General features: G+C 43.9%; 3 protein-coding genes and 2 long non-coding RNA genes across 6 annotated transcripts in view; 3 read left to right on the forward strand and 2 right to left on the reverse strand.

Annotated features, from left to right (window-relative positions):
• Positions 1-632: 632 nt before the first annotated feature.
• ago2 (argonaute RISC catalytic component 2) lies at positions 633-16,718 on the reverse strand. 2 transcript variants are annotated; one of them, XM_078290141.1, is made up of 19 exons: positions 16,667-16,718; positions 15,751-15,931; positions 15,503-15,623; positions 15,195-15,376; positions 14,714-14,850; positions 14,497-14,631; positions 14,090-14,177; positions 13,565-13,712; positions 13,330-13,449; positions 12,688-12,810; positions 12,396-12,529; positions 11,896-12,080; positions 8,533-8,692; positions 8,271-8,361; positions 7,606-7,800; positions 7,131-7,265; positions 6,788-6,889; positions 5,382-5,581; positions 633-4,982 (listed from the first exon to the last, which is right to left on the reverse strand). In XM_078290141.1, exons 1-19 carry the CDS (start codon positions 16,704-16,706, stop codon positions 4,874-4,876), a joined length of 2,586 nt encoding a protein of 861 aa, XP_078146267.1. In that variant the 5' UTR covers positions 16,707-16,718; the 3' UTR covers positions 633-4,873. The 2 variants fall into 2 exon arrangements, with proteins under 2 accessions (XP_078146267.1, XP_078146266.1); XM_078290140.1 differs by lacking the exon at positions 16,667-16,718 and having other exon boundaries at positions 15,751-15,926.
• Positions 16,719-20,888: 4,170 nt separating this feature from the next.
• dlx5a (distal-less homeobox 5a) lies at positions 20,889-22,895 on the forward strand. The gene is made up of 3 exons (XM_071910775.2): positions 20,889-21,458; positions 21,949-22,133; positions 22,397-22,895. Exons 1-3 carry the CDS (start codon positions 21,101-21,103, stop codon positions 22,712-22,714), a joined length of 861 nt encoding a protein of 286 aa, XP_071766876.1. The 5' UTR covers positions 20,889-21,100; the 3' UTR covers positions 22,715-22,895.
• Positions 22,896-27,169: 4,274 nt separating this feature from the next.
• On the reverse strand, positions 27,170-29,596 carry dlx6a (distal-less homeobox 6a). The gene is made up of 3 exons (XM_078290388.1): positions 29,052-29,596; positions 28,178-28,371; positions 27,170-27,893 (listed from the first exon to the last, which is right to left on the reverse strand). The coding sequence occupies exons 1-3, from the start codon at positions 29,356-29,358 to the stop codon at positions 27,654-27,656; spliced, it is 741 nt and encodes a 246-aa protein (XP_078146514.1). The 5' UTR covers positions 29,359-29,596; the 3' UTR covers positions 27,170-27,653.
• Positions 29,597-31,249: 1,653 nt separating this feature from the next.
• On the forward strand, positions 31,250-40,765 carry LOC139920714 (uncharacterized). Its single transcript, XR_011785057.2, has 4 exons — positions 31,250-31,424; positions 32,528-32,701; positions 33,212-33,330; positions 39,975-40,765. It is a non-coding gene; the product is annotated as an uncharacterized LOC139920714 (long non-coding RNA).
• Positions 40,766-69,156: 28,391 nt separating this feature from the next.
• The window catches only part of LOC139920723 (uncharacterized), a 3,162-nt gene continuing 918 nt past the window's right edge, over positions 69,157-71,400 (forward strand). Inside the window, exons 1-2 of the long non-coding RNA XR_011785059.2 lie at positions 69,157-69,291; positions 69,779-69,872. This is a non-coding gene — a long non-coding RNA (uncharacterized LOC139920723). The remainder of the gene's footprint in view (positions 69,292-69,778; positions 69,873-71,400) is intronic.

Consider the following 71,400-nt stretch of genomic DNA (forward strand, 5'->3'; position numbering starts at 1 on the left):
ATCAGTTGAATTAGCCAATGATATGCTATTTAGTTTGACTAGCCAGCCATCTTCAGTTTTTCCTAGCTTCACTCAAAACGATACGGGGAAACGGCCAAAGTGAGGTGAATATATTCATTTAAAAAGTGACTTGGGGAGGGAAAAAGTATACCGCAATTTCATTAGGGTTCCAACTACAGATGTTTGCGTGGTTCTTAATGCTATTATGCCACTCAACTCCTTGTGAAGCAGTGTCACATTCATCCCGGCTGGTGTGTCCATTTACAGATGAGCTCCCGATGGCCACAGTTCATCTGTCCCATACACATTCTTGATTTGGCTCACAATAACTCAGATCGATTTAAAAAAGGAAAAGCTTCTTCTAGATCTTGATATGTAGCTAGTTCTACCCGACACATAATGAGGCCCTATTTAAGCATGACTCTTCTATGCACATTGCAGTCTCGAGCAAGGACTGTGACAATGTAATATTACACACATTAACGTCCAGCACACTTCCCCCTCACACACTACTTTGGCATCGCGTCTAAAACAAGCAGTGCGATAACAGACATCTGAACGTCCACAGCTAATCAGTTCTTTACAATACCGGTCAGTATATTCATTTTGCATAAAGCACCTTTCTACCACTGGAAATTTCACACTTTCGTTAACATTTAAAGGCATTAGGCTATTTCTGAAAAGTCATGCGCTGTATGCTGGTTGGCTGGGGAGAATTCCCTCTGGATCGAGCTGTGGCCATCTGAATGGGCAGTGCACATACTGAGGCTCTCAGGCCCGTTTGGCTGTGCAATGTTAATTAGCCGTGCGTTTTTTTCATTTTGAAAAGCCACCAACCCAGATTGTTCCTCTCTAAAAAAAAAAAAAGGAAGCTGCCAGTCTGCCACCTGATAAATACTAAACTCACAATGCTGCAACAGCTTAAAAAGTCCATTTTAGTTTAGTGCAAAAATAACATTATCAAAGGTTTGACTTTTTTTTTTTTCCAGGAAAAGCAATGCCATTCAGGTCTGGTATTCTAAGGTGCTGGTATAGGTAATGTAAAACACAAAGAAGCAGTAACAACAAGTATAAACTATATCTCTTACAAAGCAAACCTTGATGATTTGAATTTTAGCAGGTTATTTTTCTTGGGACGCTCACATTGTGTGGAAGCTAGCGGTGTCCTTTGGTTTCAAGGAGGAACGCTAACAATGCTGACAAGCCATTCTGGGGAACCTGAATGACAAAAATAGGAACTTTCCCCCGACAATATGACAGGCATCTAGTGAACAACCTCCAACTAAAATCCAAAGTGTCGAGGTATCCCTTTTTAGCGACTATTTGAAGACTGAACAAACGGATGAGTGAAGAATGTGGCAGCATTAAAAAGACCTGCGTTCACTCAGAGACGAGGACATTCACGTTTCAAAGCGCAGAGCCACTGGCAGGCTTCACCTGGCACAAGTCTCCATGAAACCACCATCAACACAACATGTGATTGAGTAAGCTTGACCCGTTTCTAATCATATCATTCTCGTGAGTGAGTGGGGGAATTAGAACGCACGATTAGAATACACCAATACATATAGACGCAGTAAATGCTTCATGGCAAAACTTAACTGATCAGAGGTCTTGCTGTACACACTACGCACACTGCATCTATTCACGCCGATTTCAATACATGTTCGATATTTTTCAGGCTGATCCTTTGAAGGGGGATGTAGTCTACGTTTTGTTAGCCTGCAAGCAACTTTTATTAACAGTCTACCCAACAGCACGACTAGGATGCATCAACGTTTTGTCCAGATCAAGGATATGCAATGACCTTACTGTGATTACCCTGATGTGGGCTTTGCATTTGTTGTTAAACTTCTCAAGCGGGAAAAACAAGGTGTTAAAAAAAAAAAAAAAGACTGCTGTTCCATTGGCGCACAGAGTAAAAGGAAAGAGAGGAGGGAAAGCTACGTATAAATATACACATTTCAAGAATTTGGTCGTACAGCTCAACGCTCAAAATCCCTCAAAGGAAAAAAAAAACGAATAAAATAAACCACTTTCTCTCTTGAAATTAGCATTTTGAGCAAACCTATGAATGTCACACAACGACTACATAAATCGAGAAAGCACGTTCACCATCATGCATACCAAGCATTTAAAACCTTGAATGTCAATGCAAGGCTCAAACGATGCCAATTAGATAGATAGTAGGGGTAATTATAAGGAAATGGCCAGCGGTGTGATGTTACCATAACACTTTAACAGGTAACAAGAGGTAGAACACACGGCCATTTCCATACAATTACACCAGTGTCACACAATATGGCCGAGCCTCCTGCTTCGATTGAGAAACAAAAATCTATAGAATTCATATCATACCAACTTTCTGCTATCAAAAGTGCATCCAAATTTACATGTTGTGAGACCAGCACCGATAAGAACAATATTGACATCATAACAGTAAATATCAAGTACATGATTTTCAGAATGCCCCACAAACACAGTCAGTCGGATTTCGAGTTACTTTACAGGTAATGAGTAATGAGGGTAACACAGAGGTCATCGAGGGAGAAAAAGATCCTCAAAATGGTTAAGCATCTTTTAGCATACGTCTAACAAGTTCAAAGCCTCTTGGACCAGTCCAGTGAGGATTTAAGGTGGCTTTACAGTGAAAACTTCTAGCACCTAGAATCAAGATGTCCTTTTGTGCTTCCATTTCTTTTGAATAGTAATCATGTAAAAGTTTGTAATCTTGTTTGGCTAAGAAAGATTGTGTGTTACAAAGGATATACCCAATTTTTGTGCTATAAAATCTACAACAATACAAATGAGGACATAAATCCTTCACACCATTACAAAGGCATGAAGATACTGATAAGCACTAAGAAACGCTACTAAATGCAACATGCTAAAAAAACAACAAAAAAAAAGCCCTGATTAGCTACCTCTATAAATGACCCAAATTCATGTGAGAAACCCCACTGCTAAATCTCTTGGTTAAAAATTATGCATAGTTAGAAAATAGAGATTATTCCCCTCCAATCAAGACTATATGAACATTCGCCAACTCAACTTGTAAGTAGTAAAACTTAGATGGGATGCTAGAAAATGTCTAGGGTTATTAGTAAAACTTCAGCGACAGTCTTGGAAGGCAATAGAATATTTGCATTTATGTTCTGTGTATACAAATAGACAGTGTTAATTTAGACTACATACGGGCCAGTCATTTTAAAAAATTGCCTCTATAATAATTTCAACAGCCTCCCCCGAAAGCTTATTCAAAATATACCCTATAATCAACAATTCTATATACTATAAAGACTCGCAAAAAATAAATTTGCATAAAACCCAAGCTTTCGTGCGACGACAAGTGCTCCTAATTCACGGAGCAACATCTATAATGAAAGAGTATTGGGGAATCTGGATCAATTAAATTAAACTCTTTGTCATTCTTCACTCCAGGCTCTGTTGAAACTAAAGCAAATGTTGCAGGTCTCATTCTACTGTACCGAATGCCTGGATACCAAGATGCCAGACCAACATCCAGCTCTGACAATGACATTGCAGAAAGACTATTTTGCTGCCATAGATATATAAAACAACTGAACTAGGGTTAATGCGTCTAAAGGAAAAAAAAAAAACAATTATCACAAATACCTAAACGTCTAAAAAATATGTGAGTCATCTACATGCATATTCATTACAAAAATGATTAAAATTAAAATAGAGAGACTATAAAAACAGATGGGGACACGCAAGATTTCATTATTGTTCCCCTATGTAGATTTCTACATCATGTATCTCGTATCAACACGGCTCAGAGTACATTACAAAGGTGTCCTTGTCGGGAGCCAGTCCCGATGGACCATTTCTCGGCAGCATGGGAGTTCGATTATTAATGCAACTTAATCAGTTCCAAGTAAGAAGCGAGGCAGGAAAGCATACAATTGCTGTTCTTTCGATCTCATCAATATTAAAAGCCCTCTTCTAGAGTAAAATAAGTGTTGGTTTAAAAGGGTCGTATACAAATCTGATGCAAAAACCATTCACCAAGTTGTCACCAGATTTGGCATAAAAATGTGTTGGTCACCAGTGTCAATCAAGGACAAATACTGAAAACCCAGCAATGTGGGCCACTTGATTCATAGTTGTACATAGAAATGTCAACACAACGGTGGTCTCAAATGGCACTTTTCTTCACATAGTGCACTATGTGAGAAATTAAAGTAGGATTTGAGACACAACCCTCAATATATTAAGTACTTTTGTCCTGATTAAAGTATCCATTCTGGTCAGTGCACTTTGCTTTGATTGGCTGTTAAATAATGTTTGTCAGAGGAGCAAATGATTAGGCCTATAAACAGTGAATGGGCCCCCCCCATCTTTTGATGTCCCCTCCTCCGTTCAAGCACCAGGCCCCTATCAAACAGAATGACAACAGGAGAAAGAGGGTGACCGGCTTCTTCTAAATTCTAAACCACACCCAATGTATGATGATACTGCCCACTAGTTTAGAAATGGTAGATTTTTTCTGTCAGTGTACAAACCTTTCTACCTTTTCCTCTCATACTTTGTAAACACATTTCCCCACGACATTTACAAATACACACTAATGCACAACATGTAAATAAAAACTCCGCCATCCACACCCCCAATATAGAGGAATTCTTTTGCGCCTTACAGTCTAATAGCTGGAACGTTTGGGTGGGTCAGGGGCTTGCACATGTGGGCTTAAATACGATTGTGGCCATATTGGGAAAGTGACAGGCCTGCTGGGTAGGGGGATCACTGTGTGAGACCACAGTGATGGTATCTACACCTGACAGTGAGACAGCGAGGGGTAGTGGGTTCGAGCAGTGGGGTCTCACCCACGCCAACCTGGGCCTGTGCTTACTCAGGCAAAGTACATGGTGCGTAGGGTGTCCTGGTGGATCTGAACGGCCTTGGCCAAGGCCTGCTGGTCACGCCCGTTGCTCTGGCCTGATGTGTGGCTGCCCTCAGCACTGAAACGGAAAAAATAAATAAATAGAGTAAGTGTTGATTTGTATAACTGTCTACAGTGTATGTGGGGACATAATTGTGGTGAGAGTGAGACTGATTAGTACAGTCATGATTAGTACAGTCATGATTAGTACAGTCATTCTTTTACATTCTCTAATGGGAATAATTTCTTAAGAACTATAGACTATAAACTATAAAAAATGATAGTAAATTGTTCCTCATTTTTCTGGGGACCCTGTGGAAACTCCTCCAGGACTCCTGAGGTTCCCCAAGCCCCACTTTAACAACCACTTGTCTAGCAACAAAGCAACCCCCCTTCCTTGTTGATTTAACAGAACTTGTGCACACCAGGGTCTTCTTGCTCTGCGTCAGACCTGACAAACGTCAGTCTGGCTCCTTACCTGTCGTGCTCTTTGTCCACCAAGTGATAACGGGCGCGGAAAGCCACCAAGTGGGCGTAGTAGGCTGGTGCTGGGATGGAGACGGACCGGGTGCAGCGCACGTAGGTGTGGCACAGCTGGTAGGTGAGGACCTGCAGCTCATCTGAAGTGAAGTGGTTGTCGTCCCAGAGCACATGGTAGTGAGATGGCCTGCTTGTGCCCTGAAAGGAGTGGTTACGGAGGACAAGTGTTGCTTCAGTGCTAACAAGGTAACAGTAAGCATCCCCAACAAATGGTACGGTCGACCTCTGGGCCAATCAGAAACAAATATGCCACCTTGTGGTTGAGTGTTTGTGGGACAGGAATAACTGAAGAGGACCCATCACTCAGTGCACTGTAACTCTTGAAATATACTTGACTGACTGGTTATAATAATAATATAATATTTAATGTTTTGACCTGTAATTGTAGAGGCCCCTTGGGCCAATCAGTGTAATTGTGAAACTGCTGGAACGCAGTAGTGAGATGCCCATTACCCTAAGTTTTGTCAAAATCCAATCCGATGAGATGTCAGTTGTGCCGGCTGAACGGATGAATGAACAGATGGAGATCGATGCATAGTGGGGGGCAATTATCAATAGTGGGGAACAATTAGGGATGCACCGCTCCGGTTATCTGGGGCTGATTCCAACTGCAGATTTTTTAATAGTGTAATCAGCCGATCACCGATCCAACGGCCGACTGAAATGATGCATTTTACCCAGACTTCCTACTAACAACAAGCCAAGTTGTAAAAGTGCACAAAAAACATCAATTGCAAACACAGTGCTATATTGGAATTTTACCGATTGTCCTTATGGCAGCATGACATTGCTGGCCTATCCGTGTGTAAATAAATCAGAGGTTTTATCCAAACATAGTAATTACATGTTAGTGTGTGCTTGACGACTAAGGTGCTTACTCGCCTATTGCCACTGGTACTACTGCATGAAAAGTTTTCCATTGCGGCAGCATAGGCTCTGCCTTCTGTCCAATATATAATATATAACTGGTTCTAATCTATGATCATAGGCTGTGAAATTCAAAACAGTGTCAGAAATTATCTGTCAATGCCAGATGGACGACCCGCCTATGCTACTAACGTTCTGCTGGCTGCCACAAATCCGCTCATACTTTTTACGGCATGCGTGTGACCGCTTTCCTGATCCGGCATTGAACATTTTTTTTGATCAAGCCGTTGAAATGGTCGTTGGACAATCACTAGTGACTTATTCATAATGTTTATTGGCTGATTTAAAGAGCAATATGTAATGCATTTTCCAAGCCTAGCCAAATTCAATGTAATTAGGGCAAACAAACTGAATCTGCTCCCATCTTTTGATGCCCCATCCTCAAATATACTACATTGTTCCCAATGCAATTTTTACCTGTATACCAGCATGACTGCAAAGGTAAAAATCAAACTCCGATGGGTGAGTGATTTTGGTGTCCACTGTGGTGCCTGCAGGAATGTTGCCACTCTTGCCAACCTGCAGAAATCCCACCAAAATGTTAGAATAGTGTTTCAGTGCAAATAAAATTATACCATTTTTTGTTCCAATTCCAGCGATGTGTGTTAGGATTGCTTCATTACATGGCTTCCATGGCAAACTTCGCTTTAGTAAGAGACAAAGACGTCACAAACAAATTGCCTTTTGCAAAACTTTTTTTGAAAGCCAATAACACAATTTTAATTTTAAAGTGAAGAAGACAGAACTTAACACTACTGACCCGCTCATTCCTGTCCATGCAGAACAGTCTTGTGTGGTGTCTCTTCTGCACGACCACGAAGGTGATACCAGGCTGGTAGTCCTTCTCTAGCTTGATGCAGGCCTCGCGAATCGCCAGCAGCTCATGTTGAAGAACCTGGGGCTCACAGGGAAAAACACAAATTTCATCACCAAGTGAGACCAACCACACCCTACACATCTAACCCACAATTCATACTGACACAAATATAGGAAATTCACACATTGCGCCTAGGCCATATTAACAGCTCTTGGCAGGTAAAAAATGCTATGACAACATTGCAATGCTCATCTCTCTTTGAAAGCTATAACCCCTTTCTCACTTTCACACTAAGCAGAGCAGAGTTTGACCCAGCTCTCAACCCCGATCTTGACCAAGATCGACTTCCCCGAGTCGACCCTTTCACAAACCCACTAGCACACTAGTCCGGTATGAGAGGGATATGTGTGTGTCTCACCTGGTTGAACTGGCCCTCAGAGATGCCGTCACGGTAGTAGATGATGCGGGTGGGCTTGAAGCGGGTGGACTTGTAGAACTGGATGAGCAGCTCCCTCACCATGGTGGCCAGGTCCTGGATGATGTCCTGGCGGTGCTGCTGGACCCGCACTGTAGCACAGTAGCGGCTGGGGTGGGCGTCCATACTGCCGACCACCTGGAGAGGAAAGCAACTATTTAGTTACAATTAGAAGGAATGACTGAAAACGCCTTATTAAACAATGCTACAAATTAAAGAGGTGGACACATAAAAGTAAAGGGCCTTTGTATCGCTTAATGTCTAACCAAGTGTCCAAGGGGATTTATGTGTGTGCTTAACAGGTGGTGATTATCTGCCATCTTGCTTACAGCAATGCACTAAAGTTTAAGCCATTAGTTAGGCCTATGTACTGCATCCTTTCCTCCTTTGTTGCAGTGTAGGTAATTGAAAGCCTTATTTTACAGCTTATTAAATGTATTTACTTTGTATACAGTAGGTGTCCTAAAAACAGACTACCTTTGGATTAATTGCTTCAATTAATTAAATCATGCAATTTATGTGCGACAATTAATGAACGTGCCCTTACTTAGAAGTTACTAGTGGAGGCTAGTTCATGCTGCGCTGCTGTGCGGTGTGATGTTACTTACAGCGGCGATGGAGGGTTTCTTCCCGTCTCCTGCAGGTGGATGAGTCACATCTGCACCAAGGAAGATGACTGGCTGCTGGAACACTAGAGGCCTGGAACGAGGATGCAGAGTGCATGGGTACAAGTGAAATTCGGCACAAGTACATGATATTCTTATAATTTGGGAGAAAAAATGCTAAAGGTTAAACACTGAACATATAGGCTTCAATTCAAACCATTTAATTTCAGGATTTCACTCAGGGTTTAGTAGGGGCCTCACTAACCTGCCCTGTGGGAGGAGGATGTTATTAACGCCGCCCAGCTTGACGTTGATCTTCAGACAGAGGTTGGAGAGGGTCTGAGGCGTGGTCTTCTGAACGTTCTTCACCTGCACACACTGCGTGGCCATGCCCAGCACCGTGTCCCCAACACGCTTCACCTCGGCTGCAACACACACCGGGACAAGTCAGTAATGTCAGCTCACAAAACCTCGGTATGAATGTGCACTAGAAGTTGATACAGGTCAAAACATCATTTATCCCTCAGGGGGATGAAGAAGGTAAGAATTGGTGAAGATGTTGAAGACAGGGGCTACTGCTACTGTGAATGACTGTTGCATATGTAGCCTATAGCAGAGTTTCCGTTAGAAAAAATTGGTGCCGGTCCACGTGTCCAATGTCCCGGACAAATGGGAGAAATTCCGGTCAAATATGTGACACGTTCTATCATTTTCAGTCGGAAGGTGCAACAGCGCATTTGTGGATAAACGTGATTTTATGAGAAAAGATCAATTTTTGGCTGTTTTGAGGTTTCATCAGATTTTAATAAAATAAAGCCTTGGCTTTCATTCTGTGTAAAGATTATTGTGAAATTCAAATGCTAAATATAGTTTAGAAGCTCATAAAGGTAGGGTGACAAGCAGAACTACTAGCTTAGTTTGTCAACAAAGCTCGCATTCCTCATGTTGCCAGGTTCGCAGTTTTCAATGTACTTGGAAATGTTATAAATGCTGTAGGACTTAAAACGCTGTTTATAAAGTTTGTCAGGGTTGTATTGTGGAGTTTTGTTATCGGTTTGTTATTTTGGACTAGTTTCGTTGATCATTGGGCTGTTTATGGGTTGGGTTTAATTGGCACTGGGAGGGTTTTGTCGCCAAGAACCTGGCAACACTTCTATGTGTCCCTTAAAATTATGAATGAACATCTGCATAGTAACAGGTTGACCATCGTTCACTTTATTGTCTAATCAAAATTATTGTTTCATCCGCGGGAAAACATAGTTGTCAGGCATCTCAACCTGTGTGTGTGTGTGTGAGAGAGAGAAAGAGGGGGAGAGAGAGAGAGAGAGAGAGAGAGAGAGAGAGAGAGAGAGAGAGAGAGAGAGAGAGAGAGAGAGAGAGAGAGAGAGAGAGAGAGAGAGAGAGAGAGAGAGAGAGAGAGAGAGAGAGAGAGAGAGAGAGAGATTGAATTGATATTATTGAAAGACATAGAAATGAATTCCCGTGAGGCAGAAATTGCTAGATTACTAAACTCAATTTCTGTAAGAGGAGCAGCGACTGACGCGCAATGGACTGATATAATATCAGACTACTTTTTAACTCCGGTGCCGGTGGATGCACGACCTGTCGTGAGTGACACCGGTGCGTCTTCCTCAGAGTCGGACAGTCCACACACCAACAATACGAGCCCTGAAGCTACAGGCGGAGAGACTGAAGATGAGGAGGAAGATATTTCGCTTATGGGAGACCCGCGGCTCTCCAGTCTGTAGAAGGTGCCTATGTAAGCAAAGATTGTGGCCATGAAATCCAAAAGGCCCGTGACTATAGGTGCCACTGTAAGAGAGAGAGAGATCCCAGTGATTTTTTTAATAGAAGGATATGTGGAAATTTAATTTTAGCCTATTTTAATACAATTCAAATTGTCCTTAGAGGGAATTATTTCCCCCGGACATTATGACCGGAGAGATTTAAATATGTCGGACTTCAACAGATTTTCCCGGTAAAAAAACAGTAATTACCGGATAACGGAAACTCTGGCCTATAGTGAGAATAAATAGTGTCATGGTGTATTTTGAGGGTAGTGTTTGTTTTTAATTGGTTGTAACTGTGTAGGGGTGGGATATAATTTGCTGAGTCAGTTATTATGTAACAGATGGCTGAACAATGGAGTGAGTCTAACCAAGGGGCGCTACCACGCCATTCTAACAGTGCTATAGTCACCTTTCTAAACAAACACACTTCACACACTTCACAGCTACCCTGAACTGGGCTCAGCTGATTTATCTGGGTCATCAGGCACCACATCAAACATGTCGCCACTGGCATTGATAGACAATTGACCTAAAACCGAAACCATGATTTCATAGCTACCTGCCTGTGATTTATAATACGCTGTGTCATACTGCCTCTTTCAATAGCGTGCAGCATCAGAAATCACATCAAACCTTTACCACCAAACTACATGTGCTAATTATGTTTGACAGTCACAGTTAGAAAAGTCATACCAAGCGAACATTACGTCATCCCCGTCATCAGAGGCTGTTTCTGTAACCGGTTCCAATTCACGAACACACCCAATAATTCACAACATTACTGGCAGAGATTTTAGATATAAAAATATTAAAAGTCTTTGTCACTGGTTAGTTTGCCTAACTCACATATGCCACTTTCAACCCTCACAGCACCAGTTTCAGTCGATAACAGACCACAGAAGTTTTCTATCTTGATGTCATTATCAGCAACAGACTAACCACCAACATCAACCACCAAAAAAAAAAAGTGTGTGAAAATCTACAACCCAATGGATGGTGTAAGAATAAATAAAGCAAAGCATCAAAGCATCAACAGCATAGTTGCAAACGTGTGCAGACTAGCTAGCTGCAAGACTAGAAAGACTGATTTCGCCCCAAGACTAATCATTCTCTAATCATTCTCTTCACCAGATAAAACTGTGAGACTTTGAAACCAGAAAAACTAAAGCTGTAGTATTTCTTGCTACTGCTTGGCCTGTGACTGCATCATCAGGTGTAGCATTTGGGGTGGTGAATAGAGGCTGCCTACGAGATACAGAGAGTACTGACGAGTGTAATGGTGTCTATAAGCATGTCATACTAAGACAAGTACATAAGTAGTAGAAGTTTGGAGCCTAAGTTTCACTTGTTTTCACACCAACAGTCTAAGTGGAGATGGACCAAATGCAAAGCTCCAGTCTCCTGTCCTGGCAGGGCGCCAACACCTAGTGTGGAGATAAGTCTGTCTGATAGTAAACTACAAGTCTCCTAACATCAATATGGTGACGAGATTGAGGAGAATATCCCACATTAAAAACAAAAATGAAAAAGGAGCCGTCTGGAAAGGTGTCAGTATACAGCTATCTAGACGGCAGTCACTTGTGGAAAACTGTTTCCCCATTTCAGTGTCTTGCAGATTTTCAGTGTCTTAATCTTTGGCGGGCTGTCCTAATACCGGAGAATTTAATCCCTGGTCACTGTAGTAGCTGGAATTTCGAAATTTTGAGTTTTTGGGTGTGAGGAGTGGTAGTGGGCTCCTGATTTGTTAACCCCTGGCCCCTGCAGCAATAAGTACACTACCTCGTTCCCCACTAAACGACAGGAGAACTAGAACAAACTGTAGGAGTTGGGTTCCTCACCGTAGACAGGCGTCTTCCCCGGCAGGATGACCACCACCAGCTGGAGGCCCTGGTAGGTGTACTTGAGGTGCTTGAACATGGGCTCCACGCTGTCGGCTCCCTGGGCGTACTTACAGAAGCAAGGCTGACCCTGGATGGGCATCCCCGCATCCCGCGAGATCTTCCTCAGCTGGTCTGTGAATGCTCTGAGACAGACAAGTACCAAATTGGAAATTGCAATGTTCTAAAATTACACAGTGGGGTTCATCAGCTTGGGTTACAACAGACTCATGTTCGAACTGACATTTGAATTCTGAATGAACAGAGGATGAAATGGCAAGTGATGGGCAACCTTCACATGCAAAACCAAGAACAAGTCAAGTAACTCAAAATACTTGAATCGTGCATTTGGCAGAAAAAGTTCCATGTGATAGGAATTCTAAATGTCTACTATTTATATACATATATCATCAAAAATGTTTAATGAAGACATTGTTCAAATGTCAATGTATCACACTTACTTGAGCAGGAGTTCAGTGCACTGTCTCTGTGGGGCAAAGCAAGCGATGGCCCACACTTTGATCTCGATGCCGGTGTGGAATTGCTTGTTCCTCATGTCCCATACTCCCTGGATTGGTGTGGCTATTGCTTTGTTCTGCAAATTATGATAACAGCAAGCTTACATTGGGTAGTGTCAGTTGCATGAAGTCACTTTGATATAACCTTAGAACAACAAATGGAATATGTTGTGGATGAAAAGCATATTGTCTTCAGGCCACCATCGACCCATCCAGGCTCTGGCGATCAACATACCCTGCCTCCATAGAGGATGGAAGGTGCCTGTAGGACGCGGCCGTTCACTTCCGTCATCTCATCCCTCACCATCACTCCGAACTCCCGAACATAAGGGTCAGTGTTAAAGTTGGCACTTCTCATCTGGAAAATACAACAAAAGTCGAAGCAGTAAGAAATCAAAATTACATTAAGACTGCAGTGTGAATATTTATAATTCAGGGGAAAATCTTCAACAGAAGTTTCCACTCTGCTCATCGTTTGTAAGGTCAACCTGCTACCTAATCAGGATGCCAGGATTTCATCAAGTTTAACAGTTTTTAAGACCTTTTTAAAGTAAATTAGAATGAAATATAAGACCAATCTAAACATGAAAATGAACACAACTGTAGACCTAGGTCTGTGTGACTGGGCTGATTTCTCAATGGAAAACAGAGCACCAAGAAACCACAACATATTTAAGACCTCTTAAACTGAATTTAAGACTTAAAATGCTTTATTCAACTGTAATGAAGAAATTTTAAAGCCTTGAGTTTAGATAAAAGTTGCCAACAGTTTAAGACTTTCTGGGCCTGCAGGCAAACTGCTAACTTCTGTTACATGCAGCAGTAAATATCTCTCAGAGTTACAACAATCCACAGCCATCATCTCAGAGGGACTCACCAATTTACTGATCTCATCCTGACGGTCGGGCGCCGATCGGGCTGTGGCACGGATCATAGTGGAGGTCTGATTGTCTGTCAGCTTCTTGATGCAGCGCTGGCCTGCCACTATGTTACACACCTAGACCGATGAGAAACAAAACATGTAAGGACCTCTGATGGCTTTTGATGAAACTCAATAGTGAATCAAGTCTGTAACAAAAGTAAATAAGCGTCAGAGGTCGGTGGCTGCGTACCTCTAGAGGCAGGTAGGTGTGCTTCTGCTCCTGTCCCACCTGGAGACATGGGAGGTGGGGGTACCGCAGGATCAGCTTGTACTTGTCTTTGAAGTACTGTGCTACTGTGCATTCAATAGTTTGGCCATTCTCCTGTTGCAGGGGGAACCTGAGGAGAGCACACACCAGACAAATAAGAGAGGGGAAAAATACAGCAGCTCCCTGTCTTGTCCGCAAAGGGCAAGGTTGTTCCCTAGTCAATGAAGAATATCGTAGACAAAACCCGTCTTCCAAAGAATTTACAATAGTCATCTTCTGAGCTCATCAGTGAGTCACATTTATGAAGCCAAGCCAAAAAAAAAAAAAACACATTTCAACAGCAAATTAAACATTTATGCATGTTAGATGTTTTGGTCCAGTATTTCAATATACCAAACATGTAAATAATGAGGCGAATTATTTTAGTATATCCACCAGCTATTACTGATTTACTGTAAATCTTAGGATCTTTAACATGAAGAAAAAAACATGGTAGAGCATTCTTACGTCTGGTGGCTGGCTGGTCTTCTGGTCACGTTGCACACTCTGTACTTCCTCTTCATCTGTCCACAGTGGGTGATCTCCACCTTCAAACCTGGATGGGGGGGATCACAATACAGGATGACCACGTTTGCCATATGACTTTAAAAAAAACTGCTTCAAGTTGGTAAATGGGCATGTGGCAAAAGATTTAGCTCATAACTTTTTAAGTTTAGTTTATTTCCAAAGAAAATTAAACCATAAAAAGCATAGAAAGAAGAAACAAACTACTAAATTATGCAGGTGAGCAGGTAAAAACCCAAGAGGCTTGTCAATACATCTCACCTTAACAAATAAAGAAACAAATAAACAACTTAAAAATCTAAATGACAAGCAAAGACTCCATTGGCCACTAACAAATTAACAATGATTACCTTTGATTTCCTTTGTAAATTTCACTCTCTGAGAGTCAGTTAAGGGCTTCTGTTGTTCTTCAATGCTTTTGAAATCCAAGACCTCACACATGAACTCAATTACAGGCTGGGCTTTGTAGAATGCAGTGGCCGAAACTGCAAAACAAAAACACGGCAATGAGATTCACAGAAACGGCTTCCCCTCATGCAAGCCGTACACAAACAATATGAAACCTACCATCGATGTTGAGCATCATTTTCCAGAGGGAAGGCCTGACAGACTGGTGGAAGCCAAACCACACCTCCCTGCCCCCGCCGAGAGGGTTCGAACATCCTTCTGAGGGAGTGAAGAAAGAGCGGCCCACAGGGGTATACCTGTAACAGAAAACGGTCGACAATAAAACCTGATTAACATGTTTTTAGCAAAAGAAGCTGGCCACCGGACAGCTTAAAGGAGAGGCAGTTAGGAAAAACTGGAGAGACAGAGAATGAGATGGTCAGCAGGCTTTGACATCGAATAAATGCCTCGAATAAATCAGATCTGTGATAGGTGTCAGGATAGAACTGAAGGACAGTAGGGATCGCTGTGGATAAGTACTGTAACTACCATCTATTCCTAACTAGATACACTTTAATACAAATAGGTCATGAACCACAACCTATAAAAAAAAAAACTCATCACCCACATACGAATCAATGTTCAACAATGAAAGACTGACCTCATAGAGGGCAAATGTCTCATGACCACGTCCAAGGCTTGGATGGTCTCAAAGGGGATGTTGGGTAGCCGTCCTGACAGTGCCTCATGCAGAGCTTGCAGACTAACGCAGGACACCCACTTGATGGCCACTTTGAAGCTGCGGTCCTTGCCTTCACCAGGAATGGTCACCTCAAGCTCCACCTGCGCAGTGGATGGGATTGGAGAGAACAGGACAGAGGGAATGCTGTGATATTGTCCTGAAGACCAACCAAACACAGTTTAAGCAATTTCCCCACAACTGGAGACTGTGCTAAAAAAAAAACATACCTTGTCTCTTCCTATGGGCAAGGGCATGGCTGTGTAGAGATTCTTCCTCCCGTCATACACTGGCTTTCGATCCCCGAAGATCTGTGTTTTAAAGTGCTGGACCATGTGCTCCACAATTTCACTGAGAAACAAAATGAAACGGGCAAATCACCACACTGACTGGGACATCATTACCAATGGAAAGCCACTGATCTCCCAGTTGCCAAGTGTAAACAGGACTGCCTTGTGATCAATACACCCATGCGTACCGATTGACCCTTCTGGGGCATTTCTCAGGCTTGATGTCAATGTCGTAATGGTACACCTCCAGTTTGGGGATTTCCATCTCAAAGAAGTTGGCCTGCAGCTTGATTGTCCTGCCCATGGTGCCAAAGTCTGGCCGTGATGGCGGCTTGAACACATATTCTGGCACCGGGGGAGATGGCGGGTCTAAATCAGAGGGGTCAAGGGTAGGAAAGAGACAAATAACATGTTAACAATCACATTATATAGGCACCTCTGACATTTCCAAAGATCTTAGGTAAACCCATTACAAATCCATTAAGAGTTTTCCACCCAAGCCAAATCCTACATATTCTACTCCGAAGCAGAACCAGCCTGTATCAGTTACACTTGAAGATTTCTTATTTTTTTATGTGCTCAACCATGCTTTGTGCTTTTCTAGTGAGTCAGAAGATGCATAAATGTTTCATCTTTGGTTGACCATGTTGAACCAAGTAGCCTCATATCTGCAACTTGAATAAGGCAACAGTGCGACTGTCAGAGCACACTCCCTTTGGCACCTTATCTTTGACCAACAGCTCTGTTCACTCAAATAGAATAACACCCATAAAACCTAGTAATATCCGGTAGTAATTATTGAATGGCCTTTGGTGTATAAAAGTACGCAACCATTCAAAGCTTAAAATGGGATGCATTTAGAGGAAATTGACTATCTACTGTGACGTAGTCTTTTATTTAGAATCTCAGTTATGTTGACAAATCAGCTGCGTCCCATTTCCTGGACAATTTCATTATTCAGTCAGAAGGATAAATTGTACGACTTAGATGAATGCTTACTGTGATGCTTGAAGAAAGCAGAAAAAGCATTGTGTTGTCAATTACACTGGGACCAATAGTGGGACCAGCGTTAGGCTTTAAAGCCCAAATATGGAAAAAGCTTACCAGAGCCTATTGACCCAGAGGAATGGGGTCCCTCAAGCATCTCAGCAGCTAAAGAAGACACAAATTACATGTTATGCTTTCTCATACATTCCATTGGGCTTGACAGACGCTTGAGATTGTTGTAAATAGAGGGTTAAAAAACAATTTAAACAGGTTAGTAGTCTAGGTTTGACTGTCTTATAAAGTTAACATGAACAAGTAGCAAATGGCCAGGAAGAAGGAAAGCACAAAGTGCTGCTAAACCCTGTACATTTCCAGAGCAAATACTTTCTTCATTCATCATTTTGCTCTCTTATCTGCACCCAAACACTATCGTTCACAACTAAGGGCGACTTTTCAAAACTCTTATCAATATACACACACAAGCAGTCCAGCAACCTGGCAATCAGACCCTCCTGAAGCCACCCATTCTCCTGGAAATTAGCCTGTGCTACACATCATTAGTATTACAGAAAGGACAAGAAATAGAGCTGCATCCAGCTGTAACATAAAAAGAACAACCCCTAAAACAATACATTTAATTTGAATGAAAAGGAAAATAACCCTAGACAAAGTCGAGGAAAATTAGGAGGCCAGTATGTGCTCAATGACGTTAGTCTCAGTATGACAACGAAGGGAACAAAACTTAGAAATAAAACTAGGGGTCTAACGTTATAATTTTCAAAAACCTTAAGTTTGCTTACTAGTCATGTAACGTTAGAGTCTGTTACATTTAATGGCTGAATACAGTCAAAGTTGGACTAATTCACATTAGCCACTTTCATCTTCATAGTTTTTATCTTTTGACATCTGTGTGTACAATTATCCATAATTTCGTAATGTTTAATGCCACAATTTCCATAATAAAATGATATAGCGATTACATAAGTAACTTATATCGTGGGCAAAACAGACAGAAAACAACTGAATTAAAGTTAGCTAACGGAAGCTAACGCTAGCTAGGATCGGTTATGAGATTATATAGTATGGTCGCTAAACATTGTGTCTCAATGTTCAATTCGCTTCTTAGATGCAAAATACTGCTCTGAATTAGTGAAATCTTTCATTTTACAGAAAAATGAAGCTTAATCGCTCGACCGCACACTAAGCAATTATCTTGGAAAGCTAGCTAACAATAACAAGGTCGGGGAACGTTGTAAAGCTAGCTAGCAGCAGCTTGTTGTTGTTGGATGCTAGCTAAGCTTGCTTCTACTACTACTGCTTCTAGTTTGGTTGGGACGAAATGTTCTTATGCAAAGGATCGGTTGAGTTTTACAATAAACAACGACACAGAATGAGAAAACTGAGCCTTTATTTCAGCGATTGCTCACTGCATGCACATATAAAGCACTAAAACGTTGGAACCATCGTTGAGTTTTTAGCTAGCTGCATTACCTAGCCGACGTTAGCTGCACAACTTACCTCCAGCAGAGGAATACATTTTGTCGATTTAAGCGTGTGCCGTGGACGTACGGATACTCCACTTTATTCTTGCCAAATGCCTCCCAAACACATACGTGGCCGAAAAGTATTTCTATATAAAAGAGCGAGGGAAGCCCAGTTCGGAAACAAAGATTTTTAGTTAGTCAAGTGGTAAATATTTGCACCACGAGAGCTTTCTCATCCTCGGCACGGCCCCATCCCCCCAACACACAAAACGGGAGCCGAGAGAAAAGCTAGCACAGAAACTATCCAGGCAACGCGAGAGGTCTCCCTCCCGTGTACTTCCGTCTTCGCTTAAATCCCGTCGGACAGACAAGACCGCTTCTTCTTTGCTGTGGAGTCGATGAGAGTCTCACGTTCGGTCCAATATATTTTTTTTTCTGTGAAGGGCTTATTTGATTTTGCCCTCCAGCGTAATGTTTAAGCTGTTAGTAAGCTATCGACCGTGAGACATAACGTTATGACACCTAGACATGGTTTTTAAACTGGCGAAAACACTTTAGTAGTGCTCCTGTTTCGCACATGCGTAGTATGGTGACGTCTGGTGAATATTTATTTATACAGCTTCTTGCATGAGTTAGCTGTTGTTTGCATCAGGCTGTACTTCTAGCTCTATCAATAGGTGTATCCCAAATTTGCGATGTTGAATGTGCAAGTTGATTTCCGGTCTAGCGGACAAGGTTTTCGTGAATGTGAGCAGGAGGGAATTATCTTGGTAATTGAGACCAAGGTCTTCAGTGATGTCAGACGCACACTGCGCGCTCACCGCCTTGACCCACACTAGAAAAACGCAGGGATAAAACGCTCTTTTCACGCATTAAAAAGTGTTGATATGCCACATACGCAGCAACATTGACCTAGTGTAAAAAAACAAGGACCACAAACCGATATATCAAGTTGCTAGCAACTTGTCAACAAACAAGAAAGCACAGGAAGAAGATCTCACTGTCGTGTGCCCCAAAAGGGGGAATATTTCCGGGGTACATTGTAAAATTGATATATTGATTTATTATCATCATTGTTATTATATCGAAATGATTATCACTCATAAATGCATCTATAGTCTCATTATTAGAGGCGGAAAGAGCTGTGGAATATTTTATTTATTTAGATAGAAGTAATACTACTAAAGTAATTTTTTACTCATTTAGGATCTTAAATATTTTGCAGGCTACATCATGTTCCAAAATGTTCTCTCAAAAAAACTAACGGATTATTCGTTTTGACGTTGTCTTTGAAGATAATTTGACAATCAGTTCAAGGTTTAGGGATGGTTCCCTTTTTACCACATAACATACAGTATACTATGTATAATATCAGTTAAGACAGGTAAACTCCAGCATTTCTGATTGTACATGCTCGCAGATCTCGCTATATCCACTCTTATGTCTAAAAATAAAACTTGCTAATTAGAGGTAGGGGTAAATGCTTAGAAAGAACACATTAATACTGAATAACCGATCTGAAAATATAGCAGCATAACAAACCAAGACCGTTTGAGTTCTTTAAACAAATATGCCTGTACCTAATATCCCACATTATTCCCCGTTCCTCTTTATAATTATGATTTATGTTGAGAGTGGCTTATATGTTTCGTCATATTGTCAAACTCGAAACTGAAAGCAGTTCACATGTATGGCTCATATACCCTGGTCTACAATGTTGTCTCATTTTTCAGTTTGCATAGTTTTGCATTCCTTTATCCGTTGTGTAATGTAATGTATCCATAGCGGTAGGCCTACTATAACTGTGAATAGCCTACTCATCCTCACACCTGTTACAAATACTGTATATTTGAGTTTCTTGGTTGTAGTTTGTGCTCTCATTAAGCTGTACTTTTGTATTACAACCTATTGTGTTCAATTTACAAACACTCTTTCTCTACTTTAAACGTGAGAACCAAACATTTGTTCATCATCCGTTTTTTCTCTCTCCAGTTTCAAAGTGTTGAGGGGCTCAGTGGTGGGTGCGCTTGGTTTGTAACTACTATATCTGCTCACTGGGCGGCGCTGTTTACCACTGAATGTGTCGACTGGCGGGCTGAATTGATTTTGCACGCTTGGCAGTAGGTTTTAAGATAAGATAAGATGAAGCTTTAATGATCCCCTTGGGGAAATTGGGCAATTTTGGCATTATTTTCAATGATAGACCTATCGAACATAGTGGATTTGAAAAGTGGGTTTGGGTGAGAGACAACTAATGTAGGCTATATGATAATTATTACATAGTAGTAACTGGGTTAGATATTAAACATTTGATATTAGATAGGCTATTAGATAGATTTATAGGCCTATATTTTCCACATTTTATGAAGATAGCACTGCTTTGGCTATATGCTATCGAATTTCCCATCAGGTGTATATGCCTGATAACAAATATAAAATAATATCAGCCGAATAATAAAATCATTCTGTTTTTATGTATTATAGTTTAAGTCTTTTTTCTGCAATATGACATGCGATTGAACATTTGATTTCATTCCATAATATGGGGGTTGGTTAGCCTAAATCACTATATTAAATAATGTCTTATGTGTGATTTTAGTCGTTGATTTTATTGAAAAAATAATACAAATTAGGTCAATCCTAAAGCAGGAGGCCTTTTCTTGATGTGGTTTTGTCCCTCTGGATTTTAATTCAGCCTTCTGAAAACGTCGATGCGCGACATGACCAGCAGTTTAATTGCTCCCATTGATGGATGGTAACAACACAACAATGCAGCCATATAGCCTGAGTGGTTTTCCCCCTATAGGCAGACTGGCCTAGTGAATTGGGTGTAGCTGTGTCTGTGTGCGCCTTGGCCAATGGAACCAGATCCTCCCTGCAGTGCGTAAGAGCGCAATTTAGGATTTAACCAAGTCTGTGCTGCGGGGCTGGCTGCAGTCTTCACCAGAGCCCGACGGCGCGAGAGCCCTTCAACAATGCCAGTGTAGTTTTCCCACCACTTTGGAGTCAGACTGCCCTGTTTTTACTAACGAAATACAACTAAAACCACGCTTTTGCCCTTCGAAGTATGACTGGAGTATTCGACCGGAGGATCCCGAGTGTCAAACCCGCAGATTTCCAGAGCTCCTTTCAACTCTCCACCATGCATCATCCATCTCAGGAATCTCCTACCTTACCCGAGTCCACCGCCACGGATTCTGGCTACTACAGTCCCGCCGGTGGAGTCACTCACGGCTACTGTTCGCCCAACTCGACCTCGTACGGGAAGCCTCTGAACGCCTATCAGTACCAGTACCACGGCGTAAACGGATCCGCTGGAAATTACTCGACAAAATCCTACCCAGATTACAGCTCGTACACGACCTCTGCCTACCACCAGTACGCCGGGACTTACAGCAGAGTACAAGCCCAGCCGAGTCCGCAAGGTACGGGCCTGCTTTTCGTTATAATAATAATAATAATAACATCAGATTATTATAACTAGTCACGTGGCTATAGTTGATACTCGCTAATATTTGTTCATATTATCATCCCTTCTAATGGATTTGTTTCTGATTGTTCCTCTTGAATAAGAAATGCAGAAATGCGTTCGCAATCTGTGCGGCTGTTAAATTAAAACGAATAAATTCTGCAAAAGGGTTTTTCCTTTAGTTTTAGTCTCATTCAAACACCACTTGAGTTGATGTGATTTTCAAATATTATGAGGATACAGGCTATAATTTCATTTTTTTTTTCTGCCAACCTGCGTTTATCTTCCTTTCGTTTGGTTTGCATGTTTGGTTTTGGTGAAATGGAGGTTATTCTGGTTTTAAGGGATGGGCGATGAGCAACACAAAATGTTTAAAAAAAAAGATGCTGCAGTTTGTGATGGGCAATCATGCTTATTTTATTTTTTTTTCTATTTATTTTGAACAGAAAAAGAGGTAGCAGAGCCTGAGGTGAGGATGGTGAACGGCAAACCCAAGAAAGTGAGAAAACCCCGGACGATCTACTCCAGCTTCCAGCTGGCCGCCCTGCAGCGGAGGTTTCAGAACACACAGTACCTGGCGCTGCCGGAGAGAGCCGAGCTGGCGGCCTCACTGGGACTCACGCAAACACAGGTGGGATTATAGATAAATACTTTCTTACCCTGTTTCATTAAACTGTAGAAAAGTGTCGTATTTTTGTTCAAATGTTAAAGATGTGAAGGAGTCTTATCACCCTCCTTGGCTCTCGAACTAAAGCATGGCGCATTTGGCGAGCTTTGTCCAAACGCTGTGCGCCTTGACGCACTGTGCGTCTTTTAAGTCATGCTATTTCTGTGCCATTGTTTGTGCGGTTATATATGAGATTTTAATAGTCCCGTTTATTCAACCTTTTCCAGGTCAAAATCTGGTTCCAGAACAAAAGATCGAAGCTGAAGAAGATCATGAAAAACGGCGAGCTTCCCCCGGAGCACAGCCCCAGCTCCAGCGACCCCATGGCCTGCAACTCTCCACAGTCCCCGGCCGTCTGGGACACACAGGGCCCGTCCAGGCCCCACAGCCTACAGCCTCAAAGCATCAACACGACGGCCTCTAACTTTTTGGAAAGCTCGGGGTCATGGTACACCTCCGCGGCCGGCGGCTCCATGAATTCCCACCTGCAGACCCCGAACTCGATACAGCACTCTTTGGCTCTTGGAGCGGGGACGTTATATTGAAAACCTGTTGTTCATTTCAAATATTTTTTTTTTCTTCCTTCTATGGGACTCGTGTTTAAATTTCAGAGGAATATGCAATGTATTTGATGACAGTCATAGAAGAAACGTGTAAAATGTGTAAATGTGTGCATGTAATTTATTGCATTTTGGAAGACTATTAAACGTTTAAATGGACAATGGACTTTGAAAACTTTCAGTATCTGACTTTCGGCCTCACTGCAGTTTCTTGTTATTCTAACCCTCAGTTATTTGCACTGAAAATCACGACAAGGGCTTACTGAGAAAAAAAAATGTTTGTAAGCCTTAGGCGACATTTTCACCCAAGGTTGTAAATCACAGCTGCTCAATATTAAGATGAATTATCTAGAAAGTGCCGTAAATCGTAATGCTCGTGTAAATGATCAATCTAACTATTTTGAATTGGCCAAAACACCCACGGTCTATATTTATCTCTTTGACTGTGTGTCTTTTAAACCGCAAAACTCTCAGGGTGATCATGTCTGCAGACGCCTCAGACAAACTCGTTCTGAGCGACTTAATTGACTTTCATTACACAAGGGGGCTAAAAAATATCTGCCTTTATGTGAAGAATTCCTCATTGTTTTTTTTTAGTTTTTAGGATGCTGCAGCACGCGCAGCCTGTATTACACTCACGGAAGAAAACAATACCCATGGAATGCTAATTTGCCACTTAATTAAACAGACGTATCAAAACACATTTAATTATTTTTTTTGTAAATAAATTGCTGTGAAAATTCAATATAGGTCAATGTCAGACAACAGATGGTAAGCCATAATAATTACACATAGGCGAAGTCAAATGAATATCGGTGTTTCTTGGTTTGTCTGAACTATTATTGTGATTTCTCTAACGAATCACTATAATTGTCCTATAATATTTCTATAGGCTACTTATGTGTCTGTGGCACTCAATAGTAGCCACTTTCATGGCATGATTTTATGATCTTCTATGGTATCGCTATAATAATCCTATAATATTCTTATAGTAGGCTATATTACATTATTTTGCTCTGATATTTTAATAGTATCCTTCTAATTCTTTTTGTCTTTTTTCTTCTAAAATTATTATAGGATTACTATAGTTATTATATAGCCTATATATACGATTATATAGCAACCAAGTGTTTATATTATTATTATTTATTCATTTTTTATTATCATTATTATCATGATTTAATTTATTGTTGTTGTTACTTGGCCTACTACTGACCACCACGATCATCACCATGCTATTTTTCCATTCAGACTTTATTTTAGTGCAGAACAGCCCTCTGCCTTTGACTTGACTCCAGCCTCCCTGTAAAGAAAATGCCTGGGTCTCGCAGCAGACAGTCTGCAGTCGTGCTCGCTTTGTGTCCCCTACAATTAGCTGCTTTGAATGGCAGAGAGGAGGCGAGGGGGGCGGCACGGAGATCTGAGACAATCCGCATTCCTGTGGGGGTAGACCGGCTCCAGAGCTCTGCCACTCCCGGCCGCAGCCCACCTTCCGGGTAAAATAAAAAAAAAAAAAGAAAATCCTCCACAGTTTCACCATGTTATTAGCAGCCAGTACTACCAGCGCTGCCACTGCAAAACCACTAAACAAACCGTGCCACTGTGAGAAACATTAGGGCTTTGAAAATGGCTCTAATTGAATTTGCCCGGCCATATGCACAAAGAACATAACGTGAGTTTTTATAAACGAATATGCCACACAAGGTCCTGCCTCCCCATTCTCTCGCTCTCTCTCTCTCTCTCTCTCTCTCTCTCTCTCTCTCTCTCTCTCTCTCTTTCTCTTTTTCTCTCTCTTTCCCTCTCTCTCTCTCTCTCTCTCTCTCTCTCACACACACACACACACACACACGCACACACACTAAACAATGCAGTTGCATCTGACCCACACACTGACCCATGCATGTTACCATTTCCACCTGACACAGAAACCTCTTCCTCCCCTTGATTGTACGGAATAGACTTTACCAACACACACACACACACACACACACACACACACACCTACACACACACACACACACACACACACACACACACACACACACACACACACACACACACATTGGGGCAAAATGCTGTATAAAATGCTTTCCTCGACTCTAATCCAAAACACGCGACGGTGCTTCTTGTTGTTTTCAACCTAATTTCTACTGTAGCCGCTGGTCTCGTAATTACATTGCGAGCAGGTCACTCGAGAAATCTAGGCTACGTCTGATTTTCATATGACACACGCACGCGCTCACGCACAGCCAAGGGCGCGCACAAGCTCGCGTGCACATACACAGACACACACACACGCATACATAGGCCTAGTCTCTCTCTCTCGCTGTCTGTCTGTCTCTCTCTCTCTCTCTCTCTCTCTCTCTCTCTCTCTCTCTCTCTCTCTCACACACACACACACACACACACACACACACACGCACGCACTCATACACACGCGCACGCACACTGGCGGTGCCATTACATCGAGAGCCCCCGTTTATTTCCAACCGAACATTTTCCACTCAGCTAGTTTCCCCCCGTTTTGCAAATCGAGTCTAAATAATGACAGTTAGCTTTACTGGACAGCTTCAACTGTAACACTCCACAATAATTATTCTCCAGGATTAGGGCCTCCATTATCATAATCTGGACATTGACAATTATCTATAATTTGCAAAGATGCGCTTGGTTCTTGATTGCAGAGGGCTTTTTTTCAAGCTCGCCATCACTAAACAGTGACAGTAATAACAGCTAATTTTGCAGGCAATATATAAGAGCTTACCGGGGTGTGCAAACACTCTCCCACCTGGATTTGCTTATTCAACCACCGGCAGTAAAACCGTGCACCGCTTTTTGCTTATAGTCTGTTTTAGAGCAGCGAAGAAAGGTAAGGATATTTCTCATTTTCCTCCTCTGACCATTCCTTTTTGGCTTTTGGGATCATTTGTCCGGACAGGACGAGGCTGCAACATTCTTGACTGCAATTTACTATTCAATAAGCTAAGCCTGATGCTTTCTGGAGTCTGAATTATCGACGGGGAAATGGAGAAATTTGCAGTTTACTAAAATATGATTATTTCTTATTTGTTGGTGAGATTATTTGGTGTTTGGGTGTCTTTACAAAGCCTGATGCGGTGCTGCTGAGCGTGTGAGGTTAGCAGAGCTGTCTGAAATCCTACGAGCTGCTATAGGAGCTTTTTCTATGGGACCCTGGCTGTACTGCATCACCTATTGCTGATGGAGCAAACAGACCAAGGAGGGCTGACACATGTCCCTCCCTAACCCCCCCTCCCCCCCGTCTATCTATCTATCTATCTATCTATCTATCTATCTATCTATCTATCTATCTATCTATATTCAGTGTAAAAATTATATTTGATTTAGCTCGGGAAAGAGCTGTTATAGGCCTTTCCATTTTCAAACCACAACCTACTAAAACATGACAGTGGAGTTTGGTGAAATTTGTTAAAGCGTAATAGCTGAATATGGCTAGGGCTCTCTCTCTATATATATTCAGTCCCTTTGTTTATGTTTTGCACACTGAGGGTTTTGGCTCGTGCTTGCAGCCCCTGGATGCACATGGCCCATAGAGCCGGCAGGCCCCAGTCTGGGGGCCCAGGTAGGCTCATTCTGTGCGCCAGTGGGGCATCCGCGACTTGACAGCTGCATGAAGCTTTTCAACGTTGTAATTTCAGATAATATCCCGAGTGTTCACTCCTCTCAGCAATTTGTATATGAATAACCGAATAATTTTCTCTTTTGTTCCGTCTGTGCTACCTCAAATCCAAATAAAGATGCCTTTTAGTATTAAAAGTGGTAGAAAATTACAGGTAATTATCTTTGACGGTAAAAACGATGTAATCAGCGGGCTACATCAAAAATTACCCTAATTATGCCTGCATTTATGAGAATGGAAAAAAAAACCCTCACTTGGATAAAAACCCACAAATTGTCCCAAATATCTCCTTCATATTGAACGCCACTGCAGCTGGATGCTTTGTTCAAGATCGATCCTGTGGAGCTTGGCATTTAACGGCCTGCATTAGGACGGAGAGAAGGGAGAAAACATTTTGTCAATACTTCTAATAATTGAGGGTGAAATGACAAGATAAGCTGGACCTGGAGCGAATGTCTTTCGAGGTAAATGTAGAAACGAGCTGTGAAGGGTAAGTTAATTTCCTGTGGCGTTCAATGTATCTGATAAATCTATATAAGATGTGCGTGTTGGATGTATTTAGTGTTTACTGTGATGAAATAGACTATTCACTGAAGACTGTCTTTAACTCGTGTTCAGATTGTTTAGTAGCTTCTACGCACCAGAGTGACGGGCAATAGGCCTTTTCATGTTGTGATGTTGGCCTAATGTGAAGGATAACAGGCCAAATATAAAAAAAAGAACAATTCTCATTTCATTTTTTTAAAATCATGGAACAACAGACATCTGTTTTGAGTCATGGTTTACTCAATCTGACAAAACATAAAAAGTGTATGTACAACTAAAATCGCAGATTATATTTACAGACAGACAAATTGCTTGGTTTTGCATGTTGGAGAAACAACCAGTCAAATAGCAGTCAGGAGTCCTTCAATAAACCATGGCGAAAGGTTCTGTGCGCCACAGCGCGTGGAGAGTGTATGCAGTCCTTGCCCCAACTGGCTAAAATGTCACTGATATATTTGGTATTTTGACGTTCAGATGTTGACATGAATGAAAGCATAACAAATGCGAGCCCACTGAACAGCCATGTACGTTAAAATGGTTAGTTCCCTTGCTTTGTGTCATCTCACCGAGGCTTGGCCGCATTTATCCTTCAGCAGAGGAGCAGAGGCTTCGCTCCTCGCCAGGCTCCAGTCTCTGGGCTGACAGAAATTAAACGTACGTGGGAAACTGGCGGAGATCCGGAGGCCTCCAGACAGCTCACTGACCTTCTGCCTCGCCAGTCTATCTCTGCATTGAATCTTGATGTGGGGACGAGTACCAGTGAGAGTAACCGGGCATGTAGCTGTTGGCCGGCATGTTTACTCCTTTGGAAGAGGCCGAGACGTCCCATATCGGAGGAATGGTCGGGGAGCGCGGGGAGAGGGCGATGGAGCCGGGCATAGGGTCGCTCTCATGCGGGTTGCCGCCTTGCTTCAGCAGCTTCTTGAACTTTGACCTCTTATTCTGGAACCATATCTTTACCTGCATGAGAGGACGAGGGGAATGCATGCAATTAGTAAAGCATAGCATATAAATGTCAATATAGCCTGCGTGAAGCTGTGAGCAGGGTGGGTCTAATTTCTAAATCACTGATAGCAAAATAATAAACAAAAACAAAACAACAGCCATAATAATAATAATACTAATAATACTAATAATACTAATAATAATGATAATAATAATAATAACAATAACAATAATAATAATAATAATAATGATAATAATAATATTTCCAGGCCCTAAATGTAAAATATGAAGCAGTGTACCTGTGTTTGTGTCAGCCCTAGAGAGGCAGCCAGCTCGGCGCGCTCCGGTAATGCGAGGTACTGTGTTTGCTGGAAACGGTGGTTCAGTGCTTGAAGCTGCAAACTGGAATAAATTGTCCGAGGTTTGCGAATCTTCTTGCCTTTCCCATTGAAACGAATTTCCCCATTTTCAATCACTGTCGTTTTCTGCTGCTCTGCAACAAAAATGGGCAATGTTATGATTCACAAATGCCTTTTAATCATGTGTAGAAAATATCAAATATCTGTCAAGGTGAAGGCAAATATTGAGACGCAGAATCAAACTGTCCAGAAATCTATCCAGGCTGATAAAAACTGACATCTCGCATTGTCTTTATCCGCCGTGGCAGCCACAATCCGCATACGCTGTCATATTTAGGATATTGCTCGTAATGACATGTCAATTAAATGCTAATTACAACATTCGAGGCGAGCGGGCTGCCTAATTTCCACGAATAGTTGGTGAGGATTGCACGGTCGTGATGATCACACCCCGGGCATAAAATGGGTTTGTGGGAACTGAGGGGAGAGCTGTGGTTCAGCGAAACCGGGACAGCAAAAACGCTATAACGTCGAGACGGGAGGGTAATAGGCTGGAGCTCGAATTATCCGCTGCCATTTACGCCGCGATTTTCTCCAATGCAGGCTGATCGCCCACCTGCGCTTAAGAGATCATTCGTGTGAATTTCGCATGGCACTAACACCGGCAGGGTTAGGGGTTCGGTTCCCACCCATACTAGAGAAATGTAGGCGCTAATGGTACGGTAAGGCGCTCCGGATAAAAGCTGTCCAGCCAAAACGGCTAGTGATAGCTGGACATGACGCGCTGCGTTTCCCCAAAAGCGGCGTGTCTTACCTGTGCCGTCTAACCTTGTCTGTCCGCCCGTGTTGTTGTGATAGGATGGCAGGTACGGGCTGTGGTGCGGGTGGCTCACATAGGAGTAGGGTAACGACCTGTTGTAGGAGTTGGTCCCGGCGTACGGGGGGTTGTCGTGCTGGTGGTGCGGGTGCGAGCCGGAGTGGAGACAGTGCAGCGGGTAGTGGCCGGCGGCCATCGACGGGGAGCTCTGCTGTGAGTGCGACTGCTGCCCAAACTCCATGAAAGCAGACTTGGACGAGTCCTGAGCCTCCAGACCGTCAGCCATCGTAGTCATGGTCATCATCAAATTTTCTGCCTTGAGAGCACTCACCCCCCTCTCTCTCAAGTCCAAATCGGTTTTTCTCTCTCTCGCTGTGCTGTTGTCTCTCTCCCCCTCTCTCCACCGCGAACCGATATTGTCCTATTAACACCCGAATTTTCCAGTGGCGTCTTTTTTTTCTCGTGTCCTGTGATATTCTCACTCAATGTGGCGGAAGGTGGGCATAAGTTAAGGGAGAGATTTTAAGGTGGATTCTGTTAAAATTGAGCCCTTGCTTCCAGACTTGATGCAGACACTACAAGTAAAATGGTTTGTCTCCAAAGGGCAGCGCCTCCCGATTGGTCATCCAACCCAACGTCATCAGTGCTCTGCGCTTCACGGAGACTTGAGCTGGAGTTAACCCACCTTACCAGCTCCCACCACAACTATGGGTGAAATGATATATGGTGGGAAAGACGCCTAATTCCTACAGACAAGCTTCACACGTAAAACCAGGTCTTTTGGAATTGCCGAGTCGATTTTGTTTTTACCCAAACCCCCAAATTACGCACGACGCGCAACATAGTGCGCGCTTTGATTTAGCCTGATGAGCAAGCAGCCTGTATGTCCCGCTTCTTCTTCTCTACCAGTTTATTTACAGTTTACAGTTCTCTTCTTGTTTCTGAGGAACTTATGACCTACAGGCAATCATCATATAAGCATCACTCTTATAGAATAATAATCGATTTTGATTTTACACCAAACCCCCATAAATTACGCACGGTGCGCAACATACACTGCAAAAATATCCATCTTAACAAGTCATTTATCTTAGTCTTATAGGCCTAAAATTATTTTCATTTAAACGTGGAAAAAAAATCTGCCAAAGGATGTGAAATAATTGCATTTGTTTCCAATTCAAATAAACGTTTTCCAAATTTCTCCTGAATTGTGACACTATGATGATATTTGTGGAGAGATCTGCCTTATTTCATGAAAATTCTTGAAACAGGTGGAATTGCTTTGGAAATAAGTGGAATTATCACACTCCATTGGTGGGGTTTTTCCACTTGTTTTCAGGAAAATAAGATTTTAAGACTCAATAATATTAAATGAGCTGTTAAGATGTGTGTTTTTTGCAGTGTAGTGTGCGCTTTGATTTAGCCTAATGAGCACGCACCCTTTATACCCCTCTTCCTCTCTGCAAGTACCAATCTATTTTATAACTTCGTTTTTGACCATATGATTAAGGATGTTCAGACAATGCAAAGTACTGGTACACGTGACACATCAAATAACAATACGCCTGAGGTACAATAGGTTATTTTGCAGATAGAAGGGTGGATACCGAGATAAACTGACAGTGTCTTTTATCCCTGTTGAAATATGAGGCCTGATGGGGTCTTCAATATATGTAAATTATACAGTTTGCCCCTGCGGGCTGGAATGTTCGATTCGCAAATAAGAATAAAATTCTCTTTCCGTTTATGTTAATGCAATATGTATTCAAATCATGTTTTACACTGCTTTCAACACTTTTTTTGCCACAATGTAGCATTCAGCGATTTTAAAAAAAGGTGATGAAAAAATAATTATGGTCGCAATCAAGTTACAACCAAAACCTATTTGATTAGCGGCCACACTTTATTCAAATTGCAGCTATAAAATTAAGAACAATTCGCCTGTAATGATTATGGACTGGGCTTATTTTGGGAGGGTGGAATAAAAGTGGATATAGCATAAATTATCCCCTAATTATACGCCAGTGTCGCCTCAATTATCCTCTTATCAAAAATGGTTGTCTAAATGCAGCGTTTAGTTTCAATTTTCTCCTTTTCAGTAACAAGAACTTGGTACCTTGCTATTATCGCCAGCTACGGCTGTTATTTACTTTGTGGGATTTAAAAGTGCACAACCCAGTCGGATAATCATTTTACAGCAGTGGACCAAGCTGGAAGCACAGAGGCAGTTCGCAGATATGAGCCAGGCGAGACACCCAACAACATTTGGATTTGTCTTTTTCAGGCTGTCTTAGAATAAATGACCAAAAAAAAAAAAAAAAAAAAAAAAAGAATACCCAGAATACTTCTTTATCGACAGGAGGGATGCAGGTAAGAACGCCTTTTGCATGCTGTTTTGTGTTCAATGCCATTGGTGAATGATTTTATTGCCAATTGGGAATTGTAAGAGTATTTAAGGCACGAAGTAATGACCTTGCAGGACCCAGCGCACCTTGGTCACCCTTCAATGATCTAACATAGTGGCCAATTCCCCAGCCCGTGTTCCACTTGGACACGCAGAAGAGAAACCAGATCCTATACCTTTTCTAATCGCCTTTGAGTGGTACTACAAAGCCACGCATGCTTTGCAGAGCTGTTGCTCGCTTCCTTATAGGCTAAATCTCCGTGCTCAGTTAGTTGGGACATCTTTATTTCTCCGTTTTTGCAGCATCACCTGTGCGCCACGACAGGAGTATGAGCTTGTAGGATAGCAGTGTGGCTAATATGGAAGTCTTGGTGTCCCGCAGGCGTGTTGGGAGGCTTTTCTACACACCGAGAATAACTGAAGTGATGAAAGGACGGATTTGTTTGAATGGGGAGAACATGACATACCCGACCTTAGTGCTTTTGAAATGTTTAAGATGTATTGTATGCAAGGTGACAACCGTGTCTAATTGCAAAGCACATTTATGCGCAGAAAAAATATGCGCAGAATGTGTTTTGAACGTGATTCCGGCCTATATAACATTTTATTAATGGTTGTAGGTTGGCCATATGTCTGCAGAATTTATAGATGTTGATATTTAATATTTTCTGAAGAAATAACCTGAAATCACATTTGATTCTTCCAAATTAAAAATTGGCAAAACAAATTGTGTTGTGCCACGCATTCAAGATAGGCTAATCAAAAAAAAAAAAAAAAAAAAAAAGGCTATCAATATGCAAAATTAGACGTTATAATCCACAGCATGTTTTTCACCTGCTGCATCATGGCCTGCTGCAGCACAGTTGCCTATTAATTGTGGATTAGGAGTTCATAGCCTTATTCAGTTTTGGAGAGAAATTATTTGATATTTCAATTCGACAAAATGTCAATCACAAAATGAACATCATTCAGCTGCAGATCTAGAAATCACTTTGTCCCTAAGTAGATGATTGACCTTCAACACAATCAATGGCCGTGGTGGTTTAACAGAAGTGGTCTTTATTTCCAGCTGTCCTATAAACGCTGATGAATGACTCTCTAAAATCACTCCAATATCCAGCCACTGGATGCATCAGGCCCGGGGTTTCCCTCACACCGACTGTCTGCGCTGGGATACAGGCAAACTGACAATATTTTACACTCCATTTATTGGTGTAACCTGGCGTTATTTTAAAGTTAACAGGTCAGTCATGATCAATTTTAATATCCTAAAGATAGGATAGGTAACCTAACACAAATTGACTATACCAATACGCACACATAGTCTAATTACGCATGCATAATGTGCTAGATTTACGCACAAAATGTTAATAGCATAGGTTAAAAATATCTAAAATATAAAACAGTTCTCTCTCTCTCTGTTTCTCTCTGTCTCTCCCCCTCTCCCTCTCTCCCTCTCTCCCTCTCTCTCTGATGTGTGTCACTGTATGACTGCATGACACTGCATGGCTTTTCTTGTCTATCTGGCAACATGTGTTAATCATATTTGAGCGCTAACATGGAGTTCCCGCAAGACACAAGTCATATTTCTAGCAGAGTGCCTGGGAGTTTGCGGTCGGTCCCTCTAACAGCTATTGACTGGCTCGCATGGAAAGCCACCTCCTTGACTGGGGCCCAGGCAGCTGGGGACGCCGAGGCTTGTCAGTGCAGAAGAGGCCGGGAGGCACTTAAACAACATGTCTCCCTTCTCCAGAGCAACAAACCCACTGGCGCTTCACAGACAGCCAGGCGTCGACGGCTTTCCATCGCTGCCGCGTGAAGGGCGGGAAGTGGCCAAGGGAAGGGAAGCGCAGATGCATACCACACACAGCTGTCAGTATAACACGGTTCATTGTAATGAGATTCAGAGGGAGCACCCGTCGCCCCCCACCCCCGACCCCCCACCCCCGACCCAAAATGATCACCGAACAGCCTTTAATGCTCCGGCAGAACTCACCCATGCCCAAATACACACATCATGGCGCACCGCTTTTACGCACAGAAATTGCGCGCATTGTGCTAATGCAAACCCAATACATGCAAACCTTTCATGTGTTATGTAAAAAGAGTGCAACTTTGCCAGATGGTACAAGAAAAAATAATCGTGTTTTCTTTTTTGTCATAAGAAAAAACATGCACTCGCGTGTTTTTATAATCAGTTTTGCATCATTAATTGGGATTGCATTATCTCTTGAGTAAATGGCAAAATTGGCATATGCATGGACCCAGGTGCGCGCGAGGGCCTTCAGATGTACCAAACCTAGCGTGGTCGTTGCGGGGCTAAATGACCACAAATAAGCAAAGACCTGCACCACTGGGTCTTCACAGCCTCTCATAGCCTAATGGATTCAATTTGGCACGGCTAAAGCTGCGCTGCGGTGACTCACGGCCCGCGTCTTAATTAACACTGCTTGTTTCTCTTCTCGCCTTCTCTGGAAACATTGGAAGTTTAGGTCTGCGTAAACGATTGCTTTGCTCCGTTTCCTGGCACCAATCATACGACTTTGTTTTTGTCGTTTGTTTCTGAAATGGCGAAGACAAAATAAAGGCCAATAAACGTGGCCAAACAGGTAGAAATGCAGGTGATAATTACATTTATATTACATTTAGTGACATGCAACGGGTGCAAGCTTATATTCACCAACATTACAAGCGACCAAAATTAAGGAATATAGTGTCCTTACAACATTTCTGTGACCATGTGATCATGTGCAAGGAAAATAAATGGAATAAGAGCTAAGCAGAGACACAGAAGGCATTTTTTTCTATGTTTTTCTACCACTGGCAGTTTTAGGGGCGAAAACATTAATACCGATAACACAATTTCATCAGTGTAAATGGTTTTGGTTATGCTCAGGACCTGGGTAGTCTATATGACCTGGTGCACGCCTAGGTCTATGATATTATCTATCAAATCAATAACAAAAGAGCTATATCCAAAAAAAAGTTGCCATGAATTTTATCTTGGTGACAAATAAGACTACTGAGGCACAGAGGCGTATACCTCTTTGGTACCTTTTTCCTCTCTCGACTTAATACGCAGCATTATTAGGTCTGACAGCACAGTGGTCGGTCTTGAAGGAGAGGATTTGGTCGGTAGATGACAGACAGGAAGGCCAGCAATCATAGGCTTTTTCTTTTTTTATCAGAATGTACTGTTCGATGCCGTTTATCCCTGATGATAGAAAATTGCTCTGTTGCCAGGACGCTGCCGCCGAAATAGAGGGCAGGAGCAACATTTCCATTTTCCAGTTTGAAAGCCATTGAAATGAATTAGTAAAAAAAGAGGAAAAAAAGAAAAAAAGAGAAAGAATCCCGTGGTAAACAAAGGGGAGCAAACAAAGATACCATTTTCTTTGCCTAGAATCCTCCCTCCTCATTTTTTCCCTTTTTTCCCCGCAGCCGAGTGAGGGTTTTACTTCAACAGTTGCAAATCACATGCTTGGCTTCTAATGTAGTCCAAGGCCCAGGCCTACTTCAAAGACAATCATTTATTTCCCAACCTCCTGAAATAATTAGAGCCCTTTTCATCTCTCATGACAGGGGGAAAAAAAGAACAGAATACTTGACAACGAGGAGCATTAAGTAAACTTCTGAAATGTTTAAGCATTAAGCATAAATTAACTGATGTAGGCCATAATAAAGTGAGTCGAGTATTAGAGTCTGAGATGTGGGCCTGTCCTAATATAGAAAGCCTGAAATTGTAACCCTGTGGGACAGAGGTTCACCTTGTTCACCTTAAACTTTCCATAAAATATGTAAAATAGGTCTAAGATTATAGACAGAGCGTCCCTCCACCGGTCAATTATTGCACGGTCGTTTCCTTTAATATGAATCGCTTTCATTTTGGCCTTTAAAATTCTGATTATTAGTTCACATTTATTATTATTATTATTATTGCTGTTATTATTATTATTAATATTATTACTAATATTATTGATGTTGCTGCTGCTGTTGCTACTATTATCATTATCGTCATCATCATCATCATCATCGTCACACACACATACAGCAGTCATGTGCAGTAGGCCTACTGTATAGCGGGTTCGTTGAAGTAGTTTGTAATGCTAATTAATATACTGCAGCTCATCTTTAAAAAAATTTCCTACGAAAACCTACACTACCCCTATATAGTCAATTTTATAATGATATTATACAAATATCACAGCAAAAGCCCATATAGAAAATAATATAGGAATATTCTATAGATGACATAAGAGATAAAATATACCATTAAATTCGATAAGGTCACCATAAACTCACTGCTGAGCACCACACACACACTATAAGTCCCAATAGGAATATTATATATAGGGTCACTATTAACTCATTATTGAATAGACCTTCCACAAACACAATATAAGTCCCTATAGGAATATTATAGGAATATTATAGTGATTCTTCGTTGAGGAAACCGCTCACCGCAGTTTCTGATGAGGCAACTTTGATCTTCCAAATGGGGAATATTCATCACTGAGACTGAGGGTCCTGTGGTGAGGCTATCGATACAGAGGGGTGTGTGTGTGTGTGTGTGTGTGTGTGTGTGTGTGTGTGGGTGGGTGTTACTGTCAGAGAAGGCAGGTGGTTTAAAACTTACACAAGGTCTAAGCGCGCCTCCAATGCGCGCCACACACTGGAGCCTATAGGCTTGTATGTGGGCCTACTATAAAATTACACCCGCTCGGCTGGATTATGATCAACCGATACAAAAAGTACTATAGTAATCCGATTAGAAATTAATTGTAGGAAAACGCTTTACAAATATCACACCACACTAGCCCACTGCATTGTAGGAATAATGTAGGAATATTACAGTGACACTATAGGAGATTAAAAAAAGACCATTCAATACGATAATGTCACTACAAACACACTATTGAGTACCAGACACTCTATAAATCCCTGTAGGAATATTATAGGAATATTATATTGATTTTTCGTTAGGGAATTCACAACATATGAAAATGCCTGGGTTTCTAAATGAGATATAATAGTATGGGTGACAGATATTCCCTGAAATATTAATCTCGATTACAAATGCGATGGCAAAAGGGATTCAAGTATTTCACTACGTTTGAGGAAAAATGGAAACCCAGGTCTAAACATTTAAAAAAAAAAAAAAAGAGTCAAAATGCACGTGCATCATGCAATGTTGAAGACAAACGTCTTGTATCTTCTCCTATCAGTCTTTAGGTCTTGCCTTTGAATTGTAAAATGATTTACATATTCTATAAGGCCTACATGGACTGATGTGGACACCCAAATAAATGCATAAGGAATAAGTAAACGTGTATAAGCTTCACAGGCCATAATGACTGGTGAGATTTACAACTGGGAACATAAACAGCATTAACCAGGCCACAATAAAATCTCACTTATACAGTAGGCACAACATGAAATAAAGAGATTGCTATTCACTTTCAAGTTTGATCTTGCCAGTTTAATCCTTTAAGCAATTCCAGAAATCATTGGAAAAACACTCAAAACACTGTTAGTGAGAATATCTTGTGGATACATCCTTAATCAGAGCCTCTCCACATCTCCCATCCACACAGCAGTCCACCCTGATAACAAAACAAGCAGTGTGTGTTCCAACAAGAGAGTCCTGGCTCACATATAGGAATGAATGTACCAGTGGAGGAAGTGGGGCACACAATAGTCAACCCTGCCTGCAAAATAAAGAGGCTTGAAATTTAAGAGCACAAGGTGAACTGAGGCGGAAAAAAAAGTGAAGAGAGAGAGAAAAAAAAAGTCACACCTGGTCCAAAGCTGTGTGTGTGTGTGTGTGTGTGGTGGACGGGCCTGTCCCTCTCTGAGCTGCTCAGGTTCTCATGAGCTGTGGGTTGCAGCAGTGTGTCAGATGATAGCTGTGGACCTTTGTCTGCTGCAGCTCGAAACACACCTACCTGAAACTGCATTTCACATCAGCCTGGGTCTTGTTTTGTCTTGTGCTCTGCCCTCCTGTGAATGTCATTTCTGCAGAGGTTGGAGAAGTTTCTGTAATTGTTTTACTCTGTGATGTGTAGTGTTTATACAGACCAATGCCATTTATACCATTCAAAGTTCAAATGATGTGTACAGGAGGCACATTCACACCTGGCCGTCAACCCCTTTAAGGCTGATGGATGTCCAGTTAGTGGAAGTACAAGGACCAAACAAGCTATGTGTTTGTTGTTTCACTTCCCTTTAAAGGAAAAGCCAGACCACATAGGGAATAAGCTGTGTATGTTTCAAAGTTGAAAAACGTTAGGGAAGCTGAAGAGATTTATCTCATTCTACTTTTGTGTCTTCTCCTGTATTACAGCTGTTTTTTTTTGTTTTTGTTTTTTTTTACTTCTAAACAAAGCCTCAGTAGAAATATCATTATGCACCTTTTTATAGAATACTAAGATTTTCGAACTCAACAAACAATAAAATAACCAGAATTTTTAATCACAATACCTGCTATTATTTTTTCCTTTAATGGTGGCAGTTTGGCTTTGAAGTTAGAGAGGCTGAAGGCCGCTGGTTGATGCCAGTGACAAGTTACTGCCCTTGAGCAAGGCACATACACCCATGATGCTCTGGGGCGCTGCTCTGAAGGCTTTAACCTCCTCCTGCTTCTAAATTGGCCTGGTCAGTGGACACATGGGCTCTACTGATTTGTGGGGAATAAAAGTGCAACAGGAGCAAAACACAGAGAAAATATCATCAGTTCAATTGCCTTTCTCATATTGTGACCTGCAGCATTATGGCAAATGTTTCATTTATTGAAATTTAAAAAGGCTACATTACGTATCACCCGGGGCTCAACCATATAAAGTCTCTTAATTGGGCCTTGACGATCAGTATAGCAGCTTTATAACAAAATCATCTAAACTGCTGTGAAACACAAGTAAGACAGTTGAGGGTTTTCTGAGTTCACAAACCACAGATCACAGATCAGTTTAATGGTCTGTCCAGGAAATAATTTCTATAGCTAGCCTTATAATTTCATAGTTATTAATTCTTTGCCTAGAAAGCCCTCATAGTCCTTATTTTCATTTGCTCTGAACTGACAATTTCAAGTGGAGAGGTTTTAGGACTTTGTCCATTTTGGTGAAATGAAGGTAGCCAATTATTGTGATCATTGCCCTTGAAAATGCATTACGCCTCACCTGAGGGCTCGCTCAATCAAAGAGACTGAAGGGCCGATTAACAAAAGCCTTGTGACCTTAATCCATCGCAAAAATTACCCGAAAGGCGGAGCAGCAAGCAACATTTCTCATTCAACTTCATGTTGTAAACTTTCTCATTGTTGGCATCCAACCTTGGCAATATCATGGTGACTTTAGGCTTGGGACCTTGACTGTTGGCTTCCAGCATTATGGTTCAAAACTAGGCAAAAGTTTGTTCAACCTGGAATGTTTCAAATGAGCCAAAGTGAGCAATTTTACATCATGAATCTCTTTTCTTCATTTTTATTAAATGGCATTATTAATTTTACCATTTGTTTGTACTTGAGATAAATCTATTTTTTTTCCAGCAGAGCCATAATGTAATGCTTAAAATGAGCTTTATAAAAGAAAAATGAAACCTGAAAAGAGAAAAGCCTCCATATGGTTTGAACAACCAACACAACCAGTGAAAATGGTTCAAGGGAAACTTCAAGGAAGTAAATAAGACACCTTAACATCTCTGCAGCAATGTACTGGAAACTACAGGGTGGCTCGGTCTTTTTATTAGTGTTTAACAAGCTAATTGTGCCTTACATCAAACTATTTTAGGCACACTGTGGGCCAGGTGCCATTAGCATTTGAGTGCAGCTCTACCTCCATGACCGGTACAGAGGAACGTGAAAGATGAATACAACCCAGTCATCATGTTCTGGTGATAAGATGTAATGTTACAAAAAATATATTCATGATAGATTCAGTCATGGAAATACAGTATTTTTTTCCACCTGAATAATTACAATGAACATTGAGTGCATATACAGTCTAATGTTTTTAATACTTACAATAGTTGCTGGTTGTTGATATTAAATATTAAAAAAGGAAAAATAAGAAGACACATATTTATGATTAACTCATTTTTTCTCTTTGTCCCCCTATTTCCCTTCTCCAATGCCCCTGTCTTTTCCATCACGCCCACCTTCCTCTCGCTCTCTCCATCCCCCCATGTCCGACCGCCGGTCTCCATCTCTCCCTCTCTCTCTCCCTCTCTCTCTCCCTCTCTCTCTCTCTCCATCCCGTCCCCTTCTCTGCTCTCCATCTCCCTCTTCATGCCCACTCTGCCCCGCTCTTCCTTTCTCCTCAACCTCTCTCCCTCTTCCTAACCCCACACCTCTCTCTCTCTCGCTCTCTCTCTCTCTCTCCCCCCTTTCCTCCACTCACCCCCCACCCCTATGTACGCCTCCATCCCCCCTGCCTCCCTCTTGGCAACTCCATCTCCCTCCCCCAACTCCCCCCCCCCCCCCCCCCCCCTCCCTCTCTCTCTCCCCTGGTTGGTTTCCACAGCTGTGGTGAGTGAGGGGCAGATGACCGGAGAATTGGCCCCTGGGAGAGCGCTGAGCCATCCTGGTGCTATTAGGCTCGTGGCTAATAATAGGTGTTTCAGACCGGGGGAAGATCAATCAGGGGGAATCATGGGGAATGTTCGGAGCAGCGCTTTTTACACATCGGCCCAGATGGATGAAATTACACTTGTCAGTTTTTAGTTGCATTACTCCCAAATTGGTTGTCTACTCTTTTTTCTCTCCCTCCCTCGCTCCCTCCCTCCCCCTCTCTCTCTCTCTTCTCTCCTTTCTCTCTCTTTCCCCTCATTCATGTGTCAGTGGCCTGCTAAAAGGATTCGGTGGTGAAATCCCTGTCATTTTTGTCTTTTCCCTGTTTAGCCCTCGGCCGGCGGCTCTGCTGCCTGCATATGCACTCAGATGAAATCAGTTTGAGATCTTGTCTTAGGGGCTCGGGCAATTTCCATGTTAAGGGCAAGTGTGTGAGCGAAATGTGCATCTGACATCCTTTATGGGTTGTTGCATAGAAATAACAATTTCATTATATCACACTCCAATCATCTGGAATGTCCAATAAAGGATTATAATAATAATAATGCATGTAATGCTGAGCTTTAAGTTGATTTAAACAAATGTCGTAGCAACACAGCAATACCACAATGTTACACAGTTTAAGTACAGTCATTACATTGTAATTGTTTTGTGGAGCAATCCTGTTTAATTGCAATCTAATTCATCCTCTCAGTGGCAAATGAACCATTTAGGCTGTATCTCGCTGTTTCAAAGATGAATAAAATCTGCTGGAAAATACTGACTTTCTTGGGTATTTATTTTTTTAAATGTATGTTGATTTTTCAAAATAACAGCATGTGATTGACCTAGCTGCAGATATTTTATATGGAACCACAGATATTCCCCAGAAACACAAGACTCTTCAAAAAGACAAGAAAGACACTGCAGTGCTGCTTTACATCAGATGCAAACTGAGGCTTCTTGGCTCATAGTGCTCAGCTTTATTTAACAATTCTTCTTGAGTATTTCCAACCTACAGTTCCTGTTCAGTGACAGATAAGAACTTTAATCATCTATCTGGGCAGTAATAATTAACACTGAGTTATCTTAGTCATATTTCATTTTGGTAGAACATTTTCACCTTTGAGCATGTGGAGCTGAGGAGCAGTCGACCTCTAACAGCTGTCCTGGGGAACGGCTGTCTTCACATTACTGCAAGCAGGTTTAATTACTTCCTAAAACATCTGTCCCTGGACACAGAGGGAAATCATAATTCCTGGGTTTGCTTTGTAGTGTTTGTATATTAGTTAGAAGTATGAATAGCCCATATTGGTTGTTGACTCTTCAGGAACTCCTACAGTATGGATTAAAAAGTGTGAAAATGTTTTACCAACGTGAAATCTAACTGTAACTACCGACATGGCAGCATAGAATATGATAGCAGCCCTAGAGATGTGGCAGTTGAATGACCCCGGGTTATAATGTTTCCATGCAATTGCAGGTAGCGAAAGCGCTCGCTCAGGCCAAAGTGGTTTATGCCTGGCAGTATATGCAAGCCATACAGAATATCATCTAAACCCCCTTAAGCTCCTGCTGTGCTACATGATAACTAGCGCAGCGTGTCAGTCAGAGGTGACTATGGAGGCTGAGAGGGATCATTTCGAGGCGGCCACACAACAGCTATTTGTGTCAGTGATTTCCACTTCTGACTAGGCGTTGACAGACTAAAATGTTTAGTGTTTACAATGCTTTCCTTGCAACTTGTCCTCACATTAGCAATTTTCCCTTGATGTGGCTAGCGGCTAAGTCTCTGGCTCAAAGGAGGGCATGGTATTGATATATTAAAGCAGCTCGAGTGGTTACTCTGTTTCTTCTGTGTAAGACAAGAGAGCTACTGTACCCTACCATCAAAACACTAGCATGACAATCACAGTGGAGATTGGCTGTGGGCTAAAATGGCTCTTCTGAATGGCTCACCAGGGAGACATTTCCCCCCATTGAAAATCAATACTGCCCCCAGATGTTGGGGTCTCCCGGTCTGATGTGAGATGTTCCTCAATGTCTGATTGCACAACATCCCCATCCGAGAAGACTGGAAACAGAAAGGGCTCTTTGACCATGGGGGAGGGAACCGTCCCTCTGCGAGAGAGTGTCTCCTTAGCAACGGGGAGAAAATTAACATTGACATCCTGACTTCCCCGCAAAACTCGTCTCAGGGCTTCTGGTGGATATTTCCATGGGGCGAGCAAAAAAGTGATGTTCAAAAGCCGATATAAAGACACACACACTCCCTGCTTGCCTTCCATTTATATTGAAATGAGTTTTTTTCCCCCTCCTCCTCCCCCTCCTCTCCCTCCTCTCCTCGGCTTGTGTGAAGTGAATACAGAGAGTCCTAATGTATGTATTTTGCTCATTTTACTGTGTCTGGCGTTTCCGCGCCTCTCCTCTGTGACTCTGTGTTTGCCTCCTGCTGCGGTAAACACAACATCGCTATGATAGCGCATGCATTTCAGAAAGCTCAAAACACCGCCGAGGAGCCGAAACATTCATTCTCTCCCTCTCTCAATCTCTTTCCCCCCTCTCCCTCTGCCTCTGTCGGTCCTCTCCCTCACTTCCAGCCAAGGTATTCAGCCCCCATGATTGCAAACACGCATAATGACAGCATCTCCCGGAGGCCAGCGGAGGTACCCCACTGATGCTGAGAGACTCTATCCTGTCGTCACATTGCAGGAAATTTGTCTGCAGTGCTACACTGGAGCCTGGTGAGCTTTGGCAAGGCTCCGCCAGAAGCTGGGGCTGGCTGTTTTTTTGTTAATAAAATGAAGTGCAAATTGTGCCGAGCTCGTATGCATTGGAACAGCTCGCTGCTTCCTCCCATTACGAGGCCAGGGCGAGCGCCATGGAAGCGTAAGCGTGAATACATTATAAAGTAATGAGGAAACATCCAGGAGAGGGTCACGGGGGGCTCCAGAGGCCTCACCGAGAGCTTTCACTGTGCTCCGTGATGGATTAGTCATTCGCGTTTGAAGAGCGAGCGAGAGGTGGAGTTCAACAATGTTACACATAGCAACAGTTGCTAAGAGTTGCAGCGAGCGAGGCCTATTCAGTTTGTGAATATGTACAGTTGCCGCCGCACACGAGTATAGGTGAATAGAGATAGGGCTGTTTTGTATATCAATGATGATGATGGTGACATTTCTAGCAATACCACATAATATTCATGAACATGGAAACACTGCTATCCACCGCGGGGAGTGGAGAGGATGATAATGTAAACCATTCATAGCATAGTAGCATAAGAGTGGTTAAGACAAAGTGACACTGATGTTTGGAATTTGAGGCACATCTCAAACAAGTCGTGCCGTGTGAATGTAAAATATGACATTCCCAATCCCCACCATCACCACAGCTGGAACATGTCGTTCTTATAAGATTCTTCCAAAAATGAAAGCCATGCAGCCTGGCACTTTGAAGGCCTTTTGGTCGGATACGAAAAAAAAAATAAATAAAGCATGCACATAAGTCTGCACACCAGCACATCATCCGTCTAACTGGAGTGATCAAATCCAATTCAAGAGGCAGCCCATCTTCGATATGTCACAGAAATCGTGGAATTCACAGTGACACACTTAACCGAGAAAGCCAAGCCATGAGTGCATTATATACTCTCCCTGTCAATCATGCATCACACACCACACACACACACACACACACACAGGTCACACAGCATATTCTATAGATTCTCCTGGGGGTGGGGGTGGTGGACGGGGGGGGGGGGGGGGGGGGTTTGCTCGAGCCGAGTGCTTTAGAGCCACTTTTGGTTTCTCCACAGAGCGTACACCCTCCCATTGGCATTCAGTCACTGATGAGCCCGCCGAGCCGCAATGGAGTCGCCTGATGGAATGCCATGGCAACGACCGACACCTGGCAAGAGTTCATCCCACCTCCTCTCTCTCTCTCTCTTTCTCTCTCTCTCTCCTCCATCATCCCCCTTTCCCTCCATCACCCCCCCCCCCCCCCCCTCCCCCCCCCCCCCCTCCACCCAGATGCTGGAACATATTTCCCTCAGACTGACTGAAAGCCCCTGTGAACAAATAATGGGTGCACGCCAGTCTAAATAAAGTGCGGTTTATGAGTTGCGGTCAGAAACGTCTCCCTCTGCCCCTCTCTCTCTTGCTCTCTTTTTAATGTTCTGCACAGAAAACAGTTGCCAACATTTTTCTTTTCTTTTTTTTCTTTTTTTTTTTTTGGCCATACGGCGGGTTGGTGATTATACAAAGCCATTTTTTCCTTTCTCCCAGTGAGGCACATAGTCAAATAAAAGAGAGCGGCTCCACACCAGTAGTCTGCAAACCCATTTCGTACAGTAGAATGGAACAAGGCTCCCAAGCCAAAACAAACCAATGTGTCCCTTTGCCATTTTTCAACCTCAGCTTTTCAATAATATGTTTATTAGGCCTTGGTGCTGAATAAATCTTCTGCAGCGCGCTTTGACTCGCTCGTGTTATCAATTAATCAAATTAATCAAGTCTTGAGGGGGTTTTGTTAGACCCTTGCATTAGAGTCAGGGGTTGCATCGATGTTCAAGTAAACCACTCTTTGATGGAAACCCCAGATGGGTATTAATCAAACAAACCAAATCCACTGATGATGGAGGCTTCTGTAATGTTGTTTCTGAGTTCATGGCACTGAAGTCAAGTCTCTGTTGTTAGAGAAATATTAGGAAGGAACTCTTGATTGGTTTTGAAGCATGTTAAGTGTACTATCAAATTCAGTGAGACTGCATTTACCACTGTCTTAGTCCTGGAAGGAAAGCATTACAAGCTTTATTGTGGTAGTATTCCAATGTATTTGAGGGGGAAGAGATAGTACGTTGAAACACTGACACTCACTCAACATTGATACACCATCACAGCAAAGTCCAAGAATCACTGACAACTGACACTATGAATCCTTGTGTCAGCCACTGAAAAGAGGAGAGGAGGAAGCAAATGCTAAGTGACTATTTTCACTTAGTCCCCTGGTGATTCCGCACGTTCATAAATACGCTAGCTATCAAGACTTGGTTTAGCAACCCGTGATTAGTGGCTTGGTCAGTGCTATGGTTTGGTAAAGCCCTTAGTCTCCATCTCTTAGGGTCTGGCAGCACTTACAGGCCTCATTTTGTCCCCCAGAAACCAAACCGTGGAGGCCAAGGCTGCCATTTCTCATGCCAGCAGAAAAATTCAAGATGGCCGCTGCCGTAAACCCAAGGAAAAAGCTCTGAGGTTTTAGCAAGGAGCTCGGTATTGTCAATCATACTTTAAAACCTAACACGTCTAGCAGGAATTATGCCGTCCATTTTAATGACTCTCTGCTAGAGTTATTGACCAACACAGAGTAGACCTGTAAGTTTTGTTTTTTTTTCCATCTCTCAAATGTTCCTGCAGTGAAGCATGTGGCCATCAACAAATTATTTATCCTGAACTGCCGTAGCTATAGGAGGTATGAAGCTAAATTGGAACGGAGAAAATTGGAGAGGAACATTGAACGGTTGCTCATAAAAGAAAGGAGAAATAGAGCTATAGTTTTAAATACAATTCTGTCTAATTCTAGTAGGTGATCATGCTGCTTTCACCATAATCACATTTATGCATCCATACATGGCGGAAAATACCCATCTATAATTCTCTGAAGGCAATACTGTACTTCTGACAACTGCATAAGCCATTCAATCACATTATGTCAGTTTGGTATGTGCATCTAATAACTTGAATATAAACTATATCATAATTCACAGGAACAGTGATCAGAACAATCTGTGCATGTTGCATGGTCTGTAACCCATCCTTGTTTATAACCATCCAAAAAGTGTAGCAAACTTGAATGTTGTGTAACCATGAAAAACACATTTACACAGCTGAGTCAATGGCCCACTTTGAGTCTCTCAGTGACAAATTGTGCTGAATGTGTAATAAGTTGTTTATTTAAGTGGTTTTAAATAAATACCAGTAGCACCCTACTAACTCTTGGTTTATGGCGGCTTAAGAGGGTCTGGATAATATCTGGGTATTGTGGCACTTGCTCGAAAGCCACCGACCTGAGTCAGACCTACACAGAGGCTTATTCAGGTATCTAAACTCCAGAGAAATCTCCACATCTACTAACTTCCATTAAAATAAATCACAAATTTGGCCTAGAGGTAAACTTAGTCTTTTTCTGTTTGAGTGCCGCTTAATCACAAATGTCATTTTGATAGGGTGGTTTATGTAAAAAAAAAAAAAAATCCATGTTATTCTCTTATATTTCTGGTGTGATTCAAGCCTGTTGAGTGACAATTCAATACCTCAGCATAAGGAGAGAAAGGGAGAGCATGTGTGCATATCTGCATTAGTCTGCATGTGCTTGTGTGTGTGCATGCCTGTGTTTGTTTATCTGTATATGTGTGTGTGTGTGTGTGTGTGTGTGTGTGTGTGTCTATTGTGCGCGCATACATGCCCATTCCTCTCAGCCACAGGGAGAAGTAGCCAGAAGTTAAACCCGGGCCTGAGGAGCCAGAAGTGTTAATGAGCATTAAAAAGCTCTTAAAGCATAATCATGGACGCTCGCTCTGAGGTAATGCCTATCACATGGCCTCTGTTGGCACCCTCACTGCTAACCACAACCCACTCTGCTCCAGAAACCAGAACCCTTAAATCAACCAGCTCAGACTACACACTAGAAGTTTTGATAGGCATGCAATATGATGGAAATACACAAGAAGAAGATAGAGCTATTATTGTATTTACTAAAACTATCTATTCTCCTCAGATCTGCATAAGTGCTTAGAGGATAGAACTGGGTGGAAGATGGGAGTTTAAGCTAGATTCATTCATTGGAAGAACACACACACACACACACACACACGCACACACACACACACACGCAACAACTGTTTGCTTTCTTTGGCTGTTCATAATTTTCTCTTTGAATTAGTAAGTCGGCTATGTTTTGTGCAAAATGGGCAATCGCACGTTTGTCTAATCACTGGGAAAATGGGTGTAGTTCACAAATAGAACGACCCTTCGTTCACGCCAGGCTAGCATGGATGTGAACAACAGGTGTGAAGTGGCCAAAATACTCCATACGACCAGAAACAATGGTCTTTGTGTTTGTTGCAGGAAGGCAAACAGGTAACAAAAAAAATTGTGCATGGCATGCCACATCGATGACACAGTGAAGGGTCCAAAAAAACGTGGCAGACATTTGTTTTTCTCAGATGAACTATTACTTCTTTCTAGATTATGGATTCCCCTCAAGAGGGGAAGGAAAGAGAGGAGAGGAGACCTTCTTGTTCTATATACATCAGCCAAACATGACCATCAAAAAAAGAGTGGCAAGGAAGTGAATCTCCACTAAAATAATGGATTTTGAAACATGAGCTACTTATCTGTGCCAGAGATACCAACCATTTATTTGCAATTGTCCAGAAAATCTGAAAGTAAACTGGAAATTTATGAATTGTGCCTTTAAGTAGATCAGTATTCTCCACTGGGGGCAACTAATCTTCATCACAACAACAGGCACGCTTACACTAACTCACGCTACCATTGGGATTTATTAGCTTTCAGCGCTAAATTAAACAAGCCCGCGTTTACATAACCACCTCAAAATGGCCGTCATAAATTATCACACATTAGCGGACGCTTCTGGTGCATACCAGTGTTGTACCTTTCCTGTTAGGAGAGTGGAGTACAGCAAGCACCGGGGGACAAACATCGCTCTGTCCACTTGATTACAACAAATAAATACTACAGGGAGAGGGATACATCTTCCGTGAGAATGTATATGGAGCGCCAGGCCGCATTTATGAATTGGACCAAAGAAACTTTATGTGTAAAAGCAATGTCAATCTCTCCATGAGCAGCGGGATAGCGATAGTTAGTTACAGAACATTTTCTGACTCACTCATTCAAACTTTGTTTTACAGCGCTGACACGCACTCATGACAAGCAGCTAAAGTGCTGCCTAATAAATATTGCCTCCGTTTTTATGCCTGCTTTGAGGTAGCCCTAATTAACCAGGCGCTGCACGCACTCCCCAATGACATATGTCCCAGCCAGAGCCAAAAATAACACTGCCCCGAGGGAGGATGGAGGAGGAAGGAGGAGAAGGTGAGTGTTTCGTCGCGTGCGTGTGTGAGCGTGTGCGTGGGTATCCGTGTGTGACTGTGTGTGTGTGTGTGCGTCCTTGCTGTGTGCGTGTGTGCGAAAAAAGAAAAAAAAAATGTTCCAAGAGGCCACAGGTCCCTCAGATATTCAATTCAAGTGAGGCTGCACATTTGCATTAAGAGTCCAGGCCCGGGTCTCTGGTGGCGTCTCCCTGAGGAGTGCTTCAGAGGCCGGGGCCCCGGGCGATGAGAGGAGCCTGCTTCCATGTGAGCGAGGCCGGGGCGCAGCCACCTGTGAGGAGAGCAGGAGGTGGAGGAGGAGGAGGGCGAGGAGGAGGGAGGAAGAGAGCTGGAGAAGTAAGAGGAAGGTAACAGTGATAAAATAAAAGGAAGAGAGAGATAGAAAGAAAGCAAGGAAGACATCAGCAGTGTTATCATGACCAAACCCTTTCCCTAACCTTAACCAAGTTGTTTTAGTTGCCTAAACTTAACCATAACCTTAACCAAAGTCGTTTTACTTGCCAAAACTTAATCGTTAGCCAATGTTTGGAATGTATTTCAATTTGTGGCGGAGTTCGTGGTAAAGAAACGTTAATTTCATATAACATGCATCCACAGCGCGTAAATCGGCTTTTCAGAGTTCGTGTCCATTTCACGCCTTTGTGTGAGATCATGTCGGCAGTGTTAGATGTGGCAGTGCATCCATCCACAGGACCAGCAGGCCCGCTGCTGTGGTTTGCAGGGGTGGAGGTGAAGCTGTGGCAGACTGCAGTCACGGAGGGGAGATGGAGGGCTGAGCAGGCCCCATTAACCCAAATGACTGGGCCCAGGCAGCGAGGCGAGGAAACAGGCAATAAGTTAGCGTGGGGGCTTCTGGAGCTCAAAGGGCCTGCAGATGGGGGTGGAGGGGGGGGGGTGGGGGGGTGGAGGGTGGTGTAATCCAGCTTGCTCACTCACGCTTCTCCACACACCTGTAACAACCTCTCTGCTGAAGGACTGTTTTCTCTGCGCCTTCTCTTCATCCTTCTCTCTCTTTCTCTTTTCTCAAGTCGAGCTTTGTTTCGCCCCTGGTTTCCCTCTTTGAAGAATGCAGGCCTGCTTGACAATATGCCCTCAACTTTTGCATCATAACACTTAGCCTTGTGTATCCTGATATGTATCTGTCAAAAACCACACAAGACAGAAAAACATTGGAGAGGAGGTTTGTAGTATTAAGCGTTCTGCCCAGTGGTGAGTATTCTGCAAGATGTTTGAAGCAAAACAGATGGAGTTATGAGACTGTAGCGGTTGCCAAAGCTTTGTGCTCTAAGGAACATTTAGATAAAGAACCAGATGAAGTTAGAGTTAGTTGCAATTAAACACATTTCCTGTCTTTTTCTTGTCTTTTTAACCATGCTAGCTTTTCACTAATAAGGTAATTTCTCTCGACAGAATCTCCAAAGAAATAAAGATTCTGCCAATGATACTTGCTTTTGTTTGCTTAAGAGGTGCAGTCAGCTTCTCTTGAAACACAATTAACAAATCATGGATGAGTGGAGAAATATGTTGTTGTTTGTAGAACAGCTATGTTTGCAATTAAAAAGTCTTAATTTGGTTAGGGGTTCATAAAATTTGAACTGCTCATTGTAGCCAAGTTTTTTTCTAGCAAATTGGCATGTGTGTGTGAAATAATATGAAAGTTGATTTGGAAAATGGTGGAAAGATATTGATGTCAGAAATGTCTTTTCAGCTAATTGATTCTAACCCTGCTCTGTTAGAATAATATGGCACCATGCTAAAGGTATGGATCAAAACTCTGTCTCTGGAATCCAATCCCAGATATCTACAGCTACTCCAAGAGCCAAGAGTTCAAGAGCTGATCCTCTTAATCCAAGAGTGATAATTGGTCGCTTCAAGTCTCACCACAAAAGTTTTCCAAACAACAGCTGTTTCACATACACCTCCTAGCTGAAAAACCTCGACATTTGCGCCTACACTTCCCTACATGTGCACCAAGAACCAGAAATGCAAATCCAAAACAAAAACCCCTGTTTGGAAGCCAAGAGCTAATTGATATTTTTCCACAAACAACATTCAGTAAATGCACTCTAATGGCCTTAAACCTTAATCACTGCAGCCGCTCTAGACTAGACATGACATCATGGCAACAGGTAGCCCGGTTTGTTCCACGCGTCTTTAATCATCAAGATTACCATCATAATGGTTGAGTCGGCCTCTGGTCCACAAAAGAAGGCCTCTCTGTGCGGAGGAGTCTGATAAGGTATGTCTCCGCTTCATGTAGTCTGGAAACAGAGTGGAGGAGAACAGGCCTTCCTTTATTTTGATCATCTCAGATAAAGGGACAATCAAAAACTGCTGACATTTCCATTTCTGAATTGGAAGTTGCAATATCCTGAGATGTTTCAACCCAAATGGAAATTAACCCAACCATGTAGGGCGGTACATATAAAATTTCATAAACGATTTTTTCCAAATATGGTGCAATGGAAGTAGTTAAAGAGCCGCAGAGGGTCTCACTTTGCGGGCTCACAAGACAATCGACAGTTAAGGCCGATAGATTCAAACCTTTACCAATAACCAGACCTCCGCCAAAACACAATCAGCTCCTTGTCAACACGTTCGCTGCACTCTGTTCTCCTTTCTCTCTCCTCCTTCCCTCCCTAACCCTGCATGCTGGATGCCTCGGTGTCAGCCACACCAGTTATTCCCCTAATCCTAAACAGATTGGCTTCCGCCACAGGAGAAACCCTCAGTCTGGCCGTCTCCTCGGCGCTCGCTCCGCAGAAACCCCATTAATCGGCAGCACATGGCGATAGGTTATGGAATGGATTATGGGCCCTGCGACGTATGTGGTCCGTTGGCTGCTCCGCCGGCTACATGGTGGCGTTCGGGGACACGCCGCCTAACGAGGAGACAGAATTGATCGGTGCTGTTCTCACTTTTACAGCCTCCCCGACCGAAGGGGGAGGGGGACCGTTGTCAGTCATTCCCAATAGTCGTTCTCCTCAACAGCGGAGTCAATGGCTTTCTCCCCGATGTGAACACTGCATAGAAACTCATGCGGCGGGCTGAACGTGTAATTATCAAACTTGGAGCTGCTTATTAAGATGAGAAAGAGGACAAGGCGATTGTGTTTCTTTTTTTTTTTTGTTCCTCGGCACAATGGAGTAAGTGGAGGTCTGTGGAATCATGGCGAGGAAGAGGGATCTGAGAGGAGGAGGACAAGAGAGAGAGAGAGACGCATGGGGAGAACGAGATAAAGGAGAAAGAGACAATCAAACACATACACATACATGCACACACACGCACACACAAACAATAGTCACAGAATACATAGTGAGGTAACCACAGTCCTCTTTTTTTCAACTGCTGTACCAGTAGGTGGTACGTGGTGTGAACAAGTGTGTGTGTGTGTGTGTGTGTGTGTGTGTGTTCATGTGTGTGTGGATGTGTACCTCTTAGGGGGTGGGGCGAGGTCTCAGAAACACAGCTGCAAGGCCTGTTCTGCCTCTGTCATTTGTACGGCAGTAGTCTGCCAAGGGTGAAAAGTGACCAAAATTATCCAAGAATTCAGGGTGAACTGTGTGTGTGTGTGTGTGTGTGTGTGTGTGTGTGGTGGGGGGGCGTCCTAATTCAGGAGGAAAGAGTGAAAATTACACCGTTGCACACATGTCCAGAGAAAACAGAGTGGATCATACACTGGGGGGGTTGCAAAGCCATCTGAAAATGGAGGGCAGCGTGTATGTGCGTATTCTTTTGTGTGTGTGTGTGTGTGTGTGTGTGTATGTGAGCACTTGACTGATGGGGGGGCTATAGATCGGTCTCTGTCCATTCGTTCCATTCATTTGTTTGTTTGTTCGACAGTACATCACATGCGATATCTCAGACACTTGATCAGATTTTGATGAAATTTGGGGGAGTGATGCATCTCACCACTGCAGTCCAGGATTTTCAAAATTACAATGATTGGAAGTCAAAACAAAGTGACATATCTGGTACTGATTGGCCCAGAGGGGGATTGCATATATTGACATGCTCACTGTTGCCTTGTTCTTTATTGAGTTTTTGTATGCTTGCATTTTATGTACATTTGTGTATTAAGGATTATATACGCTTGACTGTGGATGTATACTTGCCTGCGCATGACAGTGCTGCCAGACTAGACTATCTATGGCTTGTATGTGCGAGCACACGTGACCGGCCATTATGTGTGTGTGTATAGTGGGTCTGTGCGCGTAAGGCTGCAAACAATGGGAGTGTTTCATAGACGCCACTGCGAGCGGCCTGAGGCCAGAGAGACGTCGGCCCGTCAACAGCCCATACAGAAGACTCTGGCTGGCTGCACGCCCATTATCTTCCCCCAGCCAGCCAGCCAGCCAGCCAGTCAGCCAGTCAGCCAGCCAGCCAGCCAGTCAGCCAGCCAGCCAGCCAGTCAGCCAGCCAGCCAGCCAGCCAGTCAGCCAGCCAGTCAGTCAGCCAGCCAGCCAGCCAGCCAGCCAGCCAGCCAGCCAGCCAGCCAGCCAGCCAGTCAGCCAGCCAGTCAGTCAGTCAGTCAGTCAGCCAGCCAGCCAGCCAGCCAGCCAGCCAGTCAGCCAGTCAGTCAGTCAGTCAGTCAGCCAGCCAGCCAGCCAGCCAGTCAGCCAGTCAGTCAGCCAGCCAGCCAGCCAGCCAGTCAGCCAGTCAGTCAGTCAGTCAGTCAGCCAGCCAGCCAGCCAGCCAGCCAGCCAGCCAGTCAGCCAGCCAGCCAGCCAGCCAGCCAGCCAGCCAGCCAGTCAGCCAGCCAGTCAGTCAGTCAGTCAGTCAGCCAGCCAGCCAGCCAGCCAGCCAGCCAGTCAGCCAGTCAGTCAGTCAGTCAGTCAGTCAGCCAGCCAGCCAGCCAGCCAGTCAGCCAGTCAGTCAGCCAGCCAGCCAGCCAGCCAGCCAGCCAGTCAGTCAGTCAGTCAGTCAGCCAGCCAGCCAGCAGCTACTCAATGTTCTCTGGCCTTTTACAAGAGCTAATAAAGAGAATTAGCAGGAACACTTGTAAACGCCTAAAAGGCCATTCTGGGCCTGAGTTTTGAGATGGCTGCCTGCTCAGGACACCCAACAGACAAATGAGAATTAGATGTGTCCCTTCACTTTTTGGGTGGTATATCTTCCATTACAAAGATATCATCGTGCTTATTTACTTTCAGAGTGACAGGATACTATGAATGGAAATGCTTGATGTGATACACCCAGGTTTGCAGATGATAGCCCCTTTTCATTCTTAAAGTAATGCACTTTCAAAGAAAGATGAACAAGCAAACATTTGTAAAGTTTGTAGAAAAAAAAGCTCAGTGAGAGCCTCAGCCTTTATGCCCTTTAGTGTCAAGCACTCAGAGATGATTCAAAGTGCTGTAGTATTTAATTTCATATGACTATATTACTATCCACAATCAGTTGGATTTTATTTCATTAGAGCAAGGGGCTAACCTCTTCACACTGCCTCTGTGTGCAGTGTGCAGTGTTACTAGTGTTATTAGCAGGTAGCTTTTTTTTTTTCCTTTTTTTTTTAAATGCCCATTATCCAGAGTTTGTGGATGTTCACATAATGGAGGAGTAGAGGTATTTCACTGAGCAGGTCAACTCAAAGTTAAATCATTCTAAACTCTTTATCATCTCTTGACAGTGTTAAAAGCATTTGAAAAGCTTGTACTTTATAACATGAGAGGGTTTCGGGAAACTACTATAAAACATCTGTGTGTGTGTGTGTGTGTGTGTTTGTGGGGTGGGTAGATTGCTTCAACAGACATATAAGAAACACTGTGACTGTTAAATATCTCTGAACATGTTTGTTTTTTTAATCAGAATGAAAACAACTGATTCCAGTGGGAAACATACAAGGGAACTGATGTTGACAATAGTTTACAGTTGAACTGCATAATCAGCATAAAATCTGTGGATGTTTTGAAGCTCGATATTCTGGCGCACACAGGACCAATATTCTCTCTCAAGCGTGACTTTTCGGGGAGGTGGATTACTTTCCCCTTGACCTACGGCACTTTTAACATTGTTTCTCCTTTGGCTCTGCAATGGCGGCGGAGTTGGACCCAGCACAACCCTGAAGTGCCCTGTGTTTCCCCTTTGCGTGTGTCGAGATCTGAGAACCTCCCACACAATCCCAGACTGCCTTGCTCTTGATCAAAGGTACAGTGTGTTTATTCATACAGCCTGAAACTATGATAAAGGGGCTCCTGTTACAATTAGGGGGGGAAGTTGTACCTCCCTCCCCCCCCTCCCCTCCCCTCCCCACCAGCCCCCCTCTTGTAGATGCAATGGTCAGACATTACGGACATGAGAGCGCTGGCTCTGACCTCTGTTTGACAGTAATGATCGTGTCTCGACCCCAGGCATTTTTCCTCTAAGTGATGACTACCCTGTATGTATTTTGATGGGAGATGACTAAGCGCGGACAGAGAGAGATGCTCGAGTGATATGACCGTACAACGCTGCCATTGGTCAGCCTGATCACACATATGTTCCCCCTGTCTAAGCTTTACAGCCGGACTCGCCGAACCAGCGAGCCGCAGTTTCGAACTCTCATGTCCCGTATGCATGGGAACGTGTCCTCTTTCCCCTGCAGCACCCCCCCCCCGACCCCCCCCCCCCCCCCCCCCTCTCCCTCCGCCATTCCCCCCATCCACTTCCTGCTATCTCCAGGCCCAATCTAAAGCTGCGCTATTAGCAGTCCTGTACTCGGTGTGTTGGCGGCCGATTTAGAACGTCAACACCATCAATCACCCCGCCGATGGGGCCGACCAGCTGGCTGAACCGTCCCGTCCCGCCGCCGGACAATTTGTCATCCGATGGAGGCCAAGTTGCGTTCACGTGTAAGTGCACCCCAACCTTTCTCCACTCTGTCTCACCCTTCGCTAAAAACCTCTTTTGATGACTTTTTGACTCGGCCTTTGACTACTGTCCCCCTGCAGGCCGATCGTGACTCACTCCTCTCGAATGTCTCGCTCCCCTCCCTCCCAAAACATAACTACTTCCCTTCAGCCCTCGTCGTCTCGACTCACAACAGCCGCTCTCCCAAATGCCTTAACTCTTTACAATTGTTTTCTTACTGTCCCTCCGGATGAGGATAATTGAACACTTATACACAGCCATGGGACAGGGCTGAGTTTATGCCGGGTTCCTCTCGACTGATGGTTTGGTTTCTGTTCGCAGGGGAATAGCCGCTTGTTTTTGTCTACCATGGTGGCCAGCGCTTTTGCTGACAAAGCTAATGTGCATAGGCCACTAAAAATGTTTCCCCTTCGCCTGTCTTGGTTTTGCTGAGGTGGGTCATTATGCACCAAAACACAGTGTAGCCAACAACAAACAAACAAATAAACACGCAATGGAGAAACCATGAGTCATGGTTCTATAAAACATTGTTGGATACATTTACCACGCTCACATAAACTACACAAATATTTGACTTTATGTATGCTTTCTGTATACTTCAGCCATAATAATAGAGTAGGACAGACTTTATGTGTCTATAAAAGTCATGGACATGGTCGATAAAAAGGAAGGCTTGTTGTAAACTAATAACACAGAAGCAAGATTTATCTTCCAAATCCCCTGTCACCAACTAACATTAAGTGGTTGCAAAAACGAGATATCGCAGATTACATGACCACAAATTATTGTCCAAGTTTTTGTTAATACACAGACAGAAGCAAAATAATTACAATTACTGCAACCCTACATGTGACAAATGGCTGTCATACACAACAATGAGGTCATGGATTCCTCATCATCACACATCCCATAACACACACTTACACGTGTGTGTGCACACACACACACACACACACACACACACACACTTCCCCTCTTAATCGCCCAGTGTTCTTTGCCTTGCCTTTTTTGCCGGTCCCTCTCACTCTTGGGGCCAGCTGAGCGGCCCCTGGGGGCACGGAGGGGGCCTTAGAGTTGTCCAAACACCCCAAATGAAGGTCTGGGGAAGTTCCTGGCCCCTTTGTCTCCGCCGTCTCTGCCGGGGGAACAAGTGCAGCACAGTGCGCGGGCTGGGTGTGTGTCTGCCGGGGTCACGGTGTGGCCGCTCAGCCGTCCCTCGCAGTCACGCTACCATTCCTCGGCTCCCCATAGCACTCCACTGTCCAGCCCCAGCTGCACAACTGGCTGCCCTTTACCAGTTCAATCAGCCAAGGTCAGCGACAATCAACCAGTGATGCTGCACATCTGTGTGTCTGTGTGTGCGGGGAGGGAGGTATTGAGGAGCATGGACTTCTTTAACTCAAATGCTGTTGCACTCTGTGAAAGGCGAGAGCTGTGTTGAATTGACATGATCAACTTTCAAGTGTGAGCGAGGGACTCAGAAGAGTCTGCGGCAAATCACATTCGACACTTCAATATTTCAGAGTGAAAATTATTTCTGCTAAACAGAACCATACACCAGAACTGGGCGGCCTTTTAAATGGTCTCACGCAACTTTATTTGCCTGTAAATAATTTTCCAACATCCCATTCAAGAATTGGAACGTTTGATTCCAGTTTATGAGAGCGTGTTTCACAAATCCTATATAGGCCAAAACAAACTGTACCTGGCAGACATACTGAGCGAGGCTTTCCCCGCCCTCGCTCCATATTAATGAACCCAGCAACAGTTCAGATTCAAAGCCAAGACAGATTACATGTGAGACGCTTGCCAAACATACACTGCATGTAAAATGAATGTTAAAAACTGGGCTCTGATGCTGAATGGATGCTGAACTGGATTCCATCACATTAAACAAAGACAGACAATTGAAATCAGTAATAAACATATTTCTGGAAATATGATTGATTGAAAATGACGGAATATTCAATCATAAACAAACACAGTTGTAAAAATATTTCAGGCATTGTGTGATGGGTGACATTTCTGCATAGTAAATTTAATCATACATTTCCAGTTGCAACTCCAGTGTGGTGTTCTTTGGACCTGGAGGAAGGATGTGTTTAGGGGGAGTGGGGGGGGGGGGGGGGGGGATTGGGGTGAAATTATAATAAGCATAAATTGGACCCTTGGCATTGGGCCTTTCTTTGAAAAGTCTTAATGACAAATCACCACTTTCCCTTTCACCTCCTAGTGTTTCATCTGGGCTCTACCCAGGGTGCTTTGCTCCGATCCTGAACGCCACATCATTGGCTGAGCTGCTTAAGCCTCGCCTACGGCCATATTCTCGAGGAATTATTCTTGGTTTTATGCCTGCCTGGACTTCAGCGCTAAACTGGAGGCTGACTTGCTAGTGCTGCACTCTTCTGCGCTCAATTTGAAAATGCAGGCCGGCCTCTTTCTACAGTTTAAGTCTGCAGTATGTGGGATCTGTGGTGTTTAGGTGGTGGTGGAAGGATTGATTCTGTGCCACTAATGCCGGTGCACACAATCCGGCTCAAATGATTTATCCTATATGTCTCATGTCTTCCCCGAATTCAGTATGTGTGAGAGAGAACTCAACTCAGGAAGCATTACGATAGTCCTATGCATGTGGAGTCTATTGTAGCCTTTTCCTCTCCACTTAATTTAAGATGTTTATTTGCTTTTTTTCTACTTCCGAAACTTTCGAAATTGATTATAAACAGACACACAGCCCATCTCAGCGTAGGAATTCATTGAAGGAGAAGAAACAATTATGGAACAGTAATGACTTTGCCGAGGGGGGGGAGTTCCATGCCTACTCTTGCATACCTTCCTCTCTGTTTTATCATTAACTTCCCCAATGCAAATAACAATACCTGTGAAGAGAATCTAAATTGATACAGGGGTAAAGTTAACTGAGACTAAAAAAGCATAATTAAACATTTAGACTTCATGTTGTCGACAAAAATACTTAGATTGAAAGGCCTCCTGCACTTGCTCAACTCCATTCAGTGCCCAAAGGATCTCTATCTTGTGGACAAAGACACATTGGTGAAATAGAAAGTCAACAAACTGGGGGATGGCTGCCTGGTTGTTTTGATAAAGTACTAATAATTACATCTCTTCGAATGACCAGGCTGAACAAACACACAACCCTTGACCTTAGCGCAGAAGAGAGACGATTGTGTCCCATTCACCACATACAGCCACAGTCAGACCCCCAAACCTGGCCGGTGGGTGAGGGATGCCAAAGCTGGATCCAGGCCCAGGTGACCACCAACGGTCCCTGTCTGCAGCCTCCTGTTGAGGGTCTAACTACTTAATAAGTGGCTGTCCCAGGTTTCCTGGACATAGTCCAGACCCACAGAGGCCCCTCCGAACGGACCCCCAAAAGCATAAGGAGGGCTTCATTTATCAGTCAGACCAATCACAGGCATTTCCGGGGCTAGGGACAGCCACATGTTGGGGATTAGGGGGTATGGAATTCAGTACAGGGGTAAAACCAGCCAAATTGTGGAGAGTTAGTGAATTAGTGATTATAGCAAATCAGCAACGAAAAGAGTTGGATTACGCTACATTTGGATCTGGATTGATGTGCCTCAGGTGTCACATATCAATCTAAATTCAGGACACTTCTCACTAAAGGCTTGTATGTACACTGATTTATCACACAATTCTAAACTCATTTGACCATGTAAAGATGATGTAAAGATGATCACATCTGACAACTTGTGCACAGTGGTACCAACTGACACACAGCCATGGCTAAAACATCACAGCTCAAACATCTGAGTGGCATTACATCACCACATTACAAATGAGGTTCATCTAAAAGCCTGGAGTAGATAATTATTGTTACCCACCCAGCGCACGAGCCACGAGGTGCGCAGCCGATTTAGAAGCCGAGGAAAGAGAGGCGAGCCGTCACCGTCACCTGTGGCATGTTGTGTCACTCCTGCTCATTTCCATCCCTCCTCACAGATGACAGATGAGGGGCTGACGGGTGTCAGAGCAGAGCAGAGCAGGTCTTGTCACTCATTCGCTGAAACCTCCTGCTGCGGGACACACACACACACTTTGACATGCCGTGACTGCAACTAGAGAGAGAGGTGTGTCTGTGTGATAGATAGAGACACAGAGAAGAGGGAATGGGAGAAAAAAAAAATCAGAGAGACATGGGTGTTGATGGATGCATTGATGGGTGCAACAAATATGTAATGATCCTCTTAAAGTACCAAGCGGACAAAAATGAAAAAAGAGAAGATGGGAAAGACTATATGAAGATCTGAGGAGGGAAGACTTGTTTGTTTGGAGCATTTGGAGACAGCCAGTTAGAAATCCAGGTAGCCAGCATTTCTCCATGGACATGCGACATATGTCATCCCTCACAAAGCCCTTTTGTGGTGCTGATCTTGAGACACATCACAGCACAATAGATGCACTTCAGGCCTGAATCAGCGAGGGCTCGCTAAGTATGGGGCAGAGGGAATGTGTATCATTTTACCTTTATGTTGAGCTCGGCCTAAATGAAGAGGATTATACCCACAATGACTCATGCGATTTAAAATCTTTATAAAAAAAAGTCATCAATGCAATAGAGCATTTTGAGTGTATTTATGAAATGTCATAGGGTAATGTGAAAAAGGTGATTTTATGAGTTCTGACATAATATTTTAGACCTGTGGTATACTGCATTACATAATTCTTCCACAATTTATTTGCAGCAGTCAATGAAAATGTGATTCAATTCACCATGTACCATCGCCAAAGAAATTAACTATGATTTTACACAGAGGAAAGCTTAAGCTAATGACTTAGTGTCAGCATGAGGATAGACTTTGTGGATAATGGGTACTTCCGATAAGAGTGCTTTTCACAGAGGGGGTTATCACCTATGGTAAGAGTGTGTGAGTGCTTTTCACATACAGTATAGGTCCATGGCATTGGACCATGGACACAGAGGTAGTACAATATTAGTACACATTACTGGAAATAGATTAGCATGTCATTTTATGGTTTTATTAAATGATATTTTGGGAGTCCGAAAGCACAGCGGCTATAATTGTGATTGAGAGTGTATTGAGCGCCAGCATTATCATGCATTTATGCAAAGAAATTTAAAATCTAAAACGGTGTGCCAAGCCTGTGTAGAGTTTATGTAAACCACATGAAATTTGCAGCACCTCAGCATTGGTATGGATATGAAACAGTATTGGCACACAAATAATATTCCCCAGTGTCCCCATATTGTGAATAATATACTGTTTATTCCTAGCTTATAGAATCTATACATCATCCAATAGAGGTGTCATTGTTCCTCAACTCTAGATTTCAAGCGGGGGCTCAGGCAGCGCTTGCTCCGTTTTTGGAAATGGAGCTAGACCCCCCATATTTCATTTCTGCCTCGCTGATAGCATTTATCAGCAGTGTCCTGATAAAAACAAAATATGCAACTTAAGCCCGAGCAGGGCTAAGCCGCCGAGGTGGACAGGATTACCTGGGGGCTAGCCGGGACAGGCATCAGATTGTACTGTCATAAAGGGCCATTAGCCTCTTGGCAAACTGTACCTCAAGCCCAAGATGACAGGGCTTTTCAAGACGGACAGGGGGGGAAAATATGAAACTTAAATTCTTCATGACAGACATCTGAATGAATGAGACCCCCACAAAAACAGCGCTGTCAAACAAAACAAACAGAAAAAAAAGATGCTTTCCATTGTTGATAAGTATTCATTTGATGCCTATGGGAATTGAATTGATTGGATTATCAAGTTTCTGCATGAATTTAATCAGCATTTCCTGCTCTCCATTGGATGTAAGTATTTTTATGAAAACAGAGACTGCGTTTCCACACAACACACAATGGCCTAGACTTACTGACTGGCCGGGATTAAATTTAATACAGGATCTTGACAGACATATCCTGGAAGCATATCGGTCTCCCTGCAGATTTCCTAGGAGCAAAGCTTACATGTTTTTCTGGGATTTGCCTCATTAATTGGCTAGTTAAGTCCCCTTAATCCACGATGATCGCTTTCTTGTATGTCTTAAGGCATTTCTTTAAGCTCATATATTCCATTACTTTCTTCCCTTAATACTTCACAGCTTTGGAAACAAAACAAATATCAGATTAAACTCCTAGCAGAGATTCCGTGTTCAAACAGTTTTTATTCACACTCCCACAACGGCGGGCAACAGCATAAAAGAGGAGAAACACGCTGGGCTTTAAGGCAATTAAGGCAAACACAACTCGAGCGATTTCTATGGCATTCACACGCTCAGTTTTGAGTGGCTCCGTAGGAAGCCTCCATTTTCTAGGCGAGGAATAATGACAATGCTATGTATAAATGCTGAAAAGGCTGGACGGGGGTGGGGGTGGGTGGGGTGACGTCCAGACAAAATGCCCCCAGGTGAGCCAGGTATGAGGCTAGACAACAGCAGCAGACAGACAGCCGGCTGTCTTCCTCTGCGCTGTCACTTTCCCTGGCATGGGGAAGAAGAGGTCTTGTCTGTCCCTTATCTCTGGGCCGGCTATTTGGTGAAGAGGGGTGGTAGGGTGATGGGGGACACTCACACACACACACACACACACACACACACACATATACACACACACACATACACACACTTCTCTCTTCTCTCTGCAATCTCCACCCATTTCCATCCATCCACCTCTCACTGTGCACCGCCTCAAGGCCATATTGTGATTTGGGCCTGTGATAAAGAGCCAGGCAGGCAGACAGGTAGGCAGTGTGTGTGTGTGTGTGTGTGTGTGTGTGTGTGTAGAAGACAGACCGTCAGACTGGCTGGGCAGGCTTCAGCTGGAGTCTTCCCCTGTCTCAGTGCCTGACTGTCTCTCCCTGTGTACTTATGGTGGCTGCCGACCTGTCCTTTTCCCAGAGGGCTTTGTGAAAGGACAGAGAGAAGTCGTGGAGTCTGTCTGGGGCAGCCATGTTGTCCCCCCCCCCCCCCCCCCCCCGCCAACCCCCCACCCCACTCCTCCTCCTATTTTCCCGAAACAGAGAGACTCCAGGCGCCAGCCGCGGTGTAACTGCAGTCTCAGGTATGCTGGGCGGACGCTGCAGCCACTTCCCAGGGCTTCACCTGTACATGAGACTGAGCGACGCGGGGCACCAGAGTCGGCTTTACCCCCGGGGAGGGCAGCTGAGAGGAGCACAGACAGTCAGTCATTCATAACTTAAGTTCATAGCGCAAGACGTGAATGAAATTGCCAGGCTCTTGGGAATTGACTCCGCTTGTCATTTTATAGCCTATGGCCGACTCGAGTTTGATCAAACCTATCATTTCAACGATATTGTGTCTTTGGAAATGAACTTGTTGACACACACTCATTTTGTTGACAGGAATATCTTTAGAGACTGTTTCCCACCTTTGGCCCGGGGTGCAGCCAATGACTTATGAGCCAAGCACAGAATAGACACTCTATATATTATGAGGAGATGTAATAAGGGTCAATAGGTCATACTTGTACCTGCTCCAAATGACAACAGAATTTCATAACAGTGTTAGATCTCATCAGTATGCAAAGCCATTTTAGGGTTTTGTAATGTTTTGCCAAATTAGGTGAACTAAATTTGATTCTAATGTGTGTGCAGGCTTCATCTTCTGGTTTGATTGTTCTTTTAATGTTAGGGGTGTGTTCACGAGGAGACAGGACCCAGATGCAGAATCGAACAAAAAACGGTTTTATTTCCAAAAATAACAGAGAAACTCCTTGCGGGAAAAAATGAGACCACGAGCAGGCAAAAAATAACTGAGAGTGCCCCGGAGGGAAAAAACTCTAGAAAACTGGAACTACAGTTTCAACAAGAGATACGCAGTGAATACACTATGACGGGAGGTCTCCACGAGAGCGAGGCGGCAGGAGACTTGAGCATGAGCGGGAATCATCTGGCACTGGGGGAAACTAGGAGTAGGCTTAAGTAGCCGGGCTGATGACAGGATGAGAAACAGGTGTGCCTGTGAGCCTCGCTCCCGTGGAGATCGGGCCCGCCCCTCTGCATGGACCTGCTGAGGCAGAGGGAGAAAAGGAAGAGGATTAGGTGGGCGGGCAGAACACAAGAGCCAGATCATGACAGTACCCCCCCCCTAATGGACGCCTCCAGGCGTCCTACCTGGCTTACCCGGGTACCTAGTGTAGAACTCTCGCAGCAGTTGTGGGTCGAGGATGAGGGAGCGCGAGATCCAGGAGCGCTCCTCGGGACCGTACCCCTCCCAATCCACCAGGTACTGATATCCTCGGCCCCGCCTGCGGACGTCCAGAATGCGGGTGACAGTGTATGCTGGGTGACCCTCGATGAGACGGGGGGGAGGAGGCGGTGGCACTGGTGGTTGGAGAGGGCTGACCGAGACAGGTTTCAGGAGGGAGACGTGGAACACCGGGTGGACGTTCAGTGAGGCAGGGAGGCGGAGCCGGACGGCACTAGGGTTGATCACTTTCTCCACCGTGTAGGGACCGACGTACCTGGGGGCCATTTTCCTGGACTCGGTCTGGAGGGGAAGATCTCGTGATGACAGCCATACCTCTTGACCCACCTTGTAGTTGGGAGCAGGGATCCGGTGGCGGTCCGCCAACCGCCGATTCCGTTCAGCGGTCCTACCCAACGCTGCCCTGGTCTCACGCCACACCTGTCTGACCCGGCGGAACTGGGCCCGAACCGAGGGCACCGCCGCATCGGACTCCTGGCTGGGGAATAGAGGGGGTTGGAACCCCGTGTTGATCATGAACGGGGACATACCCGTGGCCGAGCTGATCAAGGAGTTGTGCGCATACTCCACCCAGGGAAGGTGTGTCGCCCAGGAGGAGGGGAGCCGGGAGGCGACGCAGCGGAGAGCAGTCTCCAGGTCCTGATTGGCCCGTTCCGTTTGCCCGTTAGATTGGGGATGGTAGCCGGAGGTGAGACTGGTGGCGGCCCCCAGAGCCCGACAGAAAGCCTTCCATACCTGGGAGGTGAATTGTGGACCTCGGTCCGATACGATGTCCTGGGGGATACCATGGAGCCTGAACACATGCTGAACTAGCAGATTAGCGGTCTCCAAGGCGGAGGGGAGCTTGGGAAGGGGAACAAAATGAACCGCCTTGGAGAACCGATCCACAATAGTCAAAATGGTGTCGTTTCCTTCTGAGGGAGGTAGGCCCGTAACAAAATCCACTGCTATGTGAGACCAAGGGCGTGGAGGAATGGGTAGAGGCTGGAGGAGACCCGCCGGGGGACGGTGTGAGGCCTTGTTGCGAGCACACACCGTGCAGGCGGCAATGAAGGCTCGAACATCAGCAGCCATGGACGGCCACCAAAAACGCTGCTGAACCAATGTGAGGGTGCGATGGACTCCCGGGTGGCAAGCTATCCGGGAGGCGTGTCCCCAAGAGAGCACTGAAGATCTCGTGACCATGGGAACGAAAAGCCGTCCGGGAGGGCACCCGTCCGGCACAGTTTGTCCCTGGAGGGCTTCCTGGACCTCCTTCTCGACCCGCCACCGGAGCCCCCCCACCACACAGGCGGGAGGAAGGATGGTCTCACTGCTGGGCTCTCTCTCTTCCTCGGAAAACTGTCGGGAGAGTGCATCTGGCTTGACGTTCCTCGAACCGGGGCGATAGGTGAGGGTGTAGGAGAACCGGCCCAGGAAGAGAGCCCAACGGGCCTGACGGGAGTTGAGGCGCCGCGCCGTGCGCAGGTATGACAGGTTCTTGTGGTCTGTCCACACGATGAATGGCTGCGCCGACCCCTCCAACCAGTGCCGCCACTCCTGAAGAGCCAGAACCACTGCCAATAGCTCTCGGTTTCCCACGTCGTAGTTGCGCTCCGCAGGACTGAGGCGACGAGAGAAGAAAGCGCAGGGGTGGAGCTTGCCGTCAGCAGGCTGGCGCTGGGAGAGGACGGCCCCGACCCCTGAATCCGAGGCATCAACCTCGACCACAGACTGCTGCTCAGGATCTGGGTGAGTAAGGACAGGCGCATTGATAAACATGTCTTTCAGTGTGCCAAAAGCAGCATCAGCAGTAGGTGACCAGGCAAAGTTTACTTTACTCGAGGTGAGGAAAGAGAGAGGGGCCGCTATCCGGCTATAGTTTCTTATGAACCGTCTGTAAAAATTAGCAAACCCTAGGAAGCGTTGTAGTTGCTTGCGAGTGGTGGGAACAGGCCACTCCCGGACTGCCTCCACCTTTGAGGGGTCGGCCCGCAGCTGCCCCTTCTCCACCACGTATCCTAAGAAACTGACAGAAGACACATGAAACTCACATTTCTCAGCCTTGACATAGAGCTTGTTTTCTAGGAGTCTTTGTAAGACATCCCGGACGTGACTAACATGTTCCTCTTGGGACCGGGAGAAAATCAAAATGTCATCGAGGTAAACGAAGACAACCTTGTTTAGTAAGTCTCGTAACACATCATTTACCAAACATTGAAAAACTGCAGGAGCATTAGTCAGTCCAAAAGGCATCACCCGATACTCAAAGTGTCCCAGGTGCGTGTTAAACGCAGTCTTCCATTCATCCCCCTCACGGATCCTGACGAGATGGTAGGCGTTTCTCAAATCTAATTTTGAGAAAACGCAGGCGTCGTGTAGGGGGCTGAACGCAGAGTCTATGAGTGGAAGAGGGTACTTGTTCTTGACTGTGATGTCGTTAAGTCCTGTGTAATCAATACAGGGGCGGAGCGTTTTGTCCTTTTTCTCAACGAAGAAAAAACCCGCCCCTACAGGTGAGGAAGAGGGCCGGATCAGCCCCGCCGCTACCGAGTCAGTGATATAACTCTCCATAGCTTCCCTTTCAGGCTTGGAGAGGTTATACAACCGTTTGGTAGGGAGGGGTGACCCGGGGAGCAACTCGATTGCGCAGTCGTAAGGTCTATGCGGGGGAAGGGTGCTGGCAGAAGTCTTACTGAACACCTCCTTTAAGTCATGATACTCGGAGGGAACATTAGTCAGGTCAATTACCTCGGGTTGCTGGCAGGAGCTGGAGATCCGGGCCGGGACTGCAGATTGCAGGCAGTGAGCATGGCAGTGCAGGCTCCACTTGCGGATGGTGCCCGTGACCCAGTCAATGTGGGGGTTATGCAGCTTGAGCCAGGGAATGCCCAAGATGACGTTGTTAAGGGGAGAGGTGATGACAAACAATTCTATATGCTCGTGATGATTGCTGGAGAGAAGTAGCCTAAGGGGCTCAGTCTTGTGAGTAACAATTTCCAACAATTTACCATCTATGGAGTGGATCTCCTTGGGTGAGGTTAGCTTATACACAGGTAGGCCATGGGCTTTAACGAAACCAACGTCAATGAAATTGTCATCTGCCCCCGAGTCGACCAAGACCTCGACCGAGAGGGAGTGTTGTGTGGCGTGAATCGTACCTGCTACCCGGAGGCGTGAAGCGGAGGCTGACGAGATTCGGCTCACCAGGAACCTCCTGTTCCCCGGTGAGCCTGGCCTTTTGGCGCCTCCGGGCAGCGGCTGACGTAATGTCCCTCTTGGCCGCAGTAGAGGCAGAGTCTCCCTGTCATCCGTCTCTGTCGTTCTGCTGGGGTCAGGCGCGCCCGTCCGAGCTGCATGGGTTCCTCCGCTGGGGGTTGGCGGGACTCGTGGGCGAGGAGGGTGGAGCCTTGAGTGGGTGGTGCGGGGTCCTGGACGGGAGGCGAGGAACCGGCTGCAGGTCGTCTTCTCCTGGTTTCCAGCCTTTCCCTATTCCTCTCCCTCAGTCTGTTATCTAGTCTGATGGCTAAATCTATGAGTTGGTTAAGTGAGGAGCATTCTTCACGCACTGCCAGCTCATCTTTAATTTCACTGGAGAGCCCTTTACAAAAAACAGCCTGAAGAGCTGCGTCCCCCCACCTGCTCTCCGCGGCTAGAATGCGGAAACTTACAGCAAACTGTGACACTGGCTGGTTTCCCTGCTGAAGATCCAGCAATTGACCCACTGCCTGTCTACCCTTGACTGGGTGGTCGAAAACCCGCTTCATCTCATCTGAGAATAGTTTGTAGTCAGTGAGGAGGTCTGATTGCTGACCGGAGATAGCTAAGGACCAGGCGGCTGCCTGTCCTGTGAGAAGACTCATGACAAATGAGATTTTAGCTGACTGAGAAGCATATGTATTGGGCTGTTGGCTAAACACTAGTGAACACTGATGGAGAAACTGAGCACATGTCCCTAAATCACCGGAGTACCTGGCCGGTATAGGGATGTAGGGCTCTCTGGTTTGCTGCGCTGGACTGGCGGCCTGGTCAGGTGCTTGGAGTTGAGGGGAAGAGCCGGAAGGTGGAATCACTTGGTCTTTGATGGCCTCCAGTTGGCCGCCCAGTTGAGACACGCTGGCGGTGAGCTGCTGCAGGTGTTCCATCACCTGAAGCAGGGAAGACTCGTGCTGATTCACCACTGCTGCCTGGCTGGAGAGCGCCCGCTTAAAACTCTCAGATTCTGCTGGGTCCATCTTGGCCAGATGATTCTGTTAGGGGTGTGTTCACGAGGAGACAGGACCCAGATGCAGAATCGAACAAAAAACGGTTTTATTTCCAAAAATAACAGAGAAACTCCTTGCGGGAAAAAATGAGACCACGAGCAGGCAAAAAATAACTGAGAGTGCCCCGGAGGGAAAAAACTCTAGAAAACTGGAACTACAGTTTCAACAAGAGATACGCAGTGAATACACTATGACGGGAGGTCTCCACGAGAGCGAGGCGGCAGGAGACTTGAGCATGAGCGGGAATCATCTGGCACTGGGGGAAACTAGGAGTAGGCTTAAGTAGCCGGGCTGATGACAGGATGAGAAACAGGTGTGCCTGTGAGCCTCGCTCCCGTGGAGATCGGGCCCGCCCCTCTGCATGGACCTGCTGAGGCAGAGGGAGAAAAGGAAGAGGATTAGGTGGGCGGGCAGAACACAAGAGCCAGATCATGACATTTAAAACTAAAACCCATATGTTTTATGCATGCATTTTAACATAACATAACATAGCATAGCATAACATAACATAACATAACATAACATAACATAACATAACATAACATAACATAACATAACATAACATAACATAGCATAACATAACATAACATAACATAACATACTTGAGCAAACTTGTACGGTGGCATGCACTTCCTTCACTTTCTCCCTCTTCCCCTCTTGTTCCCATTTCCTCCAAATGTTGTGGCATTGTCATGTGTAAAGGCTTAGGATGATTACAAAATAATTTGAAAATAGAATAAGTGCGCAGAGCCTAAGTTGAGGTTTGCTCCGTCTGTCAACATATGACAGCTGCAGGGCAATTTTCATTGTGGCGCAAGTGGTTTTGTGGTAAATGTGCACTCTCATTTATCTAAACTACATCCTAAGCTGTGGCTGCCGCTTCATTATTTGAGCAGGCCGCATGGGTTACAATGTGCATTTGTTCCTAAATGAAAAATCTTTGCTGAAATTTGACTGACTTGTATGCATATGTTTTGAGGAAAAGGGACTGCACAAGGCTTTTGTTTTCACCATGAGGCTTAGTAAGGTTGTGTGTCTGTATGTGTGTGTGTGTGTGTGTGTGTGTGTGTAGGTCTGTGTGTGGTTTCAGTGAAACAGAGAGGGAGAAAGGGCACAGAAAAGAGAATGTGAGAGATGGGGTAGCATTAGGGTTAGGGAATGTAATGGGGAAAAGAGATGGCTTCAGGTTATGAGAGGCAATGATGTGCATGTGTGAGAGAGAAAAACATAAAGAGAGAGAGAAAATGAAAGAGAAACAGAGAGAGAGAGAGAGAGAGAGAGAGAGAGAGAGAGAGAGAGAGAGAGAGAGAGAGAGAGAGAGAGAGAGAGAGAGAGAGAGAGAGTATTTTCATGCTTGGCTCCATCCACTCCATCTCAAGTCACACTGTAGCAATGAAAACAAGGAAAACAATCAAACATGTGCTTTATGGTATTTGTATAACCAAGCCATGCATTACCTGGCCCACCATGACATGTCACTACTGCTATTGACTGAATACAACATACAGAAATTTCCATGACACTACAACCATATAAAGTGATGTACAGATTAGTATTACATTCTTTCATTAAATTAGACGGGACCAGTGTTATTCTCACATAGGCTACTGTATGTACTGCTGCATAGCGTATAGGGCTGTCTGCGTTTTCCTGCGCAATCACCGCAATCACTGCTCCCTTGAACCGCTTCAATATCCCACAAATCCTCCGTCTGAAAGCCATTCACCAACTCACAGCAACACAGCGACGACCAGCAGACATGTCAGACAAGAAACAGACGGTGGACCTGGGGTTATTAGAGGAGGACGATGAGTTTGAAGAGTTCCCAGCCGAGGGTAAATAATACATTTATTGTAGGATGTCAAATCGCTCTTTTCATTCTTCTTACTGACAACCAGTATGCTAGTAGCCTGTTACGATGCCGGGCCCTCCAACAGTGACTCAGCTAGCCTAGCTACGCTAACGTTAGCATTAGTTAGCAAGCTTGCTAATAAACACGCCATAGCCCTCTGGTAGCTAGTTGGTTAACTATTGAAGCTTTTATTTTAATGTCAGAGTCACCGGCTTTTGATATTTCACGTTTAGTGTTTGATACTTTCTACACTCTGTAGACTGTTTAGCACATCCCGGCTAATGTTAGCTGTAGCTAGCTTGCTAACTGGCTAGTGTTAGCCAACAAGCTGCAGTGTCGGCTATGCAGGTAAACAGTGCTTGCTTGTTAGTTAAAGTACCATTCTGATCAGCAGGATGAGGCCAAGCTGTCGAGAGAAGATTTGACATCTGTGGTTGTTGAATAACATTAGTGATTTGTTGATTTCCCAGATTGGACGGGGCTGGATGAAGATGAGGATGCCCATGTGTGGGAAGACAACTGGGATGATGACAATGTAGAGGATGATTTCTCAAATCAACTCAGGTAACCAGAGAATGACAGCATTCATTATATTTAGCTACACTCCTTTCTAGTCAATCAGTGTATTCAGTACAGTAGATCAAACAGTCAAGATGCCAGGCACATTTGCATATGTTTATGTTTCTAAATGCTCCCACTATTAGCACTTTATTGCTGTTTTAATGTGGACTCAGTGTCAACTCATGAGCCAACACCACAATGCAAGTCCCTTGCACAGAATACAGAAAATGGGACATCCTCTGCTACTTCATTCATTTTGTGACATACAGTCAAGACTTGACACCAGTAACCAACATGTTCCAGATATGCTTGTCCTTAGTGACAGTGGCCCACATTCATTAGTACTACAATTATGGAATGACTAGCCATTTACATTCAAGTTGGTCGCTTTAACATTTTCTAAGTCTTTAAAACCTTTCAAAGTTTCACAGAACCATTAGATGCTTTGGATTAAGATGTTCATTATTACTAATATTGATGTGACCTAATGTGACCTTAATGTTAAGTATCAGTGTAAAACCAAGTGGACTTGCCTCCATTTCTTCTTTCTCTTATTTATATATTTTTGAATTTGTGCTTTATTAACAAATTCTAAGAGAGTAGGTATGGCATGGCGATAAAGGTCATGATTAGATAGAAACTTGTACATTTCAAGTACATCGTTAGCCTTAGCACATCCTCAGTGGTTAGGACAAACACCGTTTCTAATGCTTCATATTGAAAGAGCCTCACAGGTTCATCTCCACATCTCTTGCCTTTGCTGTAATGCTTGAATGATTTGATGTGGTAAAATTTGCCCAGAGATCTCTTTAAGCGCTTTAGATCTGACCAGCCTAAAAATCTGTGTATGTTGGAGAAAAAAATAATTTTATTCAAACAGTTAAAAAAAAATTAAGCACTAAAACAGTAAGTTCACTTGTATTGCAATTCATATTGAAACAGCAATATTCCATATAAAAATGTGCAGATTTTTTTTTTTTTTTAACATCATCTTCTGGGAGGTGCCATTTACAAGGCATCTCAATAATATGATGAACTCAGGTGTCAGTTTATTTCAAGTGTCTTACCTTCATAGGAGTGGAAAGAATATTAAAATCACGGTATCATTTTGAAATTAATTTAGATTTGTTATAGTAAATAAGAACCGCACCTGTCAACATCTCAACACAAGTAGACTTATTGTGATTAATTATACTATGTATGTGTAAATATGTTATTAGTTTTCTGCATAATTTCTTTTTAAGCACTTGAAATGTGGTCAAAAAGAATTGGAAAATGAGACTCCAGTGCATAGCATGTGGTCTGTTTGAAATGGAGGGTTTTCTCTGATGTGCAACTTGATTTGTAGGCCAAGGATTCTGCATGGCACCAAAACACCTTATTCAGGAAGCTACCTGAGATACCTGTCCCTTTGATCAGATATTGCTGCCTCTTGCCATTTGGAAATTGTTGTAAACAATATTGTGATTTCATTTTTTTTAGAATGTATTTATTGTGCAGCCCTAGTACAGTCCCGCTTCAATACAGACTA

The sequence above is a fragment of the Centroberyx gerrardi genome, chromosome 19, assembly GCF_048128805.1.
Source record: "Centroberyx gerrardi isolate f3 chromosome 19, fCenGer3.hap1.cur.20231027, whole genome shotgun sequence".
Taxonomy (NCBI): domain Eukaryota; kingdom Metazoa; phylum Chordata; class Actinopteri; order Beryciformes; family Berycidae; genus Centroberyx; species Centroberyx gerrardi.

Coding starts and splice junctions, on each gene's coding strand:
- dlx5a (XM_071910775.2), top strand. CDS start 21,101: ATGACTGGAGTATTCGACCGGAGGATCCCGAGTGTCAAACCCGCAGAT. Junction 21,459..21,948: donor AGCCCAGCCGAGTCCGCAAG/GTACGGGCCTGC, acceptor TATTTTGAACAG/AAAAAGAGGTAGCAGAGCCT. Junction 22,134..22,396: donor TGGGACTCACGCAAACACAG/GTGGGATTATAG, acceptor AACCTTTTCCAG/GTCAAAATCTGGTTCCAGAA.
- dlx6a (XM_078290388.1), bottom strand. CDS start 29,358: ATGATGACCATGACTACGATGGCTGACGGTCTGGAGGCTCAGGACTCG. Junction 28,372..29,051: donor GACAAGGTTAGACGGCACAG/GTAAGACACGCC, acceptor TTTTTGTTGCAG/AGCAGCAGAAAACGACAGTG. Junction 27,894..28,177: donor TAGGGCTGACACAAACACAG/GTACACTGCTTC, acceptor CCTCTCATGCAG/GTAAAGATATGGTTCCAGAA.
- ago2 (XM_078290141.1), bottom strand. CDS start 16,706: ATGCTTGAGGGACCCCATTCCTCTGGGTCAATAGGCTCTG. Junction 12,081..12,395: donor TGCACTGAACTCCTGCTCAA/GTAAGTGTGATA, acceptor TGTCTGTCTCAG/AGCATTCACAGACCAGCTGA. Junction 7,266..7,605: donor CTGAGGGCCAGTTCAACCAG/GTGAGACACACA, acceptor TGTGAGCCCCAG/GTTCTTCAACATGAGCTGCT.